The 72,089-nt window shown below is 45.2% G+C and overlaps 1 protein-coding gene across 1 annotated transcript; it reads right to left on the reverse strand.

Moving 5' to 3' along the window:
* Positions 1 to 14,484: 14,484 nt before the first annotated feature.
* Positions 14,485 to 46,465, reverse strand: PPP1CC (protein phosphatase 1 catalytic subunit gamma). Its single transcript, XM_040416093.1, is given in 8 exon segments — positions 14,485 to 15,291; positions 17,179 to 17,313; positions 18,751 to 18,798; positions 18,800 to 18,975; positions 32,199 to 32,303; positions 34,290 to 34,520; positions 38,771 to 38,902; positions 46,200 to 46,465. Coding segments are annotated over 8 exon segments (972 nt in total). The 5' UTR covers positions 46,255 to 46,465; the 3' UTR covers positions 14,485 to 15,201.
* Between the last annotated feature and the right edge of the window lie 25,624 nt (positions 46,466 to 72,089).

Below are 72,089 nucleotides of genomic sequence, written 5' to 3' on the forward strand. Positions count from 1 at the left end.
TGGCAACACAACATAGGCACGAAACAATGGGTAGGTTTAGAGCAAACTTTGTGTTCCCTCCCTCTTAAACATATTCCATGGCTTTCACCTGTGGACCGCCCACGGTCATCTAACTACCTTCCCTTATTGCAACATACAATCAAAACATGGGATTCATTAACTCTTAAAGGGATAGGTATCAGAAGACTTAGCCCGCTAACCCCTATTTTCCGTAACCCAGCATTTCCTGCTGGAATGGGAAGGGATTCATTTTTGGGTTTGAAGATCACAGATGACCCTCGCTTTCACCACTTGATGCTAGGGAGTACATTTCCATCCCTTTCATCCATCTCCACTAAATTTCCAGCTACACGGATCTCTTGGTTAGAATATGAGCAAATTAAATCCTTTGTCTTGTCCAAGGGGGGCACAGTGTTCTTTTGGAGCCACACTCACAGAGTTTGAAAAACTGTTCATGGTATCTTCTCCTCCGACTCACCTCGTCTCCCATCTGTATCAGATTCTTCTAACGGGCTCACACAAGGACAGCCCTAATTTTATAAGTGGCTGGGAATCAAATTTAGGTATTACCATAGAAGAAGCTGATTGTCAAAAAGCATTCCTATACTCTCATAAGCTTTCTATGGCTTGTGCCGCTCAAGAGAAGAATTACAAGATATTATCCCGTTGGTACAGATACCCAGTTAGACTTCATAGAATCTTCCCTTCAGTGTCGGAGCTGTGCTGGCACTGTTGCAGGGAAAGAGGCACGATGCTTCATGTTTGGTGGGGATGTGACTTAATTAAACCCTTTTGGGACTCAGTATTTAAAGCCTTTAATAAAATCTCACCAAAACAAGTTGACAATTCTCCTCAAGTGGCGCTCCTCTCCATCCTCCTGGGCTCTATATCGTCCCAAAAAGGGTCCCTGCTAAGATTTTTTATTACAGCCGCTAGAACAGTGATCCCTAGATACTGGCGCTCGACACATGTTCCCACTATGAGGGATTGGTTCTAAGAAATGCAACAGATAGCTAGGATGGAGGAGATTTCGGCTGAAGTGTCTGATTTGTCTGCTAAATATAGCAAGATTTGGGCATGTTGGGTTAACGCAGTAGAATCCTCGGACTTCCTATCTCTTCTAGCGATATGAGATAGGCAGACTTTTGTTTCAGGTTGTGTCGAAAACACCATACTGTGAATCTCCCTTTGTGATGGAGGTATATTGTTCCCTCACCCGCTCCCTTTACCTCCCTCCTCTCCCTTCACCTGCCTTTTTCTCTTCTCCCCCTCCCTCTTTCTTGTCTTACTTTCTACTCTGTTTTTAGTTTTCCTTTTCTCCTTTTTTATTATTTTTGACCTATATCAGTGTTCTGATGACAAATCGATTATTAGTTTGCGACAGGATATGATAGTATTAGCATTGTCATGCACTTTATCAGTGTATTTTATGTTAGACTGTCATGGATCAGAATTGTCATATTCTAATGCGGTGTCGCCTAATCAAAGGTGTTCCTTTGTTGTCTTGTATATTTTAATTTGATGAAACCATTAATAAAATTTGATTAAACATAATTAAATATGCAAACAATCACTTTGGCCCATCCACTTTTGGAGCCTATAAAGGGTTGCACACAACACAAGACCATGTATTATCTGCAGCAATAACATACCGTATTTATTAAGAGAAGGAAGTTGTGGCAAACCTAGCCACTTACAGAATGTCTTTCTTGTCTGTACCTCTTCCCCTCCCCCTTTTCCTGTCCCATTGTTTCCCCTGCAGGGTGTTGTCTCAGCCCTTGCTATTGTCTGACCCCACTTTTCCTTGTACCATAGTAATCTATGTATTGTATGTAAATGAGGCTGTTGGCAGTTTGAAACCAGGTGCGCATGCCTAGTAAAGTCAGTTGACTCCCAAACTGTGTGTCGTCCAGTCACTGGGGAAATTGTCTCTTGGATATTGACCTGCTTCTTCAGCTACAAGGGGATTTAAGTGAAGATATTAAGGGTATACCGTGAAGCTCCGCAACAATTGGTGGCAAGCGGCGGGATACAAGCCTTGCAGCACAGCAAAGCAGCAGTTCGTTGAAACAGCCATTCGGATATACCGGAGTTCGAGAATATGTGCAGTCATTCGAACGAACGGTGAATAGAGACGAATTATGCAACATTGAAACGAACTACGTTAAAGGAATTATTGGAAGCAAGGGGAAGAATAGCCAGCAACAAAACTAAAGCTACTCTTGTGGCCGAACTCATGGAGGGGGACAGAGCGACCACTGCGGCAACTCCACAGGAGACAGAGCCAACAGAATTTACAAGAGAGCTCAATAGCAGGTTAGCTTTTTACCCAAACACCCCCTCCGTGGAGACACTAGAAAGACTGATAGCAGATGTACATGAGTACATTGTAGCGAAGCAAAACGCTATTCAGCGAGTCGGGGAAGGAGCCCCAGCGCCCACCAGCACTACCCAGGGAAAAACTAAGATTCCCTACCAAGCTTTTATAAATTACACAGAAGGAGAAAGTGATATTGACGAATACCTACAGGATTTCGAAAGGTTGTGCCAGCTACACGACATCAGCCCAGCCGACCAAGTACCCCTGCTGGCAGGTAGATTGTCAGGCCGCGCCGCAGAGGCATACCGGACCGTCCCAGACGAAGACATCAGGAATTATCACAAAGTCAAACAAGCCATCCTAGCACGGTATGCCATTACCGCTGAGGCATACTGGCTCAAATTCCGGGACATCAAGAAACAAACAAAAGACTCACACACTGAATGGGCACACCGACTACAGCGAGCCGCCAAGGGGTGGATGGAAGCGGCACGGGTCACCACTATGGAAGAGATGTTCCAGTTAATAGTAATGGAGCAGTTTTTTAATGGACTAACCACAGAACTTCAAAATTGGCTACGAGATCGCAAACCCTGTACCCTACCAGAGGCAGCCAAGCTAGCTGACGAGTTCCAAGACACCAGGCGAGATCAACGCACACCACACTGGACCACGTATGGATCTACCACCCCTCGGCCAGCAGTGACTACCTTGGCTCACCCACGACCAGCCGCGAGTCACAACCCGTACCCTCCTAGGTACAATACCCGACCACCGATCCGCTGCCACACCTGCAACCAACAGGGGCACATCCAGAGAGACTGCCCACGTAACCGACCTCGCCAGAACTGGAACCACCAGGGTCCTCCTCCCCCCAATCAGGCTGCAGTACACTGCTGCCAAAGAGAATCTGTGCTCCCAACATCCACAGTCACCTCAATAGAAGAGCCTCTGGGGATCCTACACGAGGTAAACCCCATACAAGCCGCCTCAGACAACCGCCAAGGGCACCGCCAGGTGGTACACATGGAGGGGAAGAATATACAAGGATTACGTGACTCTGGGGCCACGTTAACCCTGGTCCGAAATCATTTGGTGCCTAAGCACACCCTCACCGGAGACTGTGTAGCTGTACGGGTGGCAGGGGGAGCAATTTACAAAGTTCCCACTGCCAAGGTGCATTTGAATTGGGGGGCAGGGCATGGAAACGTGGAGGTGGGAATTATGCAGGATTTGCCCGCTGATGTTATTTTGGGCAATGACTTGGGGGAGCTCACCTCTGCTTTTGTCCCTCAACCAACTATCCAAGAGGCCTACCCGGTTGTTACCCGGCAGCAAGCACGCACCACGGCTCCTTCCGATCACTCTGAGGCTCAGGTAAACAATATGCCACACACCCCTCCTATTCTACCCTGGGATGCCCCCCTGGAATTTGGCAGTGAGGTGGCCCTAGATCCCTCCCTGCAGGTATATAAAGATAGGATAAATAAGGACCAAGGAGGGTTGGAGGGAGAGAGATATGCTTGGGACAAAGGTCTCATATACCGCAATGCAGAGAAGGTAGTAGCAGGGTCTATACCCGTGCCCACTAAACAGTTAGTGGTACCCCGAAAGTATAGACAAGAGTTGCTACGCATCGCGCACGATATACCATTATCAGGGCATTTAGGAATCAGCCGAACGAAACATCGGCTGACGCAGAACTTCTTCTGGCCAGGTATCTCGTAGGATATTAGACAATACTGTCAAACATGCGATACCTGCCAGAGGGTAGGGAAGAGAGGGGATCGCTATAAAGCCAAACTCAGATCCCTGCCCATAATTGAAGAACCCTTCAGTCGAGTAGCTGTAGACATAATAGGACCTCTAGCGAAACCCAGTTCCTCCGGCAAGAAATACATCTTGACCGTAGTGGACTACGCCACTAGATACCCAGAGGCAGTGGCGTTGACCAACGTACATGCAGAGACTATAGCCGATGCCCTTATGCGAATATTCTCCCGTATGGGATTTTCCCAGGAGATTATATCGGATAGGGGCACCCAGTTCACTGCAGAGGTCACCCACCAACTCTGGAAAGTGTGTGGGGTGAAACCGATCTTAAACTCCGCCTACCACCCCCAGTCCAACGGGCTCTGTGAACGGTTTAACGGAACACTTAAACAGATGATCCGCACGTTCATAGACACTCAAAAAGACTGGGAACGGTTTTTGCCCCACTTGCTCTTTGCCTATAGGGAAGTACCCCAAGAATCCACGGGATTCTCCCCTTTTGAATTATTGTTCGAGAGGAGAGTGAGGGGCCCCTTAGACCTTATCAGAGAACACTGGGAGGGAGGGGTAACTACGAATGGTACCCCTATTGTCCCATACGTGCTGGAGTTTAGGGAACGCTTGGAGGCTCTGACCCAGACGGTACGTACTAACCTCCAAGCGGCCCAACAACGACAGAGCAGATGGTACGATAAGGGGGCCAGGGACCGCAGCTTTCAGGTCGGGCAGAAGGTGTTAATCCTACGGCCAGTCCCTAATGACAAGCTGCAGGCCTCCTGGCAGGGCCCATACAAGGTGGTGGAGCAAATCTGCGATACCACCTATGTGATCGGCCCGTGCACTGGAGCAGGGGGCAGACGCATGCTCCATGTGAACATGCTGAAGCCCTACTACGAGCGCATAGAAGAGGTGACCGCTATTTGCGCCTCTGCCGCAGAGGACTTTGACAATTTACCTCTCCCAGACCTCCTAGAGAAAGAGGGCCAGAAAGAGGACCTGGAAGAGGTTCAGTTAGGCGAACAGCTGAGTCCCCAGGAAAGGGCGCAGGCTCATAGTCTAATAAGGGAAAAAGGAACCACTTTTTCTAATCTCCCCGGGTACACCCCGTTAGCCACCCACAGAGTAGAAACACCAGGGCAGACCCCTCTCCGCCAACCTCCTTACCGCATACCTGAATCCGTAAAGGATAATATGCGCAAGGAAATAGAAGAAATGCTACAACTAGGAGTCATAGAGCACTATGAAAGCCCTTGGGCTTCCCCAGTAGTTCTGGTGCCGAAGCGGGATGGGACTACCCGCTTCTGCGTAGACTACCGGAGGCTTAATGATAAGACCGTATCCGATGCCTACCCTATGCCCCGGATAGACGAGCTCCTGGACAAAATGGCCAGGGGCCAATACCTCACCACAATAGATCTTTGTAAGGGGTATTGGCAGATTCCCCTAGCCGAAGACGCCATCCCTAAGTCGGCGTTTGTCACCCCGTTTGGCCTGTACCAGTTAAGGTCATGCATTCGGGATGAAAAACGCTCCGGCTACTTTTCAGAGGATGGTGGATCGGCTATTGGATGGGTTCCAGGAGTACGCTTGCGCCTATCTAGATGATATAGCGATCTTCAGCCACTCCTGGACTGAACACCTGAACCCACATAGGAGCCGAACTAGACCGTATTAGGGAGGCAGGATTAACTCTGAAACCCAGTAAGTGCCATATAGGATGGCAGAAGTCCAATACCTAGGACACCGGGTAGGGAGCGGCCCAACAAAAACCCGAACCGGCTAAGGTAGAGCTGTAACCAAATGGCCAACCCCTCGTACCAAAACTCAAGTACTGGCATTCCTAGGTACGCAGATACTACCGTAAATTTGTACCCAACTACAGTACCCTGGCCAAACCCCTCACACGATTTGACCCGCAAGAATCTCCCTAAGATAGTAGTCTGGACCCAGATTGTGCAGCAGGCATTCCAGCAACTAAAAACGGCTCTTGTGAATTCACCTGTACTTGCCGCCCCTGATCCAACTAAACGCTTTTCTCTCCACACAGACGCTTCTATGTTTGGATTGGGGCAGTACTGAGCCAAGTCGGAGAAGATGGCGGCGAGCATCCAGTGGCTTACTAAGCAGAAAACTTTTACCCCGGAAGTAAGCTACGCCGCCATAGAAAAAGAATGTCTGGCCGTGGTGTGGACCCTTAAAAGCTGCAGCCCTATTGTATGGACAACCCTTTTCCTTACTCACGGATCACAACCCTTTGGTGTGGCTGAACAGGGTGTCAGGAGACAATGCCCGGCTGCTGCGCTGGAGTTTGGCGCTGCAGCCTTTTGACTTTACCATCCACTACCGCCCAGGGAAGCAAAATGGCAAACGCCGACGGGTTATCCAGACAAACTGAACCTTGAAAAGTGATCTGTGAGCGCTCCTCCGTACATCCCCAAGCCGATCCGTTGGGATCAGACTGTGTATGCCGGCTTGGTTCTGGGGAGCATTGTGGCAAACCTAGCCACTTACAGAATGTCTTTCTTGTCTGTACCTCTTCCCCTCCCCCCTTTTTACCTGTCCCATTGTTTCCCCAGCAGGGTGTTGTCTCAGGCCCTTGCTATTGTCTGACCCCACTTTCCTTGTACCATAGTAATCTATGTATTGTATGTAAATGAGGCTTGTTGGCAGTTTGAAACCAGGTGCGCATGCCTGGTAAAGTCATTTGACTCCCAAACTGTGTGTCGTCCAGTCACTGGGGAAATTGTCTCTTGGATATTGACCTGCTTCTTCAGCTACAAGGGGATTTAAGTGAAGATAATTAAGGGTAAACCGTGAAGCTCCGCAACAGAAGTTGTGCTGCCTACGACTCCAGAAAATGAAAATTTTCAGTGAGTAAATTCTATTACTTCCTGGACGTCCTACAATGGGAGTTCTGTAACAATAGAACAAAAAATCAAGGAGGGTTAACACCAACTGCTTCCTCGATCACTCTTTTGCCAAAGGCTGACCCCTCTAGTGCCGAGACGTTTAGTCTGTAGTATTTAACAAACGTAGAAGCTGAGGACCAGGGGCAGCTTTACAAATTAGATCCAGTAGAAATTTGTGCCAATTCTGCCCATGAGGTTGACGTGGAGAGCGTAGAGTGTGCTTTTAGAGGAAAAGGAGCATCCCGACCATCCAGTATGTCTGAGAATACATTTTTAATCCATCTGGACAGTGAAGCTTTTGAGGCAAATGTAGAGACTGTTCTTGAGTGTCTCAGGATTATCCCTTAATACTGGTAGAACTATTTCTTGATTCAGATTAATTGCAGAATTAACTTTAAGGTAGAAAACCTGGGAGGAATTTAAGAACTAGGCGGGTTCAAAGAGATCTCTGAGATAAGGCTTGCAGTTCTCCCACTCTTTTCAGCAGATGTAATAGCAACAAGAAAGAGAGTTTTAAAGGATATATATTTTATAGAGGCCGTTTTCCAGAGTATCGAAGGTGGCAAGGTACGTTGCTTAAGAACGATTTGCCAAGTCCCATGTGGGAAACTGGAGGATGAAATACTGGTCTAAGGTTCTTAATTGCTTTAAAAAAACCTATGTACCACATTTTGTTTGGTCATTCTTCCACCTAGGCGAGCATTAATGTCTGTGAAGTGAACCTTTAATGTGTTTGTATTTTAGACCCCTGTCCAAAGCCTTCCTGTAAAAACTGAAGAACCGCCGTCCAGTGTCATGTTCTGCCTTATGATTGGAACACTACTTCAAATAAATTCTTCAAACCCTTGAATAGGTTTCATTGTAGATGGTCCTCCTGGAGGACATGATTGTATCTATGACCGCATTGGAGAGGCCCTGGCTTGCGAGTTGTCCGCTCATTCTCCAAGTCCGTTAAATGGAGTCAGGACAAATCTGAGCTTGGGATAGAAAATCCTGGCACAGTGGAAGTTTCCAATATCAGTCTCTTGAAAGGGACAACGCATAGCGGAAACCAGGCCCTCCTGGGCCAAAAACGCATCACCACAATGGCTTCTGCCTCCTCGACCATGATCTTCTTCAAAGTCCTCATGATTGAGTGGAATTGGGGAAGGGGGGGAAGCATATATCAGCTTCTATGAAATGGAAAGCTTATATGTTCTTCTATGAAATGGATAGACGTCTAGAGGCCAGGGACGGGAGCAAATTTGGTTGTCTTGGCATTCTCCGTGGTCGCCATAACATCTATATCTGGAATTCCCATCCTCTGGGTGACGTGAAAAAATATCTTCTTGCTGAGGCTCTGCTCGGCAGGGATGTACTGCATTTCAGCTTGGCAAATCTGCTGCAATGTTCTCTGTTCCCCGAATGTGGACTGCTGTTAGGCTGTGGAGATAGTTTTCTGCCCACACAAAAATTGGCGACATTCTCTGGACAGGAGACGGACTTCTCATCCCTCCCTGCTTGTTGATGTAAAACACAGCTGACAAGTTGTCAGACTGAACTAGTACATCTTTCTGAAGGAGGGAAGACTGGAAATGACGCAATGCCAACTTGATGGCCCTCAACTCTTTCATGTTGGAGGAGAGAGTTCTTTCTTCCCAGGACCACTTGCCTTGAGACCATTCCCCTCCTACATGGGCACCCCAGCCCCAATTTGACGCATCCGACGTGAGAACCACTGTTGATTTAGCGGTCAGAGATCTCCCATTTTTCAGCCATCACTTTAGATCTACTTTTGTGGATGGGTAAATTCTGAGGAATCTGTCTAATGAGAGCGGATTTCTGTCCCAAAAGTCCAAAATATTTGTTTGTAGATTACGAAAATGAGCTCTCGCCCAGGGAACTCCATCTATCGCTGAGGTTAGAGACCCCATTACCTTCATCGCCGTCCTGATGGAGACCCGGGAGTTTTTCACCAGATGGTGGACTTCTCGGACAATCTTCAGAATTCTGTCATCTGATAGAGTGATCGTCATTCGTCTGGTGTCGATGATGAATCCCAGAAACTGAAGACGATTGGATGGATTGAGACTCGATTTCTCCAAATTGATAAGAAAACCGTGCTTGGCAAGCATCTCCAGAGTCACCTGTAGGTGAAGCTTCAAATGTTGCTCTGAGGATGCTTTGACTAACCAGTCGTCCAAGTATGGGACCACAAATTTCCCCTGTAATCTGAGTGCCGCTGTAAGAACCACGATCAACTTTGTGAACACACGTGGGGCTACTGAGATTCCAAAAGGGAAGGCACGTAAACTGAAGAACATGAGAGGGCATCTGTATTGCTATTCTTAGAAACTTTCTGTGGGCTGGAAGGACTGGTGTATGGAGATAGACAACTCTCAAGTCTATTGTTGACATAAAATCGCCTTCTTGCAGGAATGCTGTAACAGAGTTGATGTTCTCCATTATGAACTTTTTCTTGATTAAATATGTTTAAAAAAGTAAGATTTATCACTAAGCGCCATTTTGAGGCTGATAATCTGCCACCAACTGGAGGGATTGATGATCTGGCGTAAAAAATCTGAGGACTTCTGACTAGTGATCTTTGTATTGTCTGAGCTTGGTTTCCGTCTGAACTGGTTCCTTCCAGTAAATCTTCCTCTAAACTTCGGAGATGTTTTGTTTTGGCTACGAAAAAGCTTAGTTGTTGGTCTCATAGGCTGTGGAAATAAGATACCCTTGCCTTCACTTAGGTTCTTCAGTATGTCTTCCAGCTGTTTGTCCCAAACAGTCAAGCTGGCTGAAAGGGCAAAGCACAGAAGTGATACTTCGATGGTACATCTCCGGACCACTGTTTGATCCACAACGCTCTTCTGGCTGCTGTTGACATAACCATGGATCTGGGAGGAGAATTTCAGCGCATCCACTTGAGAATCGCACAGAAAATCTGCTGCAGATTTCATGATAGGAAGATTCTCCCAAAATTTCTTCTCTAGGAACCCCTTCTTGTAGAATCATGTGTCAGTCGACTAAGCCAGATCCTTAGGGCTCTTGCTACTGGAGCTGAGGACAAGGCAATGTGCACAGATGAGGTTGCGGCCATATCTCTTTATAAATCAGTCAGCCTTTCTGTCTAAGGCTCTTTAAGCAAAGACGAATCCTGAGAAGGGAACACAAGCTCTTTTAGAGAGCCTGGCGACTGCCAAATCTACCTTAGGTGGTGCTTCCCAACTGGAAATTTCTTTGGGTCCAGTCTTCTATCTGGTTTGGCCACTAACTCTCAGGCACTCTTTGAGCACAGGATTTGAAAGAAGTATTTGCCCTTAGTTGCAGGGAAATAAAAGAGTTTCTCTTTTTTTAGATTTATTTTCTGTGTTCTTTTCCGATTCCACAGCTCGTTTAACAGCTTTCATGAGAGAGACCATCACTATGGAACAGATCCTCAGAGGCCCTTATAGATGAGTCGTCTGAAGATATACTTTCCTCAGAGCTGTCAGAATCAGAGGAAGTCTGTACAAATTGTGGTGTCGTTTCTCTGTGTATTCTTTTAGCTTCTTAGTCGCTGGCACTGGAAGCAGATTCTGCAAGGTCTCTAATTTGAGACTTGAACCAGTCCATAAATGAAGAGGCCTGGGTTTGAAAAGCTGAAGATATATTAGCAGTTCGGACATATGCTCCCTTCAATATCATCAGGTAGGGGCTGCTGGCAGGTTGAACACACTCAGCCAGATTTATCAAATTTATCATTTGCGACTTTTATTGGCTCTGCACTATCCTCGCCATTTTTCTGAAAGTGGGCATGTTTTCTTATGTAAATGAATCTTGAAGATTTACTATTGCGAATGTGCAATTCACTCCAGTGAGGACCATGCTCATCTTATGCAACTTTTAATAGAACATGTGACTTTTTCGTAAAGACATGCAACTTTTGTAAGCTGCTTACTGACAGATAAACTGCTACCGTCAAACCACATTTATCACAGTATTAAGGACCGATCATAAATCTGACTTGGCTAAAACAGACTTTAGGCTACTTTCACACCTGCGTTCAGGTGTCCGCTCGTGAGCTCCGTTTGAAGGGGCTCACGAGCGGTCCTGAACGCAGCCGTCCAGCCCCAATGCATTCTCGGGTGTCCGCCTGGCCGTGCGGAGGCGAGCGGATCCGTCCAGACTTATAATGGAAGTCAATGGGGACGGATCCACTTGAAGATGACACCATATGGCTCAATCTTCAAGCGGATCCGTTCCCCATTGACTTTCAATGTAAAGTCTGAACGGATCCGCTCAGGCTACTTTCAGACTTAGAAAATTTTCTAAGTTATAATGCAGACGGATCCGTTCTGAACGGATGCAAACGTCTGCATTATCGGAGCGGACCCGTCTGATGAAACATCAGACGGATCCGCTCCGAACGCTAGTGTGAAAGTAGCCTAAGTGGTATGTGAAAGTAGAGTGAGCTGTCAGAGTAATGATAAATCTGGCCCACTGTGTCTGGACTTGCATTTCCTCTTATGGGAATTCATTCGACAAACAGAATTAGTTAAATTAACCTTCTAATCCCTTAAATGGGGTTAGCCAGATGTCACCCTGCAAAAATACCTCTTGCACTAGAGATAGTGAACCTTTTAGAGACCGAGTGCTCAAACTGCAACCCAAAACCCACTTATTTATTGCAAAGTGCCAACACAGCAATTTAACCTGAATAGTACACTCCAATATAGTGTATCGTCCATGTACTTTATATATAAAGAGTCGGCCTCCATTCAGTTCACTGCTTGTGCCATTCATAGGCGCGTCCTACGCTGATGAATGGTGGGAAAAAGTCTAAGGCATATGGTACACCATAGACTTTTTCCAGGGTGCTGGTGCCCACAGGGAGGGCTGTGAGTGCCGCCTCTGGCACCCATGCCATAGGTTTGCCACCACTGCACTAGAGGAATCTGCTGCCTGGCAGAGTGGACGCCGACTGAGCGCACCCTGAAATAAAAAAAATGAATGCATGTAATCTCGCAAGAGCCAAGGCATCAGCGTGGCTGATCTCACTCTACTACACAGAGTGGGCAAGTGCACTAGAGTAACTTACCAGACCTCTTCATCACCCACTGAAACCTCGCAACCCAAAGCACCAGCTCACAGAAGGCAAACACAATGCTTGTGTCAGGCATATGCAATCAGGACAAGTTTTGGCTGAGGGACAAGAGCACCTCTTGTATACCAGCACACTTTATATAAAGTTTTGCCCTGCCATGAGGGCAACCTAAATCCATGTCACTGCTTGAGGAGGAAGAGAGAAAAAAAAAAAAAACACATGGGTCTTGTCTGCAACGCTTTATAGGAACCAAAAGGGGATGGGCCAAAGTGATTGTTTACATATTTAATTAATATAGCTGAATAACATGTCTTCTGCTTTGCTGCTTTGAGTTGGGGGTCAATCGAGTTTACCCATTGCGTGCTATATACACACACACACACACACACACACACACATTTACTGCTAACATGAAGTACAATGTGTCAAAAAAAAAAAAAAATCTGAAACTGTTAGGCAAGTAAAACCATTCCAAAGTTATTACCACATAATGTGTCATGTCCGATTGCAAAAATAGAACTGGGAAAAAGGTGAAAACTGGCCTGGAAGAAGTGGTTAAAGAGAACATTCAATATTCGGGATGCAAAATCGCTATTAGGGAAGGGGGGGGGGGGTTAGTTTCAGTGCTCAGCCCGTTTTTCTTCCTTTTTTTCATCACCTTCAAAGATCTACAACTTATTTTTCCGTCTACATAGCTGTATGAGGGGCTTGTTTTTACCGGACAAGTTATAGCTTAAGGTCACAACTTTCTAATTAACTTATTAACTCTTTCTGGGAGGAAGACAGATAACAGAAATACATTTTTGTGTTTTGAAATTTTACGGCATAAAATTACAGCGATACCAAATACATAGTTAATCTTACTACTTTTGTTCAATAAAACCCCTTTTTTTTTCCATCTTTTAAAAATAAATTTTTAGCATCACCACTTCCAAGACCCATAACTTTATTTTTCTTTTTAATTGAGTTGTGTGAGGGTCTGATATTTGCTGGACAACTTGTAGTTATCATTGGTATCATTTTGGGGTAAGTTACACAGTTTTTTTCAGTGGCAACTAAAAATAAATGATCAATTCTGTATTTTTTACTGCGTTCCACTGTAGGGGCTAATTTACATATTTGTGTGTAGTGTGGGTCGTTACGGACACGGCTATACCAAACATATGGGGGAGATTTTATTTTTGCAATTTTCTTCATGGAAAAGCACGTTTTCAATGGAAAAAAGAAAGCTTTGGGTATTTTTTATCCCTTAAAGAGAACCTGTCAGCAGCAAAGACCACAACAAACCGCCAGCAGTACCTTCAAGTAGCCGGCAGTGTTTTTCTAATAATGATTTTCTTCCTGCAGTCAGATGCAGGAAAAAAAAAGTTTTATCCCCTGAGCACACTATTGTCGAGTCACTCTTGAAGTCAAGCGGGCAGCGGCCTCCTTGCTTCAAGTCAAGCTAACCACACCCCCTTTCCTGCCCCTTCTCCTGTGACTGACAGCTGGCTGTTTGGAAAAGCCAGCCAGCTGTTGGGCATAAACGCTGTCAGACACAGCGAGGGGGCGTGGTTACCTTGAGTTGAAGAAAGGAGGCCGCTGCCCGCTTGACTTCAAGAGCAACTCGAAAAGTTGCATGCTCAGGGGATAAAATAACTTTCCTGCTTTTACCACATCTTACTGCAGGAAGAAAATAATTAGAAACACCTTGCCGGCTACTTGAAGGTACTGCTGGCAGTTTGGTGTGGTTTTTGCTGCTGACAGGTTCCCTTTAATAGTCCCACAATGGGACCGATTGCTTTTAAATTACAATGCACTTCACATTGCATTTTTATGTAGTGCAAACTGACATGATTGAAAAGCAGGCTGCAACAGAGAGGCACAGCTTGCTGGAAAACACTGAAGGCCCAGGTCCAGCCAGCCTTTACACACATCAATGCAATCGTGGGGTCCCAATGGAGACAGCCTGCTCCCTCTGTCACCACTGCGCATCCAGGCTGTTAGGGCAGGAGTGTGCTCTCGAGAGCCGAGCCCCTGCTCACTGCAGACCCACCGTAAAAAAGCCATATTTGTGGTCACTAAGGGGCTAACCAGCCACTTAGCAGGCTGTGCATTTATATATTTGTTACCTACTCATTACAAGGAGGTAGGCCATTTATCAGAGGTGCGGGGTTGTCTTGGAGACTGTATTTGCATCAGTTAATTGCATCAATGGACCATGAAGAACTTCTAAATAAATATACTTTACTTTCAGCTCAAACAAGGTTTTTATTTATATAATAAAAACAAATAAAAAATAAAAAAGCTGGTAAACATTAAAGTGACAACTTTGGCATATCATAATACCGATCTCAGTAAGCGATAACTACGCCTTCAGGGCCACTATAAAACCAGTCGCCATTTTGTAATGCCATTAGGAAGTGCATTGTACGTCTTAGTAACCATTCTTACTTTATTTTTCAGTAACCATGCAAACAATACAGACGCAATTCAAACTTCACTGCTGTGGAAGACATGAGCAATACATAGGTACAGATGCTAGTTTTAGGAAATGGAACACAATGGTTAAAATAATGGCTTTAATTTCAGTTAAAGAATACAGTACGGGAAAATGTGCTTTAATTAAATATACATCAAACCAGTGATGTTGGAAAGTCAGAGGAGGTCTAATATTGAAAATGGCTATACAATTGTGGACATGACTTTAAAAGAATATCCCTTTAAATCAAGTAAAAATAAAAAAAAAAGTCTTCACAGTGGTTTGTATAAACAATGTCATTTATAGCAGTGACATTCCTCGTCTCACCAGCCATTGAGTGCCCTCTTATGTACTAAAGTAGTAAACAAGCATTTACAGTTAATCTGAATTGTACAAAGCTACATGAAGATAGAGACCTGGAGTGTACGGTAACACTAGCATAAAGGAAACCATTTTAGGAGCAAAACAGTATGTGCTTTCAGACTGAAAGAAAAGACAAAAATAGTGAACGCTGTAGCAAATACAATCCATTAAAAAGGAAACAAAACAAAGTTGAGAAAAGAAGCCACCAACATCTAGATGGATGAAGCGGACCAGTACACATTACACAATTTAAAATAAAAAAAAAGTGATTATATACTATAATACAAGTCCAAGGAGAGAAGGACACTCATTTCTTTGCCTGCTTCGTTATCATGCCTCGAGGTGGTGTTACAGGTCTGCTTGCATTGGGCTTCTTTTTCTCTGCAGGTTTTAGAATCTGACAAATATAAAAGAATATTAATTTAGCCGAGTAGTTCAATCATCCAGTTTCACATATCACATCTTAATTACATTTAGACTATGTAGCTGTCAGGTTAGCCCAGATGGCTAAATTGGACAATATTAAGGCCAACAGCTGATAATGAAGAATACACTGGAATCAGAGATGCGAGTCCACTGTATCCATGCACTCCTCCCATTTCTCCCCAGATATTCACGACAACCATGCATTTGCACTTCCACATGGCAGCCATCAATACCTGGTAAAATGTCCAGAGAAAAACTCCTCTCAAAAATACACCACATTCTGAGACAGCACTTTGTTAGCTCAAATTGGCTAGCAGTAGAGCAGCCCAGTCCTTGTACAATGTTGTATAGAAAGACAAGAGCATCACTTTAAATACAGCCTTAGGGCTCATGCACACGAACGTATTTTCTTTCCATGTCTGTTCTGTTTTTTTGCAGACCGTATGCAGAACCATTCATTTCAATGGGTCCGAAAAAAAAAAAAAAAAGTGTAGGTATAGAACACGTCCTATTATTGTCCACATTACGGACAATGATAGGACTGTTCCATTAGGGGCCAGCTGTTCTGCAAAATACAGAATGCACACAGAAGTCATCTGTATTTTTTGCGGACTTCAAAATACATATGGTCCTGTGCATGAGCCCTTAGGGCTCGTGGACCTCATTTTTCTATAGTCTTTTAGACCATTAGATATCACCCTATTTTTCACCCCCTAATTCATAGTAAATTTAACTCATTTTCAACCTCTTAGAATCTCTCTAAATCATGAGTAATGTGTTAAAAGATTGCAGCATAGATAACAGTCTTATCGGCGTGTTTATAGTAAAGCTATTTTCTACTGTCTATTTGATAAGACAGTGGCATAATATAATCTTTTATGGTTTAACACTCTGGTAGTATTGCGTGCATACTCCAAAGCTCTTATATCAGTTCATAACCAGTAGTACTGTTGCCTGCTGCTTTTTATAATAAACATATCTGTGTAGCTTCCACTCCTGGTTTTGGTTCACTGAACAAACACGGACATGTGAATAAGGCCTTATACAGGCTGGAGCTTCTGGTTGACCTTGCAAGCATTCGGATTAGGACTGCCTGCGGTTCTGCTCACAGATTTCCTTCCAGTAAAATCACACTGTTCTGGAATGTGTCAGAATAGATAGATAAAGTTAAAGCCCCTTGGACACTAAGTTGTGGAGGGCATCGAGTCGGCAGCTTGTTACTTAGTATATCAGGTACGATAAGAAACTGTCAATTATGAAGGAATGGTGGAGAAGAGATACAAGTGATAGAAGGGATTGGTATTGAGGGAAATCAAGTAATAGGTACGGTCAGATAAGACCAGTCCCCCAACTATATTTCAATACAACTGTAGCCCAGATCTCTCCAAGGTAACAGATAGCGAGGTTATAAAGTACAGCACAGATTAATAAGGCCTCTTGCACACAAACGTTGTGCGGCCGTTCTGTGTTTCGGCCGGATCGAGACCCATTCAACTTGAATGGGTCTGTGAGCTGTCCACACCGCAAAAAAAAAAAAAAAAAAAAAAAAAAAATTTATATTTTTATATATATATATATATATATATATATATATATATATATATATATATAATTTTTTTTTTCCTCAAATTTTTGGCGGTGCGGAGGCACGGATAGAAACACCACAGAAGCACTCTGTAGTGGTTCCGATCCACATCTCCGTGGACCCATTCAAGTGAATGGGTCGGCATCCTTGATGCAGGGTGCACATGGCCAGTGCCACAAGTTCATGTGCAAGAGGCCTAAGGCTGTGTGCAACATTATCAGTTAAAATATCTGACTGATGTTTTCAAAAGCACACAGGCATTTGGTCACATACCTGGAAAGAGCACATTAAAGTTTCATCTACACTCATCATTGCTCCAGCATTGTCAAACTCTCCACAATAGTTTGGGGCAGAGAAAAGCGTTACCAGTTGTCTTTTTGCAAAAAACTCATATCCATCTTCAACAACCTGCAATAAAAAAAAAATATTAAATTTGAACATACCAGAGAATGAAAGAAGGCCAACAGCTACTACAGCATTAAAGGAAGAATCCAAAAAAGGTAGAGAAACTATTCGCTGCATGTTCCTAAAAATGTTGAAGAAAACACAGGGTCATGCTGATCTATTTCACTTTTGGCTGGGCCTGCCCTACTGCAGAAAGGGCTGAGGGACAGAACGGGTGAGCAGGAAAACAAAAAAAAAATATTTAATAGTAACACGAGACAGAGCGGAGATTAGGAGCTGGGATATTTGCTTTTTTTAGATTTCCTATGTTTTCTAGGAGTGTTTCCTCTGTGGCCAGTGGGGCAAACCATTTTGTGAAATAATTTTTTAATAAAAATAAAATAAATTTACTCCCCCTTTCATACACATTTTGACTTCTCCTGTCATGCAAGTTTTATTATTTTTATTTGCAGGGTTCGCTTCACCCAGGACACCACCATCTCTTGAAACAATGGGGCAGAAGCACTTACATGAGCACTTGGCCCAAAAGCGAAAAAATGGGTTCTCGTGCTAAACTGAGCGCTTGTGTCCCTTCATTTCAAGAATCACTAGGGGTCATGTTATTTTAACCCAGTTCACATACTGCACTGCGAGAGAGGTCTGGAAACTGAAGTATTTTACTAGAAAAGCTACATATTACCAAACCATGTTTATTTTTCACCAACAGCAGTACCCTTAGGGTATTTTCACACTTGCGGCAGGACGGATCCCGACAGGCTGTTCACCATGTCGGATCCGTCTGCGGCTGTTTCGCCGTGCCCCCGCTCCGTCCCCATTGACTAATGGGGATGGGGGCGGAGCTCCAGCGCAGCACGGCGGTGCACGGCTTAAGGCCGCCAGACTAAAATTACTGCATGTCAGGTTTTTTTTAGTCCGGCGGCTTTCTCCGTGCACCGCCGTGCTGCGCCGGAGCTCCGCCCCCATCCCCATTATAGTCAATGGGGACGGAGCGGGGGCACGGCGAACAGCCACAGGATGGATCCGACATGGTAAACAGCATGTCGGATCCGTCCTGCCGCAAGTGTGAAACTAGCCTTACCCTAGTGAAAACACTGAACTTGGAAGTCTTCTATACAACAATGGTGCAATTTGGTGCAACCAGTTTTAGATAAATTGCTGTGCCTACCTTGACAGGAGGGTGTGTGGGAAAGTGGGCACGACATAATAGGGACATTTTGCACCTAAAATTGCACTACAATTCTGGTGAAAAATTGTGTCAAACTAAGCCAACCAAGAGTTAGTATGAACTAAGACAAGTATCTAACCATGCACAAAATTCATCATCCAGCGGGCCGCTGTGATAAGTGTGGTGCCAAGTTTACGCCCTCTATAGGTCTGTAAATGTGGGAATGAGGGAAGGCCTTTGTAAATGTAAGTTTGGTAAATAAAGCTATTGCATACCTGATGAGCTCGACAAATGAGATCCAAGTCATGTTTGTGAAGAAATTTTTGCCACAACTTCTGCTCCAAATGTGAAGGACACACCTCTGTCATTTTCACCCCAACCTAAAACATCTTTATCAGGATCTGACCACAGCAAGTCACACAACAGACCCTGGTCGGGAACATCAGTGGGGCGCATAATTCTCCTAATTTGCTCCATTGATTGAAGGTCTGGGGATAAACCTGTGCAAAGAGCAATACAGTTAATCCAGGATAAAAACAAAAAGGAAACATTTACACACTACAATTCTGCAGTACTCCATGTTTTAGCAGGCTACACCTCAGTACAGCATAAAGAAAAGGTTGGCACCTTTCTGTAACTTGCATAGAGCTCAATGGACTGGCAGTGCAAAACTGCAGGAGCTGAAAAAGGACAGAATGACCACCTGTCTACAGATTAGGAGAGGGTCACAATGTCCCGTGGAACTGCTATAAATGCACATTATAGGAAGTTACTTATTAACCCTTTATAGTGCAGCAACATGTGCACAACAACCTGCGGCCACATGTGTTGCTTCAAGGCACGGCTTTCAATTTGCATTTTCTGACAAGATAATGTCCGCCCACACAGATTACAGCACTTCCTTGACCTTCCGGTCGCCAGATTAACAAAGTATTACAAATTCCTAATTTCACATGTAAAACAGATACCTATTAAAAAAAAAAAAAAAAAACTAAAAAGTACCGTATTTATCCTGCACAGTGAATACGATTAAAGTGAAAAAATAAAGATGCCAAAATCCCTGGTTTTGGTACAAAAACTAGATTTTTGTATAACTTACCAGTAAAATCTCTCGCTCTTACCTTGGGGGACACAGAAGACCTTGGGTATAGCTCATCTCCCTAGGAGGCGTGACACTAAGTGAAAACTGTTAAGCCCCTCCTCCAGCAGCTATACCCTCAGCCTGGAGAGAGATACTGCCAGTTGCGTGTCCAAGTAGTGAGAAAAGGCAAAGTCCAAAAGTGGAACCAACAAGCCAACTACCCAACGGGTAAAACAAACTCGGAAACCGTGCAGAGAAGAACAAAGAATGGGTGGGTGCTGTGTCCCCCAAGGAAAGAGCGAGAAAGAGATTTTACTGGCAAGTTATACAAAAATCTCGTTTTCTCGCCCAGTTTCCTTGGGGGACACAGAAGACCTTGGGACATTCAATAGCAGTCCAAGAGGGGAGGGACCACAGCACCAAGGCGAAGCACCCGAAGGCATCAAGAAACCGCCACCTGCAGACCAGGCGGCCCAAGGCAGCATACGCCGAAGCCCGAGTATGCACCCTGTAGAACTCGGTAAGGTGTGCAAGGAAGACCAGTGACCGCCTTGCACAAATGCATGGCCGAAGCCTTAATGCCTCCGGCCCAGAAGGAACCGACAGCTCTGGTGAAATGAATGGTGACACCAAAAGCAGAACCCTGCCCTTGGTGCGGCAACCACAGCAATAGCCACTCTGAGAAAGCGGAGGAAAGCCACCCTGGAGGCAGTCAACCCTTTGCGCGGACCTCCTGGAAACACAAGAGACCGAACGTCGACAAGAGTCGGAGATCTCCAAGTAAAAACTGCAAGGCCCAAACAACGTCCAAATGGTGAAGTATCCGTTCCTGGGGGTGGGAAGGGGAGGATGACTGCCTCGATGAAATGAAAGACAAACACCACCTTCAGAAGGAAGGAAGAGACGGAATGGAGAACAGCCCTGTCCTGGGGGAAGACAGAAGGCTCGGAACAAGAAGGGCCGCCACTCAGGCACCCGTCAGAGACACGATGGCTACAGAAACACCCGTACAGGACAGAAGGAGTAGAGAGAACTTCTGTAACGGCTCCAAGGGAAAGATTGGAGCACCAAGAGCCCAGTATGTAGTTCCCAGGGCGGTACCGGAGGGCAGTACAAAGGAACCCAAGAGCCGCTCCACGGAAGAAGGTCCTGACAGGCCCAGGGAACGCTGAAAGATGAAGGACAGCGCTGACACCTGATACTTCAAGCAACAGAGTCCCAGTCCCAGGTCCAGGCCGGACTGGAGAAAGACAGAACCATGGAGAGAGAAAGGTAGAGTGGGGGAACGCCCAGCTTCCCACAGAACCCCAGGTAAAATCCTAAGTCCTACAACAGATCCTGGACGAAACACGGACAGGAGCGAACACTAGCGAGCCCACTAGAGTCGCCTGGGCAAGCGGGTGAAAACCCAATGATCAGGCGCAGACCAGTAACACGGGCAGAACGATCGGTAGAACTGGTCCCGTCGGCCCCCGAGCAAAGTTGTCCCGTATCCACCCGGAGTGGGGGAGCAGAAGGAAGGACAGACGGACAGGAACCGAAGGGTCCGCCCAGCAACCGCCAGATGCCAGGACAAGACAGGCTAAAGCCCAAGCCGATGTAGCCACCACAGGAAGACGGACTACAGTCCCGGTGTGGGAGATTTAAAGACAATCTTGACCAAATGGTAGTCCTCCCAAGTTACCGAGAAGGTAAGTCCATAGCAGAAACATTGCCTAGAATGGAAAAAACACAATCTGCACCCAGCGGGAGGACAGAACGCGGTAGACCCGGTAACTAGGCACACAGCTAGTACAGCCAGTGTGGACAAGGGGGACTCAAAAGGAACACCAGATCCAGCCACATGAACAACCATGCTCTCCCCAGAGGGAGGGGCAGTGAAGGAACAGCCTCTGAAGCGTGGCCGGAACAGAAGCCACATCGGAGTGATCTGTACCGAGTGGGAGCCAAACAGAGCCGGCGAGAAAAGGCAGTCGAGACAGAGGCCGGCATAACACCCTCCAACCGAAAGGGGGAGTGGGCAACAGAGAAGCCACAGGACAGTTCAAAAGCAGAACCCCGCTACACTGAGACACCCGGTTCATCGCCTCGCAGAAGGCGAATACCCTGAAGAATCCAAAGGTGGAGGTCCTCCGGACCTGGGTAAGCGAGCACCCAAGAGAAGTTGGGTGACCTTCCCAAGAAGAGCGGCCCGAACCTGGTAGCAGATCAGACTGAAGCGCCGAGGGCGCCAACCGGAAAGAATCATACCACACTGCACCCGAAGAGGAGGAAATAGTAGTAGGCGAGGGGACCGTAGTCCCGCCAGAGCCAACATAGAATGCGAAGGGCGCTGCAGACAGCACTCTCGACCATGTGACCACTAGCGCAGGGAAACAATGCCGCGGGAGGACGAATGGGTACGTATCTAGGAACCACGAACACTCCCCGGGCGGAAGGGCCAACGAAATGAATGAGTACCACCCAGCTCTGTGCAGTAGCGAGCAAGTAGAGCCCGTCTACTTATATATAAGGTATTAATTTGTTGTTTATTGGACAACACCTTAGGCTTACACAGGTGGACAGAATGATCTCCTTAGAGAATAGTGCAAGGCTTGCTGCAAACACCATCTCCCAAGAGAAAAAGTATGTCGCAGGAGGAAAGGAGGCATACGTACGAGTAGCCCCGTAAGCAGTGAGAAGGCCAACCCACCTACGGGACGAGAAGGCATACACGGCCCAAACAACGCACAAGAACGTCCGCTCACTGCAAAAATATCACTCAGCGAAGAGGGCCAGCCACAGGGTGCCACAGTATCTACGGAAGTGCAAAGTGCAAACTGAAAAGGAGTTATGCACAAGACTAGTATGGTATGCAATGGAACGCAAACTGACCGCCCCGAAAGGGGGGAAATGTACCTGGCAAACTGCAGTCGGCAAGAGTGCAAAGGCCCGCCCCAAAAAGGGGGTGATGCCCAAGGCCGTACCTATGTCAGAGAAGTAGGGCATACCATACTTTGCCCAGAAGGGCGCAATGCACATGACCACACAGTATCCAGCAGGAACGCAGGAGGTCCACCTAGTGAAAGGGGAACATGCACAGGGCTATCCTAGCATTAAGTGAGTGTGCAACAATTCACCCAACACCGAAATTTCGTGAGTGTAACTACTCCACCAATGAAGGGGAAACATGTGCAAGTCCAGCACAGCACATACAAGGACAGCCTTGAATCTCGTGAGCGTGCAAAATTCCACCCATGGAATGAGGGGTAGTCACGCACAAGGCCAGCACCCGTATCCAATGGGAGCGCAAGCATTCCACCCATGTTAGAGGGCCATGCTCAAGGCCAGCAACGTATCCGGTGAGAGTAGTATGCCGCCCAGAAAAGGGGGGGGGGGCATGCCCATGGCCGGCAGCGGATCCAGTGAGAGTGCAAGTATTCCGCCCATGTATAGGGTTCATGCACATGGCCAACAATGTACCGGCGAGAGAACAACCACCGACCGAGGGTGTGTATGTATGCCGCCACAGCCTAAGGAAGGGGGTCGTGCACACGGCCAGCACCGTATCTGGTGAGAGTATAGTATTCCGCCTAAGAAAGGGGGTCATGCACATGATCGGCAACGAATCCAGTGAGTGTAGCGTTCCGCCTATGGAAGGGGGTCACGCACATGGCCGGCAGCGAATCCAGTGAGTGCAGCGTTCCACCTATGGAAGGGGGTCGTGCACATGGCCAGCACCGTATCCGGAGAAACTGCAGTAGGCCGCCAATGAAAGGGGGATCATGCACAAGGCCAACCCGCAGCCAGGGAGAGTGCAGTATCCAGCCCAGGAGGGGGGGTCCTGCACATGGCAGGCACCATAACTGAAGAGGGTGACGAATGCTGCCTACAGAAAGGGCCGCACATCGGCACTGGCGCAGCTCAACCCCGGGAGAAGCAGAGAGGTCTAGTGCGTCTCTGTTGTCCCTGATGATCTGAAGAAAAAAAAAAAAAAAAAAAAAAAAAAAAAAAAAGTCAAAATCAAAACTAAAAACTAAACAGGAGAAAAACAGCCCTGCAGAGCAGGGAGTGTTTTGCCTCCTTGGACACTAAGCAAAAACTGGCAGTCTCTCTCTCCAGACTGAGGGTATAGCTGCTGGAGGAGGGGCTTAACAGTTTTCACTTAGTGTCGCGCCTCCTAGGGAGATGAGCTATACCCAAGGTCTTCTGTGTCCCCCAAGGAAACTGGGCGAGAAAAAAAAAATTTTTTTTTTTTTTTTAGAAGGAACACATTAAAGTGTATGCATGTTAGTTGTGGTCCTGTGGACTAAGGCTAGGTCTACACGTGACGTGCGACACATTGGGCACAACTACACTGCAACATGTGTATATGGTGTCGCACTGCAATATGTTGCGACAGACGCAGAAAAACCATTATAAAAATTGTCGCAACAAATGTCATCGTGTAGACCTAGCCTTAAGGGGTTATTCATCAAACTGGTGTAAAGTAGAACTGGCTTAGCAACCAGATTCCACCTTTAATTTTTCAAATGAGCTGCCAAAAAATTAAAGGTGGAATCTTATTGGTTGCTATGGGCAACTAAGCCAGTTCTACATTACATTCGTTTGATAATTTTAGAAGCAATTCTTAAAATGTTTAAGAAAATTTCCAAAACCCACTTTTTAAAAGACCAGTTCAGTTCTGAAGTCACTTTGTGGAAACCACCCCATAAATGACCCCATTGTAGAAACTACACCCCTCAAGTTACTCAACTTATTTTACAAACTTTGTTAACCCTTTAGGTGTTCCACAAGAATTTAAAGGGCTTCTGTCACCCCACTAAACTGTTTTTTGGTTACTTATAATCCCTATACTGCGATTTATGCATACATACTGTAATTAATCGTTTTGGTTCAGCAGATTCTGTTAAAAAACGTACTTTTAAAATATGCAAATTACCTTGCTACCAGCAAGTAGGGCGGCTACTTGCTGGTAGCAGCCGCATCCTCCTATCCTAAAGACGCCCCCTCCGCATGTTGATTGACAGGGCCAGCGGACGGGATCGTCCTCTGGCTGGTCCAGTCTGCTATCAAGATCTCGTGCCTGCGCCGTAATGGTATTCAGTCGGCGCAGGCACACTGACAGGCGGACGCTCCTTCGGCCGCTCCATCCTCAATGCGCCTGCGCCGATGACGTCACATCTACACCCGGCGCATTGAGGAAGGAGCGGGCGCGTGAGCGGCCGCCTCTCAGTGCGCCTGCGCCGACTGAAGACAGGTACGGCGCAGGCGCCAGATTTTGAATGCAAACAGGGTCAGCAGAGAAAGATCCCGTCCGCTGGCCCTGTCAATCAACATGCGGAGGGGGCGTCTTTAGGATAGGAGGATGCGGCTGCTACCAGCAAGTAGCCGCCCTACTTGCTGGTAGCAAGGTAATTTGCATATTTTAAAAGTACGTTTTTAACAGAATCTGCTGAACCAAAATGATTAATTACAGTATGTATGCATAAATCGCAGTATAGGGATTATAAGTAACCAAAAAACAAAAACAGTTTAGTGGAATGACAGAAGCACTTTAGAAATTTTATCTCAATTTTCCTTAAATTTCACTTTAGCAGATTTTCCATTTGAATCAATTTTTTATTCCTTAACAGAGGGTTATCAGCCAAACAAAACAATATGTATTTCCCCGATTCTGTAGTTTACAGAAACACCCCATACGTGGTCGTAAAGTGATGTAAGGGCACACGGCAGGGCGCAGAAGGAAAGGAACGCCATATGGTTTCTGGAAGGCAGATTTTGCTGGACTGGTTTTTAGACACAATGTCTCATTTGAAACCCCCCTAATGCACCCCAACAGTAGAAACTCCCAAAAGTGACCCCATTTTGGAAACTAGGGGATAAGGGGACAGTTTTATTGGTACTATTTTGGGGTACATATGATTTTTAATCACTTTATATTAAATAGGTAACAAAAAATGGCTGTTTGGGCACTTTTTTTACAACGTTCATCTGACAGGTTAGATCACGCGCTATTTTTATAGAGCAGGTTGTTACGGACACAGTGATATCAAATATGTCTACTTTCTTTGCTTGTTTTACATAAAGCTAGATATATTTCTGTCTCAGTTTTCTGAACGCCATATTCTTTTTATTTATCTGCCGATAGTCTTCTGCAGGCGCTCATTTTTTGCAGGAACAGTTAACGTTTTTATTGGTACCATTTTTGGGTACATATGATTTTTTTGATCATTCATTATTACACTTTATGAGGCAAGGTGACCCCAAAAAAAAATTGGTTGTTGGGGCACATAATTTTTACAGCGTTCACCTGAGGGGTTAGGTCACATTTTTTTATAGAGCAGATAGTTATGGACGTGGCAATACCTAATATGTATACTTTTTTTTTATTTCACTTTAACACAATAATTGCATTTTTGAAACAAAAAAAAAAAAAAAAGATTTTTGTATAACTTACCAGTAAAATCTCTCGCGCTCTTCATTGGGGGACACAGGAACCATGGGTATAGCTATGTCCTCTAGGAGCCGTTGACACTAGTAAAAGCGGTTAGCTCCTCCCCTGGCAGCTATGCCCCCTCCAGCCTGGAGAGAGCTTCAGTTTGTGTACAAGCAGCAGGAGAAGCAAGCCAACCAAAGAAAAAACACGGAACACCAACCTTGCCCAACAGGGTTCAAACCAGCAATAGCCACAACTGTGGTCGAACAATACTGGGTGGGTCCACAACTGTGTCCCCCAATGTAGAGAGGGAAAGATTTTACTGGAAAGTTATACAAAAATCTCCTTTTCTCGCCCATATTCATTGGTGGACACAGGAAACGTGGGACATCCGAAAGCAGTCCACAGGGAGGGAAAAAAAAAAAAACAGACCCATGGAAGCAAGCCTCCCTGCAGGCATCTAAGAACTGTCGCCTGCAAGACCGCGCGGCCCAAGGCAGCGACAGTCAATGCATAAGTATGCACCTGGTAAACCTTTGTGAACATGTGTAGGAGGACCCGTAGCCACCTTACACAACTGCAGTCGAAACGTGATTCCTCCCAGCCCAAGAAAGCGCCCACCGCTCTGGCGGAGTGAGCTGTGACACCTAAGTGCAGAACCCTGCTCCGGGCGCGGTATGCCTCAGCTCTTGCAGGCCAAACCTAACGTGCATTCGCCACCTCGGAGGCTGCCAATCCCTAGCGAGAACCCTCCGAAGACAAAAAGGGTGTTTGTACACCAGAAGGGACTGGAGACTGCCAATGATCAGAGCTCTGACAACGTCCAATAATGTAACTCCTTTCCGCAGGGGGTGAAGGAAGGACAATTTCTTCATTGATTGTAAAGAACCAGGAAGGGTTTTCTGCAAGAGAGCGCCCCCAACTCAGACACCCGTCTGATGGATGTAATAGCCACAAGAAACAACTACCTTCTAGAACAGGAGCTGGAGTGAGATCTCCCGCAAGGGCTCAAAAGGGAGAAGACTGGAAAGCTGAGAGAACTAATTCAAATCCCAAAGCGGTAAAGGACGGTACGGAGGAACCGTATGTGCCACTCCCAAAAGGAAGGTTGTCATGGCACCAGAGGATGGTGGAAGCTGCCCACACAGAAGTGCCAACACCTGACCCATCAAGGTACTAAGGCCTAAACCAAGGTCCAACCCTGATTAAGAAGGATAGGACCTAGGGGAGAGAAAACGGAGTGAGGGGATGTCCCAGCTGTCACAGAAGCCCAGGAAGGACCTCCAGGTCCTATAATAGATCCTGGGCAATGCAGGCTTCCTGGCCTGAGTCATAGTGCTGATGACGTCCGCTAAACACAGTCTCCTCGTCAGAATGGCGGTAACAGTCACGCCGTCAGCAAAATGCTGATGTAAGAATGCACCTTGGGAAGAAGGTAGTCTGAGTGGCAGTGACCAAGGGACATCTCCTAGAAGGAGAACAAGGTCGGCGTACCACGCACAACGGGGCCAAAAACGTATGAGGGAGAACTCCCGCCAAGGAGATATAAGGGTGTACCCGCCACATGCTTCCGGAATTCTTGCCCGGGAAAGAAAGGTGGAAACTTTCGTGCAGATACCGTAGCACACCCGGACCAATGGAGGAGTCCCTGTAGAAGGAGGGATGTGGAGGCGCCACAGCCTACCAATCTGGACCGGAGCGTGCCTGGAAATGGAAGACTACTAAGAGAATACCCCGTGCAACAGATGAGGGAAGGTAGTAACGCAGGAACTACCAAGGCATCCGGGGTGGCCATGAACCATAGGAGGAAAAAGACAGAAGAATAGGCTAGGTTCCCGTCTGAGACCGGCGCTATACAGAAGAAGCCAAAGGAATAAGTGGCTGTGCAAAAACTCCGCCTGAGGAGGAAGGCAGGCAAGGGTAGTCACACCGTATTGCTAGCCCCATACCGCAGCAGAGGGCCACCCACAGAGGCCACCGAATTCAGTGCTAGAAGAGCCCACCACCTGACGAAAGAGCTGTGCAGCAAGAACCCAAATATGTAGTGGTAACTCAATACCGCTCCCACAGTAGTAGCAGTCACTTGCCCTGTCAGCGCAAAACTGAGGTTGAGGTCTGACTATCCGTAGAAGCCACGTACCATACTGCCCCAGTTAAGTAGAGCTAACCTTAAAGACTCTACCTGGAAGGGCGCTGTAAAAGGATTAACTGCCCAGCCAGCGCCAGGGTAGGACCCCTACCTGAGGGGGATGTCCCACTGCAGCGACTACGAACTCAAGCATTAGCAACAAAACTGCACCTGTGGAGAGTGCCAGCATAAGCACTTCCTAGAGGAGGAGTGGTGGGTAGAAAACACAGAGTCAGTAAACACTCGACTTGCTGGAACGGACTACCAAATATGTGCAATGGAGTACACACTACGCATTGAAGCGGACAATATCATGACCGACAGGAATGGTGGAGGCCCATGGAGATGGGGGCAGATGATGCTAGGTAACCCCCCCCGAGACAGAGGATGTTATAAGCCTGCCCAAAACCCACGCCAAAAGAAAGATTGACACTGAATCCACTGGCGACGCCCATATACCACTAGAGTAAGAGTACCGGGCACCCGCAGGTACAGACTGTTGCCAAACCCCCTTGTGAATAAACAAAGGCACCTAGAGCCGTGGCGTAGTTAAATTGCAGCTTCCAAGATGCCTAGTGGATCACTTGCAGAAGGGGTTAATGCAACAGGAAGCACGGTGAAGTGCAACACTTCGCCCATAGAAAGGGATAGCATAGTGCAATTACTCTACCTTTGGAAGGTGGAATGCATACGGCGAGTACTTAAGCCAGCGGTAGGGAAATACTCCACCTATGAAGGGGGGGGGTTAATGCCCACTGCGGGAAATAGTGCATATGGAGAGTCCTGCACCCCGTGGGAGTGCAATATATTGCACCGAAATCAGTGTTATTGTACTTAGGCCACCTAGGCAGGGGACAGTGTATTGGGCCTGTACTGCATTCCGAAGAGGTGCGATTACTCCGCCGATGGAAGGGGGCAATGCACACGACAAGTACTGCAGGCCACCCTAGACGCAATCCTGGGAGACTGCTTCGGATTCACGTCAGGGCCTGGATCAGTGATTCCTCCTCCCCCCCCATCCCCCTTAGACTGACCCTCTGGCCCAGGCCCGAAGGGTGGGGGTGCAGAGATATTCAAGGAGAAAGATGTCCTGCTGTGATCCGCTTGCGCGCAGGTCTACCCCTCAGAATCTCACCCCTGACCGTTGCGGACTGCACAGGTGGGGACTTATCAACCAAACCACCCACGGGGTGGAATGGGAACTTCTAGAGGTCTCTCCACCAGATTGCGCAGGCGGTGCATTATCAACCAAACGACCCCAGAGGGTGGATTGGGAAGTTCCAGAGGTCCTCCACTGGATTGCGCAGGTGGAGAATTATCAACCAAATAACCCGGAGGGTGGATTGGAAATGTCAGAGGTCCACTATTGAATTGCGCAGGTGGAGAATTATCAACCAAACAACCCAGAAGGGTGGATTGGGACTTCCAGAGGATCTCCACTGGATTGCGCAGGTGGAGAATCAACCAACGACCCAGGAGAGTGGATTGGGAATGACAGATCCGCCTTGATTGCGCGGGTGGATGATTGTCAGCTAACGGCCCAGGAGGGCGTATTGGGAATTCTGCAGGGGTCCCTGTATTGCGGAGGTGCATGCAGAATTATCAACCAAGCAGCCGTGTAGGGCGGATTGGGACTATGAGAGGTCCTCCTGTGACCGGGACAGGGCACGGGCCCAGCCTGGTACCGCATGGTTATGATGTGCGCTGAGGGGGGCAGGGGCCCGTATTAAATGTTATATTATAATTTTTATTTATTTTTTTAACATGACTGGATTAAGTGGAGGAAGGGTTAAACCTTCAATATTAAGAACTGCACTGTTCATCTAACCCCTTGATGACCCTGTGCCGGCCTAATAAGAAAAGGCTGGCCAGGAAGGGTTAAAAGTGCCTGAGACCGGGGCGGTACTCAGCTGGCTTCTGGGGGAGGGGACAGCTAGGCGGGGTCTTGTGCATACCGCGCACCAATAAATAAACGCCCCAGGCAGCCTTGTGTGTCCCCTGTAAGACATAAGTTGTGGCCTTGTTACTGCCCGCACTAGTTAACCCTTGGAAACTATGCCAAGAGGGAGGGGGTTAATACTTACCTAGTCCCGTGTACTCACCTCATCTTCTGTCTTGCCCCCATCTTCACCCTTCCTCTGGTCCAGCAGGGTCACCCCTTCAGCTACTGGCAGGACGCTGGAAAAGGGAGGCGAGGCTGCCCTGGTCCATCTTGTCTTCTGTGGGGGAGGCAGCAGTGCGGGTGACCGGCACTGGCGCAACTCTACCCCGGGAGAACAGGGAGGCGAGGAGTCCACTGTTTACCCATCTGAAGAAGGAAAAAAATGTAACTAAAATAAATCTTCAGGAGCTGAGGTCTTGCCTCCTGTTGACACTAGAAAAAAACTGAAGCTCTTTCCAGGCTGGAGGGGGTATAGCTGTCAGGGGAGGAGGTAACAGCTTTTACTAGTGTCAACGCCTCCTTTTACTAGTGTCTCCAATTTCTGAGAGCTTATGTAGGGGCTTTTTTGTGGGATGAGAGGACTGTTTTATTGGTACCATTTTGGGGGGGGGGGGGGGGGGGGGGAATACGCCTTTTTGATTGCTTGGTGTTGCACTTTTTGTGATGTAAGGTGACTAATGGCTTTTTTTTTACTTTATTTTTACGGTGTTTATCAGACGGAGTGGATCATGCGATATATTTATATAGCCGGTTGTTACGGATGTGGAGATACCTAAAATGTGTTCGTTTTCTTTTTCTATTTTTTTTTTTATGTAAAGTCAGGGGAAAGGGGCGTTTTTTTTCTTTTTTTACTTGAAACGTTAGTTTTGTTTTTTTTAACCTTTAATTTCTGTCCCACTCCGGGACTTTGCAGAGGGGATCAGACCCCCAAAAGTAATGTATTACAATACATCTGTATTATAATACATTACACTAACAGGTTCCCTAGGAGACCAAGCCTAAGGCTGAATCTCCTGGACACCCATAGAATGCAGATCCCGATGCCGTGCAAGGCATTGGGCAGCCTCTGCACAGCATCGGGCTGCCTTCTCACCCATGGGGACCCTGCCACTACTGCACGGGGACCCGATTGGCTCCCTCACCCGCTGCAAATCCCTTCTATGACACGGTCAGCACTGATTGCAGCATAGAAGGGGTTAATCTGCCAGCATCGGCTTGTACAGCGATGCCAGCTGAACCAGCAGGGGCCTGGCTATCGGGGACAGCCGGGCCCCTGCAGTGACTGGGCGCACACCGCTCCGGTGCCCGCCCAATCGCCATGACGTAATAGTACGTCAAAATGCGGGAACGCAACTGTCGCCATGACGTACTATTACGTCATATGTCGGGTTCCCTATCCCCTTCCCATCACCTGCTACGCTGTCCTCTGTGAGCGCAGCATAGTGACACATCCGCAGATTTCAGCAGTCTCACTGCTGGGCTACTATTCAGTACTTTTACAGTACTGACAGGCTGAACCTCAAGACAGAAGTCCGATAGGACCAGCTGGCGCTGCCTCCTGACCATAACTGGCAGTTTTTTTTTTTCTATGCATAATGGGAAGGAAACCTGCCAGTCAGGAGGCAGGGCCAGCGAATCTCACTAGACTCATTTCCTTTGCAATGTTGGTGCATGCTGTGTGGTATGCCCTGTCAGTACCGAATACTAGCTCAGAAATGACAGCCCGCTGGAATCTGCAGGTTTATTACTAAGGCTGCCCTCACTGACAGCACCATAGTAGATGTGACAGGTTCCTTTTACAGTTAAAACCAATCAGCACTACAAAAAAAAAAAAAAAAAGAAGAGTAGTGGTCAAGGAAAACTGGCTTAGTTGCCCATAGCAAACAGTCGGATTCCACCTTTCATTTTCCAATGGAGCTCTGAAAAATGAAAAGTACAATCTGACTGGTTGATTTGGGCAACTAAGTTACACCAGTTACAGATGGCCATATTTCAAATCAGTATTGCACACAGAAACTTCTTACGACTCCAGCCTTCAAAATGCATGTTCAAGTGCATGCCAGTAACTTCTTGTGCATCTGAACAAGCTTTGTGCAAATGGATTTGCCATGTGCATGATGCACAAGGTTTTCAATTTTTTTTTTTTATCCTTACCTCCATGACAGCAGAAAATCTTCTCATCTACTATTGCTGCTATTGGCAAGCAATTGAAGCAATCTGTAAAGGTCTTCCATAATTTTATATTATACCTTCTTTTACCTAAAAACACAAATTATATTTTCATATAAGAGCAGGTGGTAAGTTCAGAGTGCCAAACCATTTGCAGAAACATGATTCACTACCATTTTTCCTCAAGAATTTCATGCTGGAGCAGCACAAAGCAAACTGCCTCTAATTCAACCATCTGTTCTTTGGGAGCTGCAAAGATTTAGACTTCAACCAAGCTAATGGCGCAGATTTTCGGTATAAATCAGATTTTTGCCACCTCCAAAAATTCTCAGATGACTGGTAGTCGGATGTATTATGGGGGCCAGAGTGAGGAGGATTGTAAGAAGTTGGTTGGTATAACCGTAATCAGTCGGCACTGCGATATACCTGCTGGTCGGTGCACGTGTCCCAGGGTTGGCGTCCCAAATTCAACAATAGAAGTAAACAGAAGTAGATAACAGGGGTGTGGAAATAAAAATAAAATAAAAATAAATGCTTGTCGAAGGACTAAAACGGGGGCTCGATCTACTTGTCCCTCATGACAATCTACTTGTCCTGATACAAAAAATAATTTTAAATCAAAACCATATTTTAATGCACCGCCACACTTCCTTATGCAGGAAGGTGGCGGGCTTGCGTTCCAGTCTTTGTGGTGTGAAAGGACTAAGTTTAGTCCTCGTTCACACCAGATGATTCTGTCCAGAATGCACTACATCGCAGCCGGCTCACTATGTTGTGGGGCAGGAGGGGGCGTGACGATCCATTGAAGTAAATGGCACGGTAGCCACAGCCGATCAGATGCACGGGATCGCAAGGCACAATTGAGCCTGAGGTCCGGTCACAATGCTGCTTGCAGCATTTTGTTTGGACTGGAACGCAGGCATAATGTGCCTTGTGATCCTGTGCAGCTTCATTGCTCCACCCCTGTCATGTCTTCTTCCCCACGCCCCCCGCTCTGTCACTGATCTACGCCCACTGCTCGGTCACCGCCACTCCACGCCCCCAGCTCGTCGCCGGTCCACTGCTCTGGTAAACAAAGCCATCTAAGCCCTGCTACTTGCCCGCAGCAGGGCCAAGCTACCGAACTACCAGCCCGGTAGATACGATTTCCACACCCCTGGATAACAAATTTGCTATCAAAAAGGTAAAAAAGCCTTGTATTGGAATTTTTTGTCCTGTGTGTGGATGGGTTAAGGGCTCTTTTTTAACCAATACACACACAAAATTCCAATACAAGGCTTTTGGTGTTGGAATTTGGGGAGTGCTGCCAGGCTATCAACCAAATGTAAAGAAAACTAAGTAGCTGGTGGTGAGTTAGAGCAGGAGAAAGAGCGAATATTTACCTGTCACTATTGCGAGTCAGGAAGTGGAGCAGATCAAGAGTTAAACATATGGGGCAATACAGAGAGGTTTCACAAAAAAAAAAAAAAAAAAAAAAAAAAAAAGTGTTTAGCAGACTGTACTTTCTACTGAAACTAAGGTCGTTTAATGTGTGCAGCAAAATGCTAGAAATGTTCTGCCAGTCCATAGTGGCAAGTGCCATGTTTTTGTGCAGTCATATGCCGGGGAAGTAGTGTGTGGGTGGCTGACGCTTATCAGGAAAACAAGCTCAATTGTTGGTTGTCATCTAGACACTTTTGAGGAGGTAGTGGAGGAAAGAATTCGTAAGAAGTGTATGGTGCTTATGAACAATAATGCACCATCTAATCCTACTAAAGTGTAAGAAAGATACAGGAAGTAGTTTGTACCGACTGCTATGGGAATGTGTAATAATTACCTAAGTGAGAAATCCTTCAAGCGACTGTTGTACCAGTGGTGTATTGTACTGGCCTGTCATAAATAGTAATGTATGGGATTATACTGTCAATTGTCTCCTATGATCCACGTCTATGTTGCGCTGCTGCGATACTGAAATTTCCCTCTGGATCAATAAAGTGCATCTTAGCATATTACATCATCATGTCCTCCGTGCCATGCACAGGAATAGCTAGCAAAAAAAAAAAAAAATACACACCCACCACCAATTAATATACTTACATTCATCATAAAATCCATAGATTCTGTTAATGCTGGCACACTCATGATTGCCTCGAAGGAGGAAGAAATTTTCTGGATATTTTATTTTATATGCCAAGAGGAGACATATAGTTTCCAAAGACTGTTTCCCTCGATCCACATAGTCACCAAGAAATAGGTAGTTGCTTTCAGGGGGAAATCCACCATATTCAAAGAGTCGGAGCAAATCATAGTACTGCCCATGGATATCACCTGTAAAGAGCAATCTGTATAAATAGGCCTGTCCGCTGCACAGTCATGAGCAGAAAGAAAAGCTAGGACATGTAGGTACTTTTTCATAAAACATTCCACAGGCAGATGTCTGCTTAAGGGTCCATTCACACATCAGTGTGTGTTTTGCGGATCCGCAAAACACAGACACCAGCAATGTGCATTCCGCATTTTGCGGACTGCACATTGTCAGCACTAATAGAATATGCCTATTCTTGTCCGCAATTGCGGACAAGAATAGGACATTTTCTATTTTTTCGGGAATGGAAATGCGGACCCGGAAATGCGGGATCGCATTTCTGGATCAGGGCTGCACATCATGCGGCCCCATAGAAATTGATGGGTCCGCAATTCTGTTCCGCAAAATGCGGAACGAAATTTCGGATGCGTGAATGGAGCCTAAAAGGGGTTGTCAGTGTTATTTTTTCATTCCGTTTCTAAGGCCTCATGCACACAACCATTGTGTGTTTTGCGGTCCGCAAAACAGATGGCATCCGTTGCGCAATTTGCAGAACAGCGTGGACAGCCATTAATATATCTGCCTATTCTTGTCCGCAAAACGGACAAGAATAAGACAGGTTATAATTTTTTTTGCGGGGCCACAGAACGGAGCAACACCATGCGCTGTCCGCATCTTTTGCGGCCCCATTGAAGTGAATGGATCCGCATCCAAGCCTCAAACTGCAGCTCGGATGCGGACCAATACAACGGTCGTGTGCATGAGGCTTAACTAGGCAAATGTAACAGCTTTCCAATTAACTCACTTTATCTCCAGTGGCTGGTTTCTCAGATTTCACTGAGGGTCACATGACCTGTGATGTCAGCTTCTCTCCCTGCTCTGAATGTTTGTGCACAAGCCTGAGAGATCTGTACACCAGAGGTCACTGTGCTGGCCACGCCCCCATGCTGCTTATTGCTCTCGCCCAGGATTCTTAACCCCTTTACTGTTTACGGTGTAGCTTCAGGCAGTGAGGAGACAAATGCTGGGAACAGGAGCTGAAAGTTCTGCAGAGCATTGCAGGTAGGGGGAAGATTCTGTGGGTATTAGCAGTGTCATTGTACAGCTAGGACTTGTAGTCCTACACATATAACATGCTGCAGAGTCTCCCAGCAGGCAGACATGTCACTCAGGACAGCTCTTGTATTCACTTCCCTTAGCACAGCAGCGGGAGGGGCAGAGGTTGTTGATATTGCATGTAAACAAAGGGCCAGAAGAGAACCAGGGAAATGAGGAAATAGATTTTTTTTGCCTAAAACTTGCTAAGGGCTCTTTCACACCTGTGTTCTTTTCTTCCGGCATAGAGTTCCGTCGTCGGGGGTCTGTGCCGGAAGAATCCTGATCAGGATTATCCCCATGCATTCTGAATGGAGTGAAATCCGTTCAGGATGCATCAGGATGTCTTCAGTTCCGGAACGGAACGTTTTTTGGCTGGAGAAAATACCGCAGCATGCTGCGCTTTTTGCTCCGGCCAAAAATCCGGAACACTTGCCGCAAGTCAGGATCCGGAATTAATGCCCATTGAAAGGTTCGGATCCGGCCTTAAGCTAAACGTCGTTTCGGCGCATTGCCGGAGCCGACATTTAGCTTTTTCTGAATGGTTACCATGGCTGCCGGGACGCTAAAGTCCTGGCAGCCATGGTAAAGTGTAGCGGGGAGCGGGGGGAGCAGCATACTTACCGTCCGTGCGGCTCCCGGGGCGGTTCAGAGTGACGTCAGGGCGCCCCAAGTGCATGGATCACGTGCTCGCATGGACACGTCATCCATGCGCATGGGGCGCTCTGACGTCATTCTGGAGCGCCCCGGGAGCCGCACGAACTGTAAGTATACCGCTCCCCCGCTCCCACTATGGCAACCAGGACTTTAATAGCATCCTGGGTGCCATAGTAACACTGAAAGCATTTTGAAGACGGTTCCGTCTTCAAATGCTTTCAGTACACTTGCGTTTTTCCGGATCCGGAGTGTAATTCCGGCAAGTGGAGTACACGCCGGATCCGGACAACGCAAGTGTGAAAGAGGCCTTAGTTATACATCTGACCATCAGATTTACAGCGCTATATCTTTTTTTTTTTCATAACTCAGACAACCCCCTTTAAAGAGGCTATACCATGATTAATTTATATAATAAAAAAAATAAAGATATTCAGTACATGACAATCTCTAACAAACTTAGAACCTGCCCTCAAATGGATCCAGAGATCAGACATTCATTGCTAGATTTTTTTTAAGCTGGCAGCTAAGGGGTATGTACTTTTTTCAGAGGGTGTATCCTTTCTGCTGCGGAATACTCGCTCGTGTGAAAAGGGCCTAAGAGCATTTCACTTCTATGGGGAGCCGGCTTGGTGGTGGCCGGACCAGAGACCTCCAAGCACCACCTTGCGGGGATCCATTCTCGATATAGGTGCGGATCCCAGCTGTGGGACCCGTACCTATAAGACAATGGGGGCATATCCTAAAGATATGCCCCCATTGTCCATGATGAGACAACTCCTTTAACCCCTTAGGGACCGGGCTCATTTTCACCTTAAGGACCAGGCCATTTTTTGCAAATCTGACCAGTGTCACTTTATGTGGCGATAACTAAAACGCTTTGACTTATCCAAGCCATTCTGAGATTGTTTTTTCGTCACATATTGTACTTCATGACACTGGCAAAATGGAGTAAAAAATTTTTTTTTATTTATAAAAAAATTTGCCAAAATTTGCAAATTTCCAAGTTTCAATTTCTTCACTTCTATAATACATAGTAATACCTACAAAAATAGTTATTACTTTACATTCCCCATATGTCTACTTCATGTTTGGGTCATTTTGGGAATGACATTTTATTTTTTGGGGGATGTTACAAGGCTTAGAAGCAAATCTTGAATTTATTCAGAAATTTTCAAAAACCCACTTTTCAAGGACCAGTTCAGGTCTGAAGTCACTTTGTGAGGCTTACATAATAGAAACCACCCAAAAATGACCCCATTCTAGAAACTACACCCCTCAAGGTATTCAAAACTGATTTTACAAACTTTGTTAACCCTTTAGGTGAAAATAGAGATACAATTTCAAAATTTCACTTTTTTGGCAGATTTTCCATTTTAATAATTTTTTTTTAGTTACAAAGCAAAGGTTACCAGCCAAACAAAACTCAATATTTATGGCCCTAATTCTGTAGTTTACAGAAACACCCCATATGTGGTCGTAAACTGCTGTACGGGCACACAGCAGGGCGCAGAAGGAAAGGAATGCCATACGTTTTTTAAAAGGCAGATTTTGCAGGACTGTTTTTTTTTTTGACACCATGTCCCATTTGAAGCCCCCCTGATGCACCCCTAGAGTAGAAACTCCAAAATAGTGACCCCATTTTAGAAACTACGGGATAGGGTGGCAGTATTGTTGGTACTATTTTAGGGTACATATGATTTTTGGTTGCTCTATATTACACTTTTTGTGAGGCAAGGTAACAAGAAATAGCTGTTTTGGCACAGTTTTTATTTATTGTTATTTACAACATTCATCTGACAGGTTAGATCATGTGGTATTTTTATAGAGCCGGTCGATACGGACACGGCGATACCCAATATGTAAACTTTATTAATTTTTTTTCATGTAAGTTTTACACAATAACAGCTTTTAAAAAATAAAAATGATGTTTTAGTGTCTCCAATTTCTGAGCCATAGTTTATTTTTTGGGTCTCAGGTAGGGGCTCATTTTTTGCGGGATGAGGCGACGGTTAGTTTGGTACTATTTTGGTGGGCATACGCCTTTTTGATCGCTTGCTGTTGTACTTTTTGTGATGCAAGGTGACAAAAAAAAGTTTATTTAGCAGTTTTTATTTTTTTTGGTGTTCATCTGAGGAGTTAGGTCATGTGATATGTTTATAGAGCCGGTCGATACGGATGCAGCAATACCCAATATATCTACTTTGTTTTTCCCCACAATTTTTTACCTTTATTTGGGGAAAATTAAGTTTGTTTATTTTTACTTGAAACTAAAAATTTTTTTGGGGGGGGAAACTATTTTTCAACTTTTTTTTCACTTTATTTTTTGTCCCACTTTGGGGCTTCAACTTTTGGGGGTCTAATCCTTTACAATGCATTCCAATACTTCTGTATTGATTTGAGCAGGCACCTTGTTCCGATCACCCCCCGCCGGTGATCGGAAATGCACATGACGTACCGGTTAAAGGGGCCAAGATGTGCAGAAACTACTGGTAATGTACTTGGTAAAGTGAAATGAACTTACCGCAGATCTTAAGAGGTGCTTCAAGCTCAAGCAAAATTGGCTGACTGAGGAATATTTCTCGAGACTTCAAGCATAAACCTCTAATTTCATTTTCTTGGAGCTGGACGTTCTTCCCGGGCTTTGATCCTCTCACTAAAAATAAGAAAAATTAATATAAATGGCGCACATAGTGATCTCTGCCGTCAGGTGTGATCATGAAATCAACTAAGCCCACATATGGAGATTTACTTTTTTAATTCTACTAGTGTATTTCAGTCAGCAGTTTTGAGGACCTAGAATTGCCAAAAGTGCTTAGGACAGCAGGACAAAATGTAGCTTTTGAGGTGTTTTTATCAGAAGTAGTGCGAATATAAATTTTTAGGGTACGTCTGGATGCAATTGAAGCATAAACACTGCAACTTTGTATGTGCCAAATCCAGTGTTGTTCAGTACCAGCAAAGTAGACGAGATCTTTATATTTGCATTTTTCCTCCCCTTTGAAGAAAAACTGGAAAAAAAATAAAATAAAAAATTACCTGATATCCTTATTCTGCAGCGATGACTAGCAATGAGTTTCTAATGATTATTTTCTTACTGCATTCTGATGAGGCACAAACATTCTTTTATCCCCCGTCCGCTCTATTTTCCAGTCAGGTTTCAAGTCAAGGTAACCGCGCCCCTTCCCTGCCCCTTCTCCTGTGACTGACCGCTCTTATGCTAAATGGGACGGCGCAGGTGCGGGATTTACGGGACACTGAGAAGAACTCAGACGTCAATCAACTGGACCTGGGTGTGCCAAAGGGTGCGTAGACCAAGCTTCTAGGTGCTGAAACAACGCCCCACTAGTACCTAGAGGCTCATTAGCATATTTGAAAAGTCTTTATTTTGAGGGAACGGCAGCAGGCAGGGAGTTATAAAGTAGGGATCGACCGATATTGATTTTTTTAGGTGCAGATACCGATAATTTGTGAACTTTCAAGCCGATAAAAATACCCAGAATATCGGTATAAATTATTTTTGAGAGAAAAAAAAATAATAATTTCCTACACAAATCTGCTGAAAATTAATATGTTTATTGTTAACGTGTATTTTTTATAAATCTTTCATTTATACTTAATATTTTTGTGGGTTTTTTTACTGACTTTTAGCCCCCTTAGGGACTAGAACCCTTGTCCCATTCACCCTGATAGATCTCTATCAGGGTGAATAGGAGCTCACACTGTCCCTGCTGCTCTGTGCTCTGTGCACACAGCAGCATGGAGCTGAACATGGCAGCCAGGGCTTCAATAGCATCCTGGCTGCCATGGTAACCGATCGGAGCCCCAGGATTACACATCTGGGGCTCCGATCGGAGGAGCAGGGGAGAGGGGATCCTGTGGCCTCTGCCACCAATGATTAATACTGGGTGGGGGGGGGGCACACTGCGCCATCAATGTTTTTACGATTGGGATGGGGGGCGCACTGCGCCACCAATGATTAATACTGGGGGGCTTGGAGGGGGGCGCACTGCGCCACCAATGAAGAGAAGTCTCTCAATCATTCATATACAGGAGGCAGGAGCTGGCTGCAGAATCACATAGCCGACTCCCGACCTCTATGAGCGGTAGCTGCGATCCGCGGCACCTAAGGGGTTAACTACCGCGGACCGCAGCTACAGTTCATAGAGGTCGGGAGCCGGCTATGTGATTCTGCAGCCAGCTCCCGCCTCCTGTATATGAATTAATGAAAGACTTATCTTCATTGGTGGAGCAGTGGCCACAGCCCCTCCCCTCCTCTTATCTTCTCTCCTCTCATTGGCGGCAGCAGCACAGGGGGGGGGGGAGACACTGCTTCCTTCTCCCCTGTGCTGCGGAGGGAACACAGAGCGCTGAGAGCAGCGCGTTCTGTGTTCCCAATAAGTTATCGGTATATCGGCAAAATAGATGCCGATAACTGTCAAAATCCTCAATATCGGCCGATAATATCGGTAAATATCGATCCCTATTATAAAGCACACTGTTAAGTACTGCTGACATTAGCACATCGCTAATGTCAGTCAGCTACATAAGGTTATTTCTCATGACAGAAACCCTTTAAAGATAATACAACCGGATACGTTCATAACGGATGCAGATGGTTGTATTCTCAGTAACTGTAGTGTTTTTGCTGAGCCCTGCCAGATCCAGCAAAAACGCTAGTGTGAAAGTAGCCTTAACCCCCTTCTACCATCAGCAGCAGACTCCAGGCTGGAGGCTCTGCCTCAGGTACTGAGCAGCTGCAGGGTTTCTGCAGAGCATTGGACAAGAACAGGTAGGGGGAAGATCCTGTGTGTATCAGCAATGTCATTGCACTGTAAAGCTGGGATTTGTAGTCCCACACATAGAAGTATCCCAGCAGTCAGACTGAGCAGTCTTAGTTGACACCCACAAATATAAGGTTACCCAATTTAGATGATTATATACCGGTACATAGACACAGCGCAAATCTGACCAGGTATGTTACCAAATACCAGCAGAGTACAGTCACCGAGTTAGTCAGCATGAAACCAACACTGATACTTTAGGATTTCATGCACCCATCTGCAGTAGCTGTGGATGAACAGCCAATGATAAAAAAAAATTTTTTTTTTTTTAAATTCCTAATAGTTGCCAGTAGGGATGAAACCAAAGTGGTACCTTGGAACCGAACCAGAGTTCAGGAAATAGATTTTTACAGTCTAAATCAATTTCTGAAGTTATTATGCGAAGTCTCACGAGACTTCCCAAAATAACTTCAGCTCACCTGAGCCAATACATTCAAATACTGTATGGAACACTACCTCCATACAGTATTGAAACAAAGTTATGTGAATCGACTTTGGATGTTTCATCTGAAGTTGATTCACTTATCCCTAGTTGCAAGTTTTGACATGAGCGTGTTGAATCCGAGGAACGCACTCCATATGACAAACACGTCTCCCAGACCAAACGCTGCTCTTCTCATCCAAAAACACAGCATTGAATCACTTAGGATGCTGTGTGTTCCTGCCTGACAGTCCACTGTACTTGAGGCTAGGGTTGTCATACCAAAATTTGGTTTGATTTCGATACCACGCGGGAAAAAATATTTTATGGAACGTCTGGCACATAATAGAACAGTCCTATCCTATTTTTTGGGGGGACAAGGCGACAAAAAAAATAGCCAATTTTGCAGCCCATTTTTTTCCTGTTACGGCATTCACCATAGGAGATTTTTTTTTTATATTTTAATAGTTTGGACTTATCGGACATGGCGATATGTAATATGTTTATATGTAAAATTGGAAAAGGGGGTAATTTAAACTTTTTTTAAACTTTTAAGTAGCCTTATTTAATAACTATTTCCCCCCTTAGGCGCCATTCAAACATCCGCAAGTCCGTTCTGCATTTTGCGGAACGGAATTGCGGACCCATTCATTTCTATGGGGCCGCACGATGTGCGGCCCGGATCCGGAATTGCAGACCTGCGCTTCCGTGACCGCAATTCCGATCCCGAAAAAAATGGAACATGTCCTATTCTTATCCGCAATAGCGGACAAGAAAAGGCATATTTATTAGTGCGGTCCGCAAAATGCGAAACGCACATTGCCGGTTTCCAGGTTTTGCGGATCCGCAAAACACACACGGATGTGTGAATGGACCCTTAGGGTCTAGAACCCTTGTACTATTCACCCTGATAGAGCTCTATTAGGGTGAATAGGACTTTACACTCTCCCTGCTGCCCTGTGCATAGTGCACACAGCAGCAGGGAGATTACCATGGTAGCCAGGGCTTTAGCGTCCTGGCTGCCATGGTAACCGATTGGAGCCCCAGGATTACACTGCTGGGGCTCTGATCAGAAGCTGCCACTGCCACCAATGAGGAGGAGGGGACCCTGTGGATACTGCCACCAAGGACTTCAATACTGGGAGGCCCACCAATGAAGATAACTTATTAATACAAATACAGGGGGCAGGTGCCAGTGGCAGAATCACATAACCTGCACCCGTCCTCTGACAAGGTGCTGTGATCAGTGGCAATTAACCTCTCAGGTGTAGCACAAGTGAGTGTTTGCTGTGCTAAAAATCCAAAAGTAGCTTATGTTCAAGACTATGGGGAGAAATTTATCAGACACAGGTCTAGTATATCCTGTGCTGCCCAGAGGATGTGTCCAATTTATGAAGAGGACCCGGTCTGTGATCCGTGTTGAAGTGTACTTCAATGTATCAGCGTGCAGCCTGTATGCAAAAAGACATCACACAGACGAAAAGCACGACTCTGAACGAGGCCTATCTGCTACTGCTGGAACTAAGCACACGCAACCAGCAGGATATAAATCCTAACCTGAGGCAGCAGGCTATAAACATCACATTTTGGGCCTAATAAGTGGCGAGTGATTGAAGGAGGGAGGGGGTTGTGGAAAGGTCCTTTGCACCACCATGTGCACCTTCTCCCCACTCACACCAGGTCTTAAAAAAAAAAAAAAGGTGACGGCCCGGCAGGTCTGTCTGGTTTAGGTGTAGAGAATGATCTAAATGTAAGGGTACTTTCACATTAGCGTTTTTCTTTTCCGGCACTGAGTTCCGTCACAGGGGCTCTATACCGGAAAAGAACTGATCAGGTATATCCCCATGCATTCTGAATGGAGAGCAATCCGTTCAGGATGCATCAGGATGTCTTCAGTTCAGTCATTTTGACTGATCAGGCAAAAGAAAACCGCAGCATGCTACGGTTTTATCTCCGGCGAAAAAAAAAAACTGAAGACTTGCCTGAATGCCGGATATGGCATTTCAAATACCAGAATGCGGGATCCGTCCTTCCGGCCTGCACAGACGGGTAAAAATGTGAAAAAAAATACAAGACGGATCCGTCTGTCCGCATGACAAGCAGAGAGACGGATCCGTTCTTGCAATGCATTTGTGAGACGGATCCGCTGTCAAAAAAATAAAGGAACACATACGGAAGTGCATCCGTATGTCTTCGGTATCCGTTCCGTTTTTGAGGAACCATCTATTGAAAAATTTATGCCCAGCCCAATTTTTGCTGTATACTGTATATGCCATACGGAAAAACAGAACACAAACAAAAAAAACAGAACAGTGGATTCGTGAAAAACGGACCGCAAAACATTGAAAAAGCCATACGGTCGTGTGAAAGAGGCCTTATGTAGAGGCCTGCGCCTGCACATAACACCAACGGATCCACCGCCAGGTACAAGGGGTTATTAAGACAGGCATCTAAAACGCCAAAAAATATTTAAATCCTTCCGAGTTCCAGAACACACACATTATCCTATACAAAGAACTGAGAAAAAATCCCCCCAAAATGGCACCAATGAAAAGTACAACTTATACCGCAAAAAAAATTAAATAATATTTAGACCTCCTTTCTATCAGTTACCTATGGGTCCCGGAATGTGACAACACAAATGACTAACTAAGGCTACTTTCACACCTGCGTTAGGTGCGGATCCGTCTGGTATCTGCACAGACGGATCCGCACCTATAATGCAAACGCTTAGATCCGTTCAGAACGGATCCGTTTGCATTACCATGAACAAAAAAATAAAAAAAAATATATATATATTTTTTTTTTTTCATGATAATGCAAACGGATCCGTTTTGACTTTACATTGAAAGTCAATGGGGGACGGATCCGTTTGAAAATTGAGCCATACTGTGTCAACTTCAAACGGATCCGTCCCCATTGACTTACATTGTAAGTCTGGACGGATCCGTTTGCCTCCGCACGGCCAGGCAGACACCCGAACGCTGCAAGCTGCGTTCAGGTGTCCGCTTGCTGAGCGGAGGCCAAGCGGAGCCAGACTGATGCATTCTGAGCGGATCCGCATCCATTCAGAATGCATTAGGGCTGGACGGATCCGTTCGGGGCCGCTTGTGAGAGCCTTCAAACGGAACTCACAAGCGGAGCCCCGAACGCTAGTGTGAAAGTAGCCTAACACCCTGCTGTCAATTTATTCTTACGTTTACAGGAGGAATAACAGGAACAGGAAAATAATGTGCCACAGTTGTACTCCGAACTGTCATCTTGCAAAACTTCCCTAAATCAGCTCCACTACCTTGAGTAGCCTGGGGATTTTTTTTGCCCTTCCCTTCCCCAAATTATTGGGACTTGTAGTTCATGCTTTCAATATGTTAAGGTGGCAGTGTTAGGCTACTTTCACACTAGTGTTTTTTGCGGATCTGCAAAAACACTTCCGTTACAATAATACAACCGCATACATCCGTCATGAACGGATCCGGTTGTATTATGTCTTCTATAGCAATGACTGATCAGTCTTGAACTCCATTGAAAGTCAATAGGGGACGGATCCATTTTCTATTGTGTCAGAGAAAACGGATCTGTCCCCATTGACTTACATGGTGTGCCAGGACGGATCCATTTTGCTCCGCTTCGTCAGGCGGACAGTGAAACGCGGCAGGCAGCCTCCGGAGCGGAATGGGGACTAAACGGAGGCAAACTGATGCTTTCTAAGCAGATCCTTTTCCATTCAGAATGCATTAGGGCAAAACTGACCCGTTTTGGACCGCTTGTGAGAGCCCTGAACGGATCTCGCAAACGGAAAGCCAAAACACCAGTGTAAAAGTAGCCTTAGAAAATGGGGCGGTCTCCACTGCTCCGACAGTGTAGATCACCAAGTAGCAGGGACTACTGATCACAATAACTTAGGTCCTTGGAGAAAGGGGGGGGGGGGGGGGGGCAGGTGAAGGTGGAGACCAAGGCAAAAATAAAAGCACCATATTACTCACGGGAGGGGCATCTATGGAGTGAGGTTGGTAAATTTTTAGAAAGTTATAAGTGACAGGTCCTCTTTAAATAGTATATTGACAACTGAAATCAAAAAGTCACCCGATAGACACAGCAGTGATAAAAGGGTAGGGGGTGACGGATTGGGAAAAGTGACCCCTGTGGAGAGGTACAAGGTGCAGGTGACAGGACACGTGATCCTCCCCGAGATGTCATTCCAGCGGCCACACAAACCGGCGTTTTATTACAGTGCTGAGATCAGGCGATAAAGCAAAGTGTACACAAATGGATAGCACTGAATACACAGCAATGCCCTAAAATAAGCCAAACTGTGGAGGAAACAGATCTGCGCAGGTAAATGGGATGCAATAAAACCACTGCGCACACTGGTGACAGCTTTCTGATCACATCCATCCTGGCATTGGGCTGGGGCGACAGGTGGCAATGCCCACCTCAGCAGCAAGGCTTCATGGTCGGGGTGAGAAGGGCGCAGGTAATGAACACGGCAGAAACTTTCCCATTAAGTAAAGCCTGAAGCACAAGGGCGGCAGAGCTGTGAAGGAACCACAAGTCCCAGCACGCAGCTAGAACTGGCTGCTCCTCGGTCACAGCCGTCAGCAGCAGAACCCCCAGCCCCGGGCACCCTCCCCTCGTACAGAAGGCCTTTGTACCCGAACGCAGAAGCAGGCCTACCCGGGAAGCCTCACCTTCTAGCAGCCGCTGGATGATGCTGTCGATATTCAGTTTGTCCACATCCGCCATGACCTCAGAAGAAGAAACCAGAAAGCTAAGCCGATAAAGCGGGTACGACGGTAACACTGACAAAACAAACGGGCTGTTCAAAGACAGCAGAAAAAGCTAGCGGCTCGGACGAAGCCTCTTCCCCGCTTCCGTTACAGGCTCCGAGAACAGCACAAAATGGCGCCACCGCCTCCTCCTCCTCTGCCGGCCCGCGCAAGGATCTCTCCACACTGAGAGGAACTGTTTTAATGCTGAGGTTAGAGCGCGTAAAGTCAAAGCGCAGCCTCCGTCGCGGATGACTCCGCGGATGGTTTAGCAACTTCAGCTGAATCGTGAGGAGAACTACTTTATTTGTCGTTCTCTTTTCCATTGTGGAAGATCTTGGAAATAGTGGAAGAGAATTGCAATAAAAAACAAACTATTGAGTGACATGAGATGTATATATGCAAAGCAATTACTGATCTGGTGTTGGGTATATTCACATGTGGCAGGTTTGCTGCTGAAATGTTTGTGACTTCTGTTCTGGAACTGAACTCTGCTGCATGTAAATATACCCTTAGGCCTCATGCCCACGACCGTATGTATTTTGCGGGACGGAACAGCTGGCCCCTAATAGAACAGGACTATCCTTGTCTGTAATGCGGACAATAATAGGACATGTTCTATTTTTTTATGGAATGGAAATACGGAAACAGAATGCACACGAAGTAACTGTTTTTTTTTTTTTTGCGAACCCATTGAAATGAATGGTTCCATATACAGTCTGTAAAAAAACTGAACGGACACGGAAAGAAAATATGTCCGTGTGCATGAGCCCTTAGATGACCTTTCTTCATGATACCCTGGTAGGACATAAGCAGGCCGGCCATAGACCCTATAGGGAAATTTCCCGGCGGGCCAATGCCCAGGAGGTCACCCTCCTCTCTGCCGCTGGCCGGGTACATAATGAGCTCTCAGCGGTAATTACTCATGTACCCGGCCAGTGACCGCACATGTCCTCCTTCACCTGCTGTGGACGCATCTCCCCCCCTAAGTTCCATATCATAATTAGAGACAACTAGAGAAGGACGGAAAATAGCAGCTATTAATGGCCGCCACAAAGGGACAGCTTTTGGGGCAATATATTGTATTAATGACCCCACCTTATGTTAATTTGGACCCCCTACAACATGGGGCCACTTTAAATTACCAATCTGCCCCTGGACATAAAGGAATGTAATAGGGGGGGGGATATCTTCAGCATGTCAGAGCAGCATATGCTTGACCTGTCGCAATTTCACTGGTACCATCTTATGAAGTGGACCACAAAATTAGTGGGTTTACGCAAATCCTGCTCAAAAGCAGGTCTCTTCAATTTGTCGTTTTTTTGGTGCAGGGCTTCAGCTTTCCTATTTTTGAAATTAAATGTAAAGAAGTAAGGGACAGGAGACCCTGCTTAGGCTACTTTCACACTCACGTTTTGAGCGGATCCGTCTTGTATCTGCACAGACGGATCCGCACCGATAACGCAAACGCTTGTATCCGTTAATAATGGATCCGTTTGCATTATTCATAAAAAAAAGTCTAAGTCAAAACGGATCCGTCTTGACTTACATTGAAAGTCAATGGGGGATGGACCCGTTTTCAATTGCACCATATTGTGTCAGTGAAAAACGGATCTGTCCCCATTGACTTACATTGTAAGTCTAGACGGATCCGTTTGGCTCCGCATAGTCAGACGGTCACCAAAACGCTGCAAGCTGCTTTTTAGTGACCGTCCAAAAAAACGAAACGGAGACCAAACACAGCCAAATTGATGCATTCTGAACGGATCCTTATCCATTCAGAATGCATTAGGGCTGAACTGATCCGTTTTGGGCCGCTTGTGAGAGCCCTGAAACGGATCTCACAAGCGGCCCCAGAAACACCAGTGTGAAAGTAGCCTAACTTGTGCATTAGGACTCATGCACACGGCTGTAGTTTCAGTCCGTATCCAATCTGCGTTTTTTTTGTGGATTGGATGAATACCCAACCATCTCAATAGGGCCGCAAAAGATGCGGACAGTACACCTGCATCTACAAGTCCATTCCATGGCTGTGGTTTTGTAGAGAAGGATAGGATATTTCAGCAGGAGTAAAAAAAAAAATTGTGATTTGCAGACTGCAAAACATTTACAGCTGTGTGCATGGGCCCTCGGATAGATGACAATTATTGTAATTCACACCAAAAATAATTTTTTTGCTTTTCCATCAATTTTAATGGAAACTGTGTAATGCTTAATGGGGTAGTCCGGGCTACAATTATTTATGTATCCTCAGGGCAGGTCATCAGTATTAGGCCCCCTGCACACGAACGTGTGCTTCCCGTTGCCGTATTGCGGACCGCATTTGCGGAAGCACGGAACGGAACCCTACGGAAGCACTACAGGGTTTCGTCCCGTACTTACGCTCCACAAAAAGATAGAGCATGTCCTATCTTTTCGCGGAACGTCTGCCCCACGGACTGTGTTCGTGCATTGCGGCCCGCATTTTGCAGGCCGCAGCAGGACCACGGAGTGCACACGTTCGTGTGCAGAGGGCCTTAGGCCTCTTTCACACGGCCGTGTGTCCCCCGTGGCCATATTGCTGCCCAAAAACAGTGGTTCCGCAATACATGGGACACCAGCCATGTGCATTCCGCATCACGGATGCGGACCCATTCACTTGAATAGGTCCGCAAATCTGGAGGTGCGGATCGGAACGGAAGCACTACGGAGTGCTTCTGTGGGGTTCCATGCTTCCGTTCCGCAAAAAGATAGAACTTGTTCTATCTTTTTGTGGAACGGACGGATCGCGGAACACATTCAAGTGAATGGGGTCGCAATCCGCATGCGGCTGGCCCACGGTTAGTGCCCGTGCATTGCGGACCGCAATTTGCGGTCCGCAGCATGGGCACGGCCAGCACACGTTCGTGTGCAAGAGGCATTAGATTGGTGGGGGTTTGACTCTTACCTGCCCACTGTCTTCATTAGTAGTAGTTGGGCTTGAACGAATTACTACGCTATTAATATCTGCATCTTTATAAACATTTTAAAACAGGAATCCGAAGTGGGCTTTGGTACCAAGGTACCAGCCGCTACCAAAGCCCACTTCAGATTCTTATTTTAAAATGTTTTTAAATACACAGATAGGAATACTGTACAAATTCACCGAAGTCTCGCGCAACTTCAGGCAAGATTAAGTTTGTATAATTACAATATGGTGGCTCACTTCAAGCGGATTATGGAATCAGGTGCTGCTAACCCAAATTAGAGGGACACCCACCCTCTGGTCAGGTGTAGCTAATAAATAATAGAATAATGGGTGAGCACTCTGGCACTTGGACTTAGTAAAATTTTATTAAATCAATTTAATTAGTACATGTACAGTTGTAAAATCAATTAAAAATAAGTAAGATGAAGTTTGGCTCCACAGAGCCCATACATTTTAATGCTGTACGGAAACAACATTAACATCGAAGTTTTTTAATGAATCGACTTCGGAGCTATAATCCTAGGCTCGATTTGAACAAGTCTAGTGGCAGTGGTGCAGTGTAATTACAGCATCTTCTCCCATGCACTTAAAGGGGTTGTCTCACCTCGCTCTGTCTTGGCTTCCTTGCCGCTCTCAGGGCCTTGATTCCTGGCTCGCTGGGGGCGGAGCTAAAATATTAGATGGATTGCACATCTAGTAGGACAGGGAGGATGCCACCCTGCCCCTTGCTTCTGTGAGCACGCTCCTGAGGCTAATAGAATCATTAGCAGCCTCAGCAACTTGTAGTACAACATCACAGATGTGGTGGCCAGGGCCGGGAGTGACTGCGCATGCTCAAGAATATATGCCACCAGAGCAGCCGGCTGGCAGGGTTTCTATGCACCTGCGCAGCCACTGCTGATAGCATTACAGCGGTGGCCATAACCCCTGGAAACGAGCATGCAATTTGAGGCTGATTGAGGAAGAAAACATGATGACAGAGGCAAAACTGAAAATTGAACTACATTGCAGAAACGATCCAAGGACCACAAGGAACTTATTAAAAGTTGAATATTGAGGGGAGACAACCCCTTTAAACAGAGCAAACAGCTGTAATTACACTGAACCCCCACTAGAAGGGAGATGACATGCAGATAATCATTGGAGGGGATGGAGCGCTCACAATAGCTCTGTGGCCATTTCAACCAGTTGATCGGTGCCACCAATCTGATATTGATGAGCTACCATACACATTAGTCTAAACTTAAACGATTTCAACCAAAACGAATGTTCGTCAGATGAAATTAAACAGCGAATGATCTTTTTAGCTGTCCAGTGACAGACCATTATCATTTGAAAAGAAGTCGGACATGTTTAATATTTTCATCCGATAGTCAGACAAAAGATCTTTCATTCATAGAAAGATTGTTTGAGAATGAAAGATCGTTTCTTCGAAAGAACGTTTCCAGAAAGATCTTTCGTCCAGCACCCCATGTATGGCCATCTTTAAAGTATAACCATCATCTTAAAAAATACCTTCAGGGTGGTTTCTTTAGGAGGCTCTTTTTAAGTAAAAAATGCAGAGGCCAGATGTTACATGCTGGTCGGTAGGGAATTATTGAGGACCATACAAGCACTGCTTTTTTTTTATTTTATTTTTTTCTCCCCCGTTACATTACAACATTTGGGTACGCAGACCCGGTCAGCATACATTACATAAACAAACAATGTAATTTTAATTTGAGATACATGAAACCGAAGACTCATTTATCAGTAAAAGAGTCTATGGGCCAGATTTATCATTAGCTCAAGTCAGAATAATGGAGTGAAAAAGTCGCAAATTTTTGCGCAATCACTAAAACTGCGCAAAAATTTGCGACTTTTTTTCTGCTCTGCACTATGCTCGCCAGTTTTCTGAAAGTGGGCGTGTTTTCTTATGTAAATGAATCTCTAGACAAATTTACTATTGCGACTATTTAAAAAGTCGCAAAAAAATGCGCAATTTCACTCCAGTGAGGACCATGCTTATCTTTTGAGACTTTTTAATAGAACATGCGACTTTTTGGTAAAGACGTGCGACTTTTTGGTAAAGACGTGCGACTTTTTCGTAAAGACGGGCGACTTTTTCGTAAAGATGTGCGACTTTTGTAAAGCTGCTTACTGACGGATAAACTGCATAAACCACATTTACTACAGTCTTAAAGGGCCGATCATAAATCTGACTTGGCTAAAACTGACTTTAGCCATATGTGAAAGTGGAGTGAGCTGTCATAGTAATGATAAATCTGGCCCTATATGTATTCTAACAATCCCCCCCCCCCCATAATTTGGGTATCTTCACAACACATCAAGCCTTGAGCATCATTCAATTGTACTGAGTAGTACTTTATATACAAAACTATCATGGATTCTCCCTGTGTAAGTTAATGGTATCTTATTTTTTAGGTGATATTTTGTGCAGATTGCGCACTCGTGTTACGTAGCAATTGCCTACCCAACCTCCTCAGTGTATATAAACGTTACAAATAAAATAATTTTTTAAAATCTTCTATAATGTTGTGTATTGTGGGCAGCTCTGTTTGTAGCCATCTTTGCAGTATACTCCTTTTTACAACCATACAGATCGAATGGAATAGGTTGGGAAGAGATCGTCTAGTACTTCCCTCCTCCTCAAAATGAAATACAGTTATATAGAGTTGTGGTGTAACTTCTACTCTCTGTCCCCATATAGCCCTAACCACCTCTCCTACCTCCTTCCAGAGCGGCTTACTTTTCTCACATTGCCACAGTCCATGGTATAGATCAGTGTATCCCTCGCCACATTTAGGGCACTTTGTTATACGGTCTGGTTTGTTTGGGTGTGGAGGTATGTTGAAGCCAAATATGGCTCTATGTATTATTCTCAATTGCGTGTCCCTCCACACTTCATTAGTGATATGTCTTCTCACCCTCATCCACCCTTGCTTCATCATTTGAGTGATATGGCCAATTCCCAATTGCTCTTCCCATTTTTTGAAATCCCCAGTCCTCTGTCTCTGGGAGTTTGCCTCTCTAATTTTAAAATAAACAGACAAGACTGAGACCCTTCCTCCTCCCAACTCCAGAATTTTATCGAGTGTGTTTTGACTCATTTCCTTATGCACCACTACAAGATTTGATGTGATAGCTGCTTTAACCTGAGCATATTGTATCTGAAATGGGCGCAAGGAAAATTTGTCTGTTAATTCTTTCTCCGTAAGCCATCTGGGCTCACTATCACGTAGTAACTGCTTCACCTGAGTAATCCCTTTAGATTTCCACTCTGAAAATAAGATATTTGTTTAAACTCTGGGTTATTCCATATCGGGAGATGCTTAGATATTCTAAAAGGCAACCAGTACCTTTTCCGCAATATCCTCCAGGTTGCTATAGTGTCTTTGATAAGTATGGATTGTTTGATCCAACCCGGGATGTTTATTAGTCTAGCATGAAGCAACGCCACTAAGGACCAGGGGGCACAGAACCCTCTTTCCAAGTATAGGGCTGAATAATGACCTGTCCCTGTGATCCAGTCTGCTATGTGTCTAGCCATACATGTTAAATTATACCCTCTGATAACTGGGAAGGCTATTCCACAATTTTCTTTAGTATTCATTAATATCTGTGCCGGTATTCTGGGTTGTTTTCCGTGCTACAAGAACACCGTAAAGGCCCTAGTTAATTTTTGTGTATCAGAGTGCTTTAGTAATAAGTATTGAAGCTCCACTAGACCAAGAAAGTCAAAGTGGACTTATGGACATGAGGCGCAGAATCACAACCAGGTGTTGAATGTCAAGTTATTTATTAGAAGACAGCGCGTTTCGGGGTTCAGCGGACCCCTTTTTCAAGTCTGTGGGGCTGCAGAGAGAGTACCACGATCACGGCCGTACACTGACGGCACTTGGGGCACAGTGATACAGACGTAGAAGACACCCCGAAACCCATTGTCTTCTAATAAATAACTCGACATTCAACACCTGGTTGTGATCCTGCGCCTCATGTCCATAAGCCCACTTGACTTTCTTGGTCTAGTGGAGCTTCAATACAATTGCTCACTCGGCTGGCGGTCTGGCACCCGCCTAAGGAGATTCTGGACTCAATCGGCAGCACCAACCAGCGACCTTTCCCAGTTGGCCTTCATTGTGGTTGCGCCCAATATTGGTGCAACTAAAACAGGTGAGTTTAATTAAACCCGCTTTTCTCTGGTTCTCTGGAGGACACTGTTTATTTGACATACTTACCCTATGAGCGCCTTTCTCTCCCTGTGGCCATTTTTTGCTTTAGTAATAAGGGAATGGTTTGTAATGGGTATAGCAATTTGGACATTGACATCATCTTAAAGCAAACCTTTCACCTGGATTTCACTTAATAAACTATCACCAGTACCTTATAGATTATCCTCATTGTGTTTCCATACAGTCTTGTGCCGCTTTCCTGCGATGTATATTCATGAAAAAAACGACTTATAAAGTACTCTTTTCCAGCTCCTGAAGTCACGGTAGAAGTCAAGGGGGTAGCCCTTCCCTCACTCCAGGCTGTAACTCCCCTGCCCTAACCCCGCCTCTAAGCAGTGTAATTGACACCCGGCTCAGTCCCCGGGACCACGCTTGTACAGGCGGCGCATGCGCCGTCGGACTCAAGCGCGATCCTGTAACTGAATCGCGGATGAGGAAGAGAAGACAGGCAGGCATCGAGGACGGCGCATGCGCGATTCAGTTACAGGATCGCGCTTGAGTCCGCGCGATAGACGGGATCGCGCTGCTACTGAGGCTGACGGCGCATGCGCCGCCTGTACAAGCGCGGTCCCGGCGACTGAGCCGGGTGTCAATTACACTGCTTAGAGGCGGGGTTAGGGCAGGGGAGTTACAGCCTGGAGTGAGGGAAGGGCTACCCCCTTGACTTCTACCGTGACTTCAGGAGCTGGAGAAGAGTACTTTATAAGTCGTTTTTTTCATGAATATACATCGCAGGAAAGCGGCACAAGACTGTATGGAAACACAATGAGGATAATCTATAAGGTACTGGTGATAGGTTCGTTTTAAGTAGACGGTTTTTCCCCATCAATGATAACGGTAAGTCATGCCATTGTTTCAGTTCCTTCATAATGTTTGCGATTAGTGGGTCATAGTTCAGCCTATAAATTGACTCCATAGTACTTCCTATTTTGACCCCCAGATATGTTATAGCAGTTTTAGCTATTACTACTGTGACATTTTCGCCTACTTCCAGCCCCTCAAAGATGTCCAATGAGTCTAAATATCTGGCCAACGGTTCGATTGCCAAATCGAACAGCAAAGGGGACATAGGGCACCCCTCCCTGGTGCCTCTCTGTAAGATAAACGGATTAGACATATAACCCGCATTATATATCCTAGCCTTAGGGTTTAAATACATTTCTTTAAGAAGTTTTCGGAAAAAAAACTGAAATCCCATCTCATCTAAAACCATGTCTAGCCAATTCCAATTTATACTGTCAAACGCCTTTTCGGCATCTAGCGTGACAATTGCAGGATTTTTCCCTTTGTACCTCGATGTTCTTGCCACAGATAGAGCCAGCAACACCTTACAAATGTTGGTAACCGCTGACCTACCCTTAACAAAACCAACTTGCTTGGGTGAGATGACTGTGGGGAGTATTTCTGCTAATCTGTTCGCTAGTAGTTTAGAAATTATTTTCAGATCCTGATTTATCAATAAAATCGGTCTATAAGACGAAGGGTCTTCCGGGTGCTTTCCTTTTTTGTGTATTAAGGTAATAAAAGCTGTGTTCATGTGATCCGGTATACTACTCCCTTCTACTATAGCGGTATAAAGTGTAGTTAGTATTGGGGCTATCTGGTTACACATTACTTTATAAAAATCTGAGGTATAATCATCTGGTCCGGGGGGTTTTCCAGAGGGAAAAGATTTTATGGTAGATTCAATCTCCATTGCTGTTATTGGAGCATTTAAGGAGGCTAATTGTTCGCTAGTTATTTTTGGTAGGGGCAGGGCTTCTAAGAATGTCTTACCTTTCTCTAAGTCCCCTTCTTCCTTGCGATAAAACCTTGCAAAGAAGTCGCCAATTAATTCAGTGATGTGGCTAGGTCTACACTCTCTAGTTCCACCACCCCTTTTGATACCATTAATATCAGTCATTGGACGTCTACCTTTCACAAGAGAAGCTAATAATTTCCCGGATTTGTGCCCGTATTTATGCATCTCTATTTCAAGTCGGATTCTTTTAATGTCTTCTTGTTTTTCAGCCCACATTTCAAAATTTCTCTGGGCCAACACCCACCTCTCTTTTGTAAGTTGGGTCTGAGCCGAGAGAAAGTCGACATATGCTGTTCTTAAATTATCACTAGCCTTTTCATAATTTACTCTGACCATTTTTTTAATGGATGAGACATAGGCCATTAAACGACCTCTCAAGACAGCCTTAGCTGTTTCCCAAAATAACATCGGTGAGCGGATATGTTCCGTATTATCATCTACAAATTCCAGCCACCACCCTTGCAGTATCTTTTTAAAGTTCTCATCCCGTAGCAGAAAATTCGGGAATCTCCATATAAAATCTCTGCCTTTCGGATACTGATCCATTACATCCAATAGCATTGGGGAGTGATCAGAAATAACCATATCTTTGATACGAACTTCTGATATTCTCTGAAGAATCCCTTGTGACAAAAAAATGTAATCAATTCGAGACCAGTTGTCATGGACATGTGAATAATGTGTGAATTCTCTGCCCTGAGGGTGATACAATCTCCAGCTGTCTTTCAATGATAGAGTATTAACAAAATCAGCTAAGGTCTCCTGTTTTCCTTTAGATCTATTATATCTTCTATTTTCCATTGTGTTCATAACCATGTTGAAATCTCCTCCAACTATTTTATTTGTGTGTGTGTCCTGATGTAGCTTCTGACCTAGTGACTCTAAAAAGCTCCTTTGACCATGGTTGGGGGCGTATATGTTATATAGAACATAGTCTCCAAAAGGTCCTGATATATAAATACGTAACATCCTACCCTCATTATCATTTGCCACCGAGTGAACAGTATGAGAGAGATGTCTTTCCACTAGAATCAACACCCCAGCTTTTCTCCCTACTGCTACTGAACCGTACACTGTACCAACCCATAGTTTCTCCATTCTATGGAAATCCATTTTCGGGAGATGGGTCTCCTGCAGCAATGCTATGTTTGCCTTTAATCTTTTAAGATGTCTCAAGATTTTGATACGCTTATTCGGGGAGCGTAGCCCCTTAACATTCCAGGAGATAATTCTCATATTCCATTGCTGCAGGAAGATCTATGGCCACCATTATACAACCAAGCGAGAATGGCTCCAATCAAGAACGTAAGAAGAGAGTGAGGGTATTTTAATACTAGCAGGCGACCTAAATATGCCTTTAAACCCCCTTATAGATACGTCTTCAAAAAAATCAACTCTTCCCTCGAAGGCAATCAGAGCTACTCTGGCTAGAATGTTCAATCTGGGTCTTATTGATGTGTGGAGAAGCCTCAATCCTAACAGCATTGATTATTCTTTTTTCTCTGCAGCCAACAACTCATATAGCAGAATCGATTATATATTGATCTCCAAAGAACATCTACAACTATGCACCTCAGCGAAAATAGGACCAATGACGTTGTCTGATCATTCACCTATCTTCTGCTCCATCTCTCCTCCACAGGGAACGGGTAAGAAGTCTGGCTGGAGGTTCAATGAGTCCATCTTAGATAATACCATCCATAAAAAAAGAATATTGGCCCTTTTAAAAGAATACTTCCAAATAAACCATAATTCTGACACTTCCCCAAACACCCTATGGGATGCCCACAAAGCCTACATAAGAGGTCATTTGATAAGTCTATGCTCCTATCTGAAAAAAGAGTCTGACAAAAAAATAAATTCCCTTCTACTCCAGATTAATACTCTTGAGAAGACTCACAAAATTTCCCTATTACAACTCCACTTATCCGAATTACTTTCGCTCAAAACTGAGCTGAAGAATTTACTAAATGAACGTTCTGCGAAGTTCTTCCTTAGTTCGCAACAAAAAATATTTGCCCACGGCGACAAAGCAACAAAATTCCAAATGCAAAGAATTAAACGTAGAAAAATGACTAGTTTTGTGCATAAAATAGCCTCTCCATCAGGCTCTATGTTGCTCAAAACAGAAGAAATCGCAGAACAGTTTAAGCAATACTATGAGTCCCTATACAACCTTCCCCCATCTCACCTTCCAAACCCAGGTTTGGATAGGACACAAAATATCTCCGCCTTCCTTAGTTCACTTCAACTTCCAACTCTTTCAGATAGCCAGCATGACCAACTGGCTGCCCCATTTACATTATCAGATATTCAAGAGGCTCTAAAGTCTTCTCCAATTGGGAAAAGCCCAGGCCCAGATGGGTTACCTTTGACTTATTATAGAGCTTACTCTGACATTTTATTTCCTTATTTCCTTCCAATTTGTAATAACGCTTTACAAAATTCTCCTGTATCACCCGATATGTCCAGAGCTACAATCACAATCATTCCCAAACCGGGCAAAGATCATTCACTATGCTCAAACTATCGTCCTATATCTTTGCTTAACACTGACCCTAAATTATTAGCTAAAATGCTGGCTACTAGATTACAAAAACTTCTCCCTTCTCTAATACATCCAGACCAGGTTGGATTTGTTAGAGGTAGAGAGGGTAAGGATAATGTTATGAAGATTTTAAATGCATTATACTTCGCCTCTCTTAATAAGATACCAATGGTTCTTCTGGGTACTGATGCTGAGAAGGCGTTCGATAGAATAGATTGGTTGTATATTAGCCTTACGCTAGCCAAATTTAATATCCCTGACCAATTCGCGGACGCAATCAAGGCTATGTACCACTCCTCCTCAGCATCAGTGCTAGTTAATGACACCTTATCACCTTGTTTCCGCATACGCAATGGCACAAGGCAAGGCTGCCCTCTTTCCCGCTTATTTTCGTCTTAGTCATGGAGACGCTCCTACAAGCCCTGAGACAACAAACAGATATTATGGGACTCAGAGTTGGCGAACAAGAAATTAAGTTAGCCGCCTTCGCTGATGATTTATTAATCTGCACAACTAACCCTAAAAAGTCCCTTCCTTCTATTTTATCCATATTAGATCTATTTGGTTCACTTTCCAACTTTAAAGTAAACCCCGCCAAATCACAACTTATACATAGTGGATTCCCTCCTTCAACAATTAGGGCTCTTAAGCTTCACTCTCCCTTTGACTGGTCCACACAACTGATAACTTATCTAGGTGTGAAAATCTTTCCCGCCATCTCACCAAATTCAAAATCCTATGATAAGATGCTCTTTTGCAGTATGGGATTGGCTCTCCTCTCATAACAAAGTACTTACTACTCCTTCACCACTCCTGACTCTAAAAGATGTTATTGACTTAGCGCCTTTAGATCTTAAAGAGTCATGTAGCCCCATGATCAGGCACTCTAATCTACTCATTTCTGAAATTATTAAGGAGTATGGAAATATTCCCCCTCTTCCTTCTCTGCTTAAAAGCCTAAAAGAGTCTTTGTCGCTCGATATTTTATATAAAGGTATTGTATCTGTAGTGTCTTCTATTAAGAATCTTCCTCAGATGCCACCTACAACCCCTTGGTTCGACGATATAATTGGGTCTAAACAAGCGCCTCAGAAATTAATCTCATCCTTATATAAAAAGTTAAAGTCCCCTGTAACTGTTGTCAAACCAGCAATAGTAGGTGTCTGGGAGAAAGATCTAGGCCGTTCACTAACTCCCACTGAGATTAAAGTGATGTTCACTATTACGCATAAAATTTCAAGATGCATCCGAATCCAAGAAAATGGGTATAAAATCATGATGCGGTGGTATAAAACGCCAGATAATATTGCACAATACTTTCCTAACGTTTCTAATATTTGCTGGAGATGCAATACCTCTAAAGGCACTTTTTATCATATATGGTGGGAATGCTCAATTATTCAGAAATGGTGGTATTCCATAGTAAACATATGTAATAAAGTCTGTGGTTCCTCTCTTAAATGTTCCCCAGAAATGATCCTCCTTAGTTTAGGGCTGGATAAGATTAGCAGGAAAGTTAGGTCCTTACTACTTATTCTTTTAGCTGCAGCTAGAATTCTAGTAGCTAGCACATGGTTATCTACAGACCCCCCAGATGAAGCTAGGTGGATTCAAAGAGTTGACCAAATATTCAGACTGGAGGAACTTTCCCACTGGGAAACCCGTACTCGAGCAGCTTTTCTCGACATATGGGCTCCATGGAAAACTTATAGAGCTTTCCCTTGAGATATATTTTTCCCACTTTCTTTCTTTTAGCCTTCCTCGAACCCCTTCTTTTAAACTCCCAAATAAGGTCACATTTTCGGCTTACTAGCATATCCTGTTGAGGCATAATATGAGCTACAACATGAATATAACCAGATTTACACCATACGTTTGGTTCTTTCATCAAGTTATCTTTTCCTTTATGTTAATTTATGTTCTTAGATTTTTGATCTGTACAGTCATGTTGCAACGGTATGATGTAATACCACACTTTCTCACTTTGTACCATGTACTCCTGTACTATTTTTTAATTGCCACTTTAAGCTATGTATTAATATTTTAAAACAATAAAAATTGTTGATACAAAAAAAAAAAAAAGAACCCTTCCACGTCTCCTAATACCCAAGATATGCTAATCTGACACCCCTAAAAATCTAACTGCATTAACTAGAAAAACATAACAAAACAAATGAAAACACTTCAGCTTATACATTCTTCGTACTAGAACTTCCTTTTTTCTGGTAATTACGGCAGGTCCTCACCGCCTGCTTAATGTTCACCATCTTTGCCTTCTCAGCCATCACCGCAGCGGGTTGTCACTACTTCTCTGGAAGAGATACAGCATCACTGTTCTTTGGAGTTCACCAAGTTTTTGCCATTTTCCCACAAACTTCTCTGTGCTTTTGGAGATGGGGTGCGAAGAAACCGATGATATGGGTGGTGATTCTGTTCCTTCTCTCTCCACTTCGCTGTCATCTGGAAGCAACAGGTATTCCTCAGCATCTTTCGGATTTTTAAAGGTACTCCTACCATTCTTAAGTTACTCCTCCTAGATCTATTTTCTAAATCATCTACCCTTTCTTTTAAATGGTCTGCAATCAAGTATATATCCTGCATCTTGGTAGAAATCTCAACATTCTCTTTTTCCATACATGCCACCCTTTGCTCTACTTCAGATAATCTGTCGTCTTGCTGCACAACCTCCTCCTGTAACTGAGTGAGTGCTGTTTGCACTGTGGATGCCAGAGAGGCGATAATATCTGGCGCAAGCTCTTTGGCCACTTTTATAGCCAGGTGTTTTTAATCCACCGCCTCCCCTGCAGTTTCAAACATATCCACCTGTGAATCTGGTGGCCCAGCGTCTCGCTCTCCTCCTTCTGCTTGCGTTAGTGTTGTGGACTGTGTCGGCACCATCTTGCGAAGCGCATGTCCTTGTGCGCTTTGTGGTTGTCCCGAGGAGGTGGTTTTCTGCCCGCTCCTAAGTAGGTAACGCTCCATACACGCACCGGAGCTTGTATTTGTATTGTTTGTCTCCCGTTATCACTTGGGAGGGTTTCGAGTCGGGCAGTTGGATTCTTGGCGGTGAGGAGCTGAAGTCTCTGCGTCCTCACATACCAACGCCGGAACCGGAAGTCCAAGCACTGCTTTTTATTGTAGTGGAATTTTAAGACACTTTCCTTATATATTTTGCTCCCTTGGTGTTTTTATTTTTAAATCACAGTTTTGGGTGTGGCATTTTTTTCAGACATTTTCCCACAAACTTCTCTATAGAAAAAAAGGTTTGAAAAAATGCGAAAGTAATGTGTGACCAAATAATGACATACCAAAAAAAAGCTTATAAAAACACATGAATTTCATGGTGGTTTTTACAAGTAAAAAAAAAAAACAAAGTAGAAGAGGTAGTGCGGCAGCACCCTCAAAAAGCCCATCTTCAGCTAGCAATAAGGGACGGTGCTTGGCTGAGCACATCTTCCTCCTTGTATTACTGGGGGAGGGGTGTCTCAAAACTTTTGAACTGTCACTGAGAGATGTAAGAGGTATTCCGAGGTCACCAGTATCTGATTGGTGGGGTCTGACACCCGAGACCCCCACGATCAGCTGTTTGAGAAGGCACCAGCACTCCTGTGAGCGCCACGGACGTCTCACAGGCTGAGTGACAACACGTTCACGTGGGCAGGAGCAGCTCAGCCCCATTCAACCGCATAACCACTATACTATGTACGGCGCTGTTCTTAGTGACCTCCAACAAAGCAGCGCCGCTCACAGGAGCGCCAGTGCTTTCTCAGATCAGCTGATTGGCGGGGGTTCCGGGTGTCGGAGGATCCAGAGAATAGGTCATCAGTTAGAAAATCCTGGAAAACCCTTTTAAATGTATTTTGAAGTGCCAGTTTAGTTTCTGCTGGGTAACCCTAGGAGTTGTCCGCTTTTTACTATTGATCGGTGAAGGTCCAACTCCCGGCACCCCCACTGATCAGTTCTTTGCAGAGAAGACAGAGCTGTCACAGTACCTTCTGTGGCAGAGGTTAGAAGATCTGAGAGACTGACTGCACGTGAGGTTAACTGACAGTCTCTTGATTTTCAGTAGGGGTGCACCGAAATTCCGGCAGCCGAAAATATCGGCCGAAAATGCACCTAATCCACTTCGGCCGATATTGTTACATATCGGCCGAAAATATGGGGTGTGGGATTTGTCACCCACCATCTGCGGGCGGGCGCCGGGCGGGCGGTTTACTTTGTCACTGCATTTTTATTTTACCTTACAATCGTGAGGCTCCAGTAACTAACAACTCTGCAGGCAGAGCGGAGGCCGGCGTAACGTCACTTACTCACGTGACGCGCCTGCTCCGCCTCCTTCATTCATAAAGTGGGCGGAGCAGGTGCGTCACGTGAGTAAGTGACGTTACGCCGCCCTCCGCTCTGCCTGCAGAGTTGTTACTGGAGCGTCACGATTGTAAGGTAAAATAAAGATGCAGTGAGTGATGCTGTGAGCAGCAGGGCCGGGGCTGTTATGGGTAGGGGGATCGGTCTATGGCACTGCTATGGGGAGGGGGGATCTGTGCACTGTTATGGGGAAAGGGATCTGTGCACTGTTATGGGGAAAGGGATCTGTGCACTGTTATGCCCATAACAGTGCACATAACAGTGCACAGATCCCTTTCCCCATAACAGTGCACAGATCCCTTTCCCCATAACAGTGCACAGATCCCCCTCTCCATAACAGCGCCACCCACAGATCCCCCTCTCCATAACAGCGCCACCCACAGATCCCCCTCTCCATAACAGCGCCACCCACAGATCCCCCTCTCCATAGCGCCACCCACAGATCCCCCTCTCCATAACAGCGCCACCCACAGATCCCCCTCTCCATAACAGCGCCACCCACAGATCCCCCTCTCCATAACAGCGCCACCCACAGATCCCCCTCTCCATAACAGCGCCACCCACAGATGAATTTCATTCATGAAAAAGAATTATTAATAAAATCATTAAAAAAAAAGTATTTTAAAAGTATTTGGGCAAAAAGGCAGTTTCGGTTTTCGGTCAAGGGCATCCTGAATTTTCGGTTTCGGTTTCGGACCAGAGTTTTCATTTCGGTGCACCCCTAATTTTCAGTGTTTTGGTTTGGTAATGACCACATCTCTTGTCAGGTGCAGCTTGTGGTCATTACTGCTTCCCTATTTAGTTTGGTCTCACACTTCATACAATGCAGTTGATATTCTCTGCTTGGATTTGGAAGAGTTGGTGTGTGGACCTTATCTGTGTTCCTGCTCATCCATTTTCTATAAAATAAGTTGTACTGCTCTTGTATTTGGTTGTTCCCTTGTGCTTGTTGTTACTAGGCCTCAGGGAGACGCTGGTTCGTTTACCTGGGAAGGAACCAGTTGTCTCATTACCTGCCACTACCTCTACCGCATTTCATGGCTCCTAGGGTTTAGGTTCTGGCGTATATATTTTCCCACCTTCAGGGTCTATACATACTGAGAGGAGTCAGGGCCAGTTCTAGGGGTTTCCTAGGAGGTGACCTTTCCCCTCCCCCTAGCCTTGAGGCCTAGTTCTTTGTCTTTTCCCTCCTGTTGTCATTCTGGTGTCCCTCCCCTCCCTAATATTTGTGACAAGCGCTCATAAGAGCACTGCCCTCTCTGCCATGTTCACCTGCTTGCTACAGCAATTGCAGTGGTAAGCAGTGTAATTACAAGTATGGCGTACCCAGTCTTGTAATTGCACCTGGTCACCACTGAAATTGCTGCAGAGAGCAGATAAACAGAGCAGAGAAGGCAGCGCCTCATACATCATCTCCTCAAACAACTGATCAGCGGTGTTCCGGGTGTCGGACCCCCACCGATCTAATATTGATGACCTATCCTGAGTATAGGTCATCAGTAGTGAAAAGCAGACAACCCTTCCAGCCTATCCAGGCTTAGGCCAGGGGTCCACAACAACATTTGTTGCAGAAAAGTCGAACCACATTTTCTGTAATGATAGTCAATGGTGTCGCACAGTCATCCAAGTTGGACTTTTGTGTGACTGTTGTGGCACAGTTGCAGCATGTCGCAGTGCGACACCATTGACTATCATTACCAAAAATGTTATGCGATATTGGAGCGACACATTGCAGTTGTACCCTTTTTGTCGCACGACAAATATGGTCGTGTAGCCCAACCCTTAGAAAAGCATCTTCTTCCAGAAACAGCATCACACCTGTCTTTAGATTCTATATGGTACCGCAGCTCAGTCCTATTCAGTCCAGTGGAGCTGAACTGCAATACCAGACACAACCCATGAACGGGTGTGGTGCAGTTTTTGGAAAAATATGTTTTTCTAAGACTGGACAACCATTTTAATTAAAATGTGCTAGGAATCCACCACAGATTTATTATTTCTGCAGCATGGCCTCAAATCTGCAGGTACATTTTTCTGCAATGTGTAAATGGATTTTCTAAAATGATATGCTTATACTTTCCTATATAATACTAAGACCCATTGCAGACAAGTGATAACAAACACATTGGGAATAATTTGATGAAGCGCAGGATTGTCATAATCAGGTGCACCTCCAGCAATCTGCAAAAAATATATATACAAGACAGCACTACTCACTGAGTCCTTTCAGCTATTCCATTTAGTGGCGGTGCCCGCAGTGTTGAGTCCTGGCCTCCGGCTCTCCTCAGATAATTGCAATATTGTAGAAAACTGCGGCACTCCAATGATGTAGAAATACTTCACATTTTATTCACACCGAATATTGCGATGTTTCGACCTTTTAGGTCTTTATCAAGCTCAAGCAAACATACCAATAGTGAACATATATAATCACAAAATATCTACAATTGGTTAGTAATGACTCCACCTTAATTGAATATAAACACCTCCCCCTTCGATTTAAAAATAACTTATCCTTCCTTGTCAGCTACATCACTCTATAGTCCTATATCAGACCATTAGTCAAATCCATCGCTCCATTTCTTACCCTTGTCCCAGGCCGTGGGATACATACATGGGGGGTGTTATATCCTTATCTATTCATGACGTATGCACCACACATGGCGTGCATGGCAGCCCCGTATTCTCACAGCGCATGCACCGCTACGTCATCAGTGATGTCTATCCTATTCATCAGCCATCGTCATCATGAGCGGTCCTTCACTGGTTCCGCCCTTCTCGGTCACATGTGTCTACTCCTATTCCTCCACATGACTCGATCACACGACCGGCATAGACCTTACTGCGCAGCGGCACTGCGCAATGCACTTCTCAACAATTAACCCTCTCTAAGCATTTTTTCTTAATATCGGGCATCTTTTAACCACATAATTCAATTATTATTTAAAGACTTCCACTCTACAACTGCAGGCATCCCCTTAAGGGACATATATATTTCTTTGTTTGTATGGAAAATAGTGCCAGTGCCGTTCACTCTCCTCGATGGGTTGCCGGCTCCCACACCCCCCTCTCTCCAGCGGGACCAAAACCCAGACCCATGTCCTAACCCAAAGGCGCATCTATATATTCATCCATTCCCTACACATATACACACACACGTGGGGACAGACAGACGGAAATGTCACCCATCCTCCAGGTATATATATATATATATATATATATACATTGTGACACCAATGCTGGATTGGTAGTTGAAGGCAAGTGGAAGGCAAGCCGGACAGGCAAGATTTTCTTTTGTTGTTCTATTTTATTTATGCAACCTGCTTAATAAACCTGGCTCCAGGCCAGATGAAAACTTATATCTTGGTGGCTGGTCGGAAATTGTATGAAACAGACAAGTGTCCTTTGACCCCAGCAAAGGCGATCCTGAGCTTAACCCCCCACAACATATACAGATGAATGAATAAAAAAGCAATAAATAACCGTCGGGGCTTCTTTATTGAGAAAAAATATAATTCACTCCGGGCTTCATTATTGTTTCTATTCCTTTATTCATACCTTATTTAGGTTGGTTACCCTATGCCAGTTATTCTTTCCCGGTCATAGACATCCACCCGCATGTTAAATCTTGTCCATTCCACCTGAGTGACCTCTAACTCCTTTTCTAAGGAGGGGATTTGTATTCCATTTTCCCATTTAGGGTTTAGGTCATCTTCGGATTTTAGAACTCCACTGCCCGCACTTCATTTCACTCTACTCACATGCATCTTTCTTATTAGGCATCTGATCTCTTTCCACGCTCCCAATTTCCATTTTTAATTGCTTTAATCTGCTGCGCGCCACTAGGTGTGACATCAGGTCCACATAACTTCCCCACCGGAGATAAGCGGTGTCATCGCCCAACCATCCCCTCTCTGTGTGCCCAACACTGCCACCATTTCATCATTACTCATCTTTGATGATTCCCTCAGTTCATATCTTCAAATGATGTCCAATATAAAGAAGACACAATCCTTCCTCCATGGATGTTATTCCCACTGCCTGTACATAGAGTTACCTGTAATGTAGATATAAAAGACAAAGAATAAAAAGTTAAAAATCAAACACGGCTTATTGCCGGGCACTTATGCTTCAATACATTGCACACATCTACAAGGTTAAAAGAGAGAACCCACTTTAAATTCTCTATTTAAGCCCCTTTGGTTCCATTGTGTCTAATTCAAATATCCATCTCAGTTCTTTCCTCTTCAACAATTTCTCTCTATCTCCTCCTCTCCTTAATAGCGGAATACCATCAATAATTCTAAATCTCAACTGTAAGATGTTGTGTCTATATCTCACAAACTGTTCTGGTACTGGTAATTGGATGTCCTCCCTATCTTCTTCTTCCTGCCTCTTAGCTAACAATTTCCGGATTGTGTACCTATGTTCATTTATCCTATTCTTCTGCGTGGTCTCTCCTACATAAAGTAGGCCACACAGGCACTGCAAGATATAGATAACATATTGAGAATTACAGGTGTAAAAATCCTTAATTCTCTATTTCTTTCCTGTTCTAGGGTGACTGAAGGAGTCCCCCTTGATTAGGCTGCCGCAATTACAGCAGCCCAAGCAAGGGTAACAACCAATTCATCGCCTAAATTCTTGGCCCTTTTGTATGACATCAGTGGAGGTAACTGAACAAGGGTAAGAAATGGAGTGATGGATTTGACTAATGGTCTGATATAGGACTATAGAGTGATGTAGCTGACAAGGAAGGATAAGTTCTTTTCAAATCGAAGGGGGAGGTGTTTATATTCAATTAAGGTGGAGTCATTACTAACCAATTGTAGATGTTTTGTGATTATATATGTTCACTATTGGTATGTTTGTTTGAGCTTGATCAAGACCTAAAAGGTCGAAACGTTGCAATATTCGGTGTGAATAAAATGTGAAGTGTTTCTACATCATTAGAGTGCCGCAGTTTTCTACAATATTGCAATTATCTGAGGAGATCCGGAGGCCAGGACTCCACACTGCGGGCATGTTGTAGCTGAAAGGACTCAGTGAGTAGTGCTGTCTTGAATATATATTTTTTGGAGTAGATCACTTGGGCCTGAAGACTTGCACACAGAACACAGCATTTGAAGCTTTCTTAATTGTGCTGTGATAAAGTGGCTATTTAACAATGGATTCAACGAATAGTCTTTTATATATAAATTACACACATTCTACAGGAAAATGAGGAAGAGGGGGCCTTCTTGAATAAGCCCACAGTACATTATATAAAAAGAAAATGGGAAAATGAGAACAAACAATATATCAACACTGAATTACATCTCTCTACGCTACGAGAATATTATAAAGCAGATCCTATACCAAGGGGAGTGAGGACGCACCTTAGACCTATCCTCTTCCCTAATAACACCGAATTCCTAGCCAAATTTACATTTTTAGCTAATAGGTTCTCTATGGACATGATGTTGTTGAACATGGAGTATCTGCAGAAAGATCTAATAGAGATACAGAAGGGAATGGAGGGATATGAAACAAAACTAAGAGCTCAATTGAACACACAACGATAAAAGAACAAACAATGATGGAATTGAGCAAGTATCGTGAGATGATACAAGTGACAAAAAGGCAGAAATGGAATAGGGACCAGGATGATTATATAAAAGGAGATATATACAAAATAACAACGTCATACAAGAATAAGAACACCAGGAATATAAGACGACAGAAAATACAGAGGATGCCGTATTAACCTAAATGATACAGAATCATTGTAACGGTCACGTACACACACACACAGGGGGGAGGATAGTGACCACTACGCTCCACCCTCACCCCTGGCCCTGCCTACTTGCCTCATGAGTCCTGATGACAGGGGACAACTGGACGGCAGTCCCTAACTTAGGATATGCGCGGGAAGGACAGACAAGACAAATAACTGATAGTGAACGGACCGGGTCAAAACCAAGAGGACAACACAGTACAGAGGGATAAGCAAAGAATGGTCAGGAGAAGCCGGGGTCATAAATACCAGGAGAGTAGAGAAGTACCAAAGGAGTCCGCAAAGAATAGTCAGGTAGAAGCCGAGGTCAAAATACCAGGAGGGATGCACAGTACAGGAGGAGCAGGCAAAGGATCGTCAGGGAACAGGATCAGGTAAGTATACAGGTATCCAACAAATGCCAGGAACCTAAATTAACAGGCAACCTGTGGCCAGCAGGCTGCCTGTATTTATAGTGGGGAGTGAGGGTCATGTGACGTGGCCAGCGTCACATGACCGACAGACCGACCAGTCGAGCACCGAGTGATCAGCTCGGCACTCAAGGCAGACCTAGGAGCAGGGAGCCTCCCAGCTAGCAAAGCCGCCCTGGGAACGAGGTCAAACACAGATCCTTGCTCCCGAAGCTAAGCAGTAGGTCTGCGGCTGCTGGGAGACCGAGTGCGCCTTCGGCACCCCGTTACAGTACCCCCCCTTTTACGAGGGGCCACCGGACCCAAGACTTCAGGCGATGGCCTTTCAGGGTGTTCTAAATGAAATTTTCGAACAAGTCTAGGAGCATGAACCTCCCTGGCAGGTACCCAAGATCTCTCTTCAGGTCCATACCCCTTCCAGTGAATCAGGTACTGCAAGGAATTACGCACCTTCCTGAAATCCACTATTTTAGACACCACATACTCGACAGCATCATTAACAAGAACCGGCAGAGGCGAGGCTTTCAATGGTACTACCGGTTCAAAATATTTTTTAAGTAGAGATTTATGGAACACATTATGAATGTGGAATGACTCGGGCAGCTCCAACCTAAATGATACCGGGTTAATCACCTCTGTGATCTTATATGGTCCAATAAAACGAGGAGCAAACTTTCTAGAATCTACCTTAAGAGAGAGATTCTTGGAGGACAACCATACCTTATCCCCAACCTGAAAATTCACCCCCCTTGAACGTCTCCTATCGGCCTTGAGTTTCTGAGAACTTTGAGCCTTTTCTAAGTTCGATTGAACCCGGGCCAAAACTGTGCACAGTTCAGAGGAGAGCCTATCCGCCTCAGGGTTAGAGAAGGAGACGGATGACCCAGAATGAAAACGGGGATGGAAACCATGGTTACAAAAGAAAGGTGAAACCCCAGCAGAAGAATTGACACGGTTATTCAAAGCAAATTCAGCCAATGGAAGAAATGTAACCCATAATTGCTGGTCATCAGCAACATACAACCTCAAGAATTGTTCCCCAGACTGATTAAGGCATTCAGTCTGCCCATTACTCTCAGGGTGGCAGGCAGAGGAAAAAGACAATGAAATTTGACATTTTTGACAGAAGGCCCTCCAGAATTTGGACACAAACTACACACCCCTGTCAGAAACAATATTTTCCGGGATACCATGCAATCGAACAATTTCTTTCACAAAAATAGACGCCAGGGTTTTGGCATTCGGGAGTTTAGACAGGGGAATGAAATGGACCATCTTGCTAAACCTATCGGCCACTACTCAAACCACAGTCTTACCCTCCGCCGGCGGTAGGTCAGTTATAAAGTCCATCGAGATATGGGGCCAGGGTCTACTGGGAATGGGTAGGGGTCGTAGGTTACCAGCAGAACGAGTCCTAGGTGTCTTGGACCTGGCACAAACCTCACAGGCTGACACATAGGACTTGACATCCCTAGTTAGAGTGGGCCACCAATAAGATCTAGAAACCAGATCCTTAGTGCCCTCAACACCCGGATGTCCACAAAAGGCAGAATCGTGACACTCATTCAACAGCTGGAGACGAAATTGTACGGGAACAAACAACTTATCTGTTGGGGTGGATACCGGGGCCAGATGTTGTTCAGACCTAATGCGAGCCGAGATATCCTGGGTTAGAGCTGCTATGAAGATTTTTGCTGGTAGGATGGATTCAGGTGGTATCTCAGTAGGTTGAAAAGCATGGAAGCTCTGAGATAATGCGTCCGCCTTCACATTTTTACTTCCTGGCCTGAACGTAATGGAAAAATCAAAACGAGTAAAAAACAGAGCCCTTCTGACCTGACGGGGATTCAACCTCTTAGCAGACTCGAGAAGCATAAGGTTTTTATGGTCAGTGACCACAGTTACACAATGCCTTGCCCCCTCCAGGAAATGCCTCCACTCCTCAAATGCCCATTTAATGGCCAGCAGCTCCCTATTCCCTATGTCGTAGTTTCTCTCCGTGGGAGAGAATTTCCTGGAGAAGAAGGCACATGGTCTCAGGTTAGTGAGGCTAGCAGGACCTTGTGAAAGGACTGCTCCTGCGCCGTCCTCGGACGCATCCACCTCCACAATAAAAGGTTTCTCCTGATCAGGCTGGATCAGAATGGGAGCGCTACTGAATGCCTTTTTTAATTTTTCAAATGAAGAAATGGCCTCAGTAGACCAATTCTCTAAATCCGCCCCTTTCTTAGTAAGGTCGGTCAACGGTTTAGCAATTACGGAAAAATTCATAATAAATTTACGATAGTAATTGGCGAAAGCTAAGAACCGTTGTAAGGCCTTTAAGGATGAAGGTCTTACCCATTCCTTAATTGCTAGTACCTTACCAGGATCCATCTTAAAGGCGTGAGGAGTCAGAACATGCCCTAGAAACTGAATCTCCTGTACACCAAAGACACATTTCTCTTGCTTAGCGGATAGCTGATTCTCCCTCAACACCTCTAATACTTGTTTAACATGAGACACATGGGATTCGAAGTCAGGAGAGAATATCAAAATGTCGTCAATATAGACAATAACAAATTTACCTAAGAACTCCCTAAGAATGTCATTCATAAAGTTTTGTCCAAAAGGCATCAACTGATATTCAAAGTGTCCTACCAGAGTATTGAACGCTGTCTTCCATTCGTCTCCCTCCTTGATTCGGATTAGATTGTATGCCCCTTGCAGGTCAATCTTGGAAAACCAGGTTGCCCCCAGAACCTGGTTAAATAAATCCGGAATCAATGGGAGGGAGTATCTATTCTGGACAGTGATTTTATTTAATCTCCGGTAATCGATACATGGCCTAAGACCACCATCTTTTTTCTTAACGAAGAAAAACCCCGCCCCCATAGGAGAGACAGAAGGTCTAATATGCCCTTTACCAAGGCTCTCCCTAATATAATCTTACATGGCCTTGCGTTCGGGCTTAGAAAGATTTTAAATTCGCCCCTTAGGAAACTTGGCCCCCTCTACTAGCTCTATAGTACAATCATAAGGTCTATGGGGGGGTAGAACCTCCGGGGTTGGTGATGAGAATACATCAGAATATTCCCTAACAACAGTGGGTAAAGCATCAGACTTTACTGAGACCCCAGACTGTACCACGGACAAGCACGAGTCACACTTAGGCCCCCATCTCACCAACTCCCCCTTGGACCAATCTATAGTGGGGTTATGTAGTCGGAGCCAAGGCAACCCTAGTACCACCTCAACCGGTAGGTTCTCCAGGACTAAAAGGGAACATCTCTCTGAGTGGCACACACCCACGGTTAGAGAAATCTCTGAGGTACATGAGCTCACCGTACCACCAATTAGAGGAGTAGCATCAATAGCCATGACATGGATAGGAGTTGGTAAAGCAAACATTGGAATACCCAATCTTACAACGTACTCAGAGTCAATAAAGCTGGCCGCTGAGCCAGAATCAATAAAGGCCTTACCCGGCCATTTATCTACCCCCAGAGAAATCGTAATGGGTACCAAAAGCTTACATTTAGAAAAATCAGGGTGTACCTGGTCTTTAGGTTGCCTTGCCGTGGCACACACCCACGGTTAGAGAAATCTCTGAGGTACATGAGCTCACCGTACCACCAATTAGAGGAGTAGCATCAATAGCCAGGTCTGGTCTTTAGGTTGCCTTGCCTTAGGAGACTTGACAGAGAGGACCTTCTTAGGACACTGGTTGATCCAATGGTCAGGATCTCCATAG

The sequence above is a fragment of the Bufo bufo genome, chromosome 2, assembly GCF_905171765.1.
Source record: "Bufo bufo chromosome 2, aBufBuf1.1, whole genome shotgun sequence".
NCBI lineage: Eukaryota > Metazoa > Chordata > Amphibia > Anura > Bufonidae > Bufo > Bufo bufo.